The sequence below is a fragment of the Alligator sinensis genome, unplaced genomic scaffold, assembly GCF_000455745.1.
Source record: "Alligator sinensis unplaced genomic scaffold, ASM45574v1 scaffold38_1, whole genome shotgun sequence".
Lineage (NCBI taxonomy): Eukaryota > Metazoa > Chordata > Crocodylia > Alligatoridae > Alligator > Alligator sinensis.
The window spans coordinates 80,189-132,769 of record NW_005842179.1 but is presented as its reverse complement, the minus strand read 5'-3'; the positions used below and the strand labels follow the sequence as shown (position 1 = coordinate 132,769).

The window sequence follows — 52,581 nt, the reverse complement described above, 5'->3', positions numbered from 1 at the left end:
GCACCTAGGGAGGAAAAATGTCCAGCACACCTACTGCCTAGGAAATGACCTGCTGGGTGGCACAGAAGTGGAAAGGGATCTTGGAGTCCTAGTGGACTCCAAGATGAACATGAGTCGGCAGTGTGACGAAGCCATCAGAAAAGCTAATGGCACTTTATCATGCATCAGCAGATGCATGATGAATAGATCCAAAGAGGTGATACTTCCCCTCTATCAGGCGCTGGTCAGACTGCAGTTGGAGTACTGCGTGCAATTCTGGGGGGCGCACTTCAAGAGGGATGCGGATAACCTGGAGAGGGTCCAGAGAAGGGCCACTCGTATGGTTAAGGGCTTGCAGGCCAAGCCCTATGAGGAGAGACTAGGGCACCTGGACCTTTTCAGCCTCTGCAAGAGAAGGTTGAGAGGCGACCTTGTGGCTGCCTATAAGTTCATCACGGGGGCACAGAAGGGAATTGGTGAGGTTTTATTTACCAAGGCGCCCCCGGGGGTTACAAAAAGTAATGGCCACAAGCTAGCAGACAGCAGATTTAGACTAGACATTAGGAAGAACTTCTTCACAGAGAGTGGCCAAGGTCTGGAACGGGCTCCCAAGGGAGGTGGTGCTCTCCCCTACCCTGGGGGTCTTCCAGAGGAGCACTCTTTCCTGCCTATGCAGGGGGTTGGACTCGATCTATTGAGGTCCCTTCCAACCCTAACATCTATGAATCTATGAATCTATGCCTATTAATACACAAAGATAAGCTTTGGAGTTCATCGCTCTAGAGCTTATTGCTGCCAGGTATGTCTGCACATGCACTTAGGATCGCAGCATGTTGAACCAGGGTGGAGCAGCCCTGTTTGGCAGGATATCCAGAAGGGCAGCCTGCTAGCCTGGAGCTGCTCCCTTTGGCTCAACATACTACAGAGGCGCTGTATAGGGCATGAGGATATTTCAGTACAGGGCTAGCAGGCAGGCAGCCCCTGCACCAAAGCACCCTCATGCTCCAGCCAGCTGGGGAAGCATCTACACATGTGCTACTGCAGAGTTTTTTACTAGTACTGTCCTGCTGCAGAGTAAATTAGTTTATTCTAGCCTAAAAGGGGTGCATGTGTAGGCACTGAGATATTTACTGCACAGTTAATTAGTCAACTGCACAATAAGTGTCTCATATAGACAGTTCAGATCAGGTTAGTTTAGCAGTGGCTCTTCTAACTGCTCACTGCAGACTTAGCCTAGAGTCTAAGAACTGAGCTAGATTTTTGTTATTGTGGTTTATCACTGCTAATAATAAAATTTCCATCGGTCAGTATTTTTTCTCTCTTAATGACTAAGGGAATCTCTAGTACCTTCACTCAAAAGCAAATCACCAGGATGGCCAAGTGGTTAAGGCATTGGATTTAAGATCCAATGGATGTATGTTTACATGGTTTTGAACCCCACTCCTGGTAGCTGTTCTTTTGGACAAGCACCTAACTGGGAACATCTGACCCCAGCGCTCTTTCCTGCCCAGGGCAGGGGCTTGGACTCGATGATCTACTGAGGTCCCTTCTGACCCTAGGATCTATGAATCTGCCCTCTGACACCTCTTATAATTAGGTTGTGGAAATGTAAATGATGGTAGATTTGTATCCCTTTTAATTGAAACATAGTTGCTAGCATGACTAGCACACACTAAACTAGAGCCTACCTCTCCCATAGCTGTGTTGGCTCTGCAAAACTAATAGGGTTAAAAAGGAGACTTAGTAATGTATTTTAGTTGCTGAACTCAGCGGTTGATTCTGAATAAGCACAATGACACATCTATTTAGGGGGAAGGTGCTGCTTCCAAGCAATCACTTTTAAAACAAACAAAAAAATCTGGTGATTTTATCCTATTCAAGCCCCTAGTTCAGGACAGCGAAGGCTACACAGAAAGAGGTCAGATAAGCTGCCTCTAACCCAGATACGGAAATGGGGGGGAGGGCAGTTTGGGGACATTACACTACACACAACAAGGAAGAAAGCCAAATATCTGGCTCTGTGTTTATCTCGCTGTTTTGTCTAAACACGATGATTTGTGTTTCTTTACCTGGAAGTTGCTGTCACAGCTGAAACTTTCACCCACATTTTTTTTTATAAACAAATGTGCTACAGAGGGTTGTCCAGTATCCTGTCTTCAGTAGCTTTCCTTGACCAATGTTAAAACATTTGTATATTTACCAACTACTGGCACAGATAATTAATTGCCTTGGAGATTTCCAATGATTTTCTTGCTATAAACAATTGTGTTTATTGAAAAGAAAAAATCCATGAAGGATGCAAGTGATTTGTCCTAGCCAAGTTATCACTACTTGTTGCAGATGGCAAATTTGTCATAGTTAAATTATTTCACTCTTCACCATAAGGCCTGCCCCTACAGTGCACAAATATCAATTCGAATGCTTTTGTTCCCTGAAACCAAGGTGGACTGGACTCAGGAACCCACTGTTTTTATGGGTAATGACCAAAATTTCAGCAGGCCTCACTGAAAAAGCTTCTCTTATGAGCCTTAGTGAGCAGTCCATTGAAGAGGACCAGCATTGTTGAATACCTAATATTCCTCACCCTGACTGCATACTAATAAATGGAATGAGAAAGTGGACTAGTGTCACAAAGTATTCCAGTATTCTGGGGTAGCTCAACTCACACTAGGTCACCACTGGCAATGATGAACTTTAAAAAATGCATAGGCTGTGGCAAAGTCGAGAAACTGTGCAAACCCCGCCCCCCCCCCCCCCAAGTTTAAAGGAATCACCAAAGTCAAGTCAGTACGAGACAAAATAGACATATCCACAGAGTGGTAGAACTAGATTTTATTGCATCTAAGGGTAGGTGGGTTACAGGAAGCTGCTCTAGATAGACTAATCCAGGAGGGCATGACATTGCAAAGGATGGTGTTAGTGTTGCCCCTAGAGAAAGGAAGAGGCTTTAGGAGGATTGATCATGTTACGTGACAGCCACAGGAACCTGAGCTGTGAATCTGAGTCACTTAACATAAGCTTGCATGTTAAGTTTAGCATTATTCACTAAAGAAACTAAAGGAATTTGCAAACAGTAATTAACCTTGTATCAAGTAGAAGTCCCATTTTATGAAGTGAGACAGGCACAGCATCGCTTATCCAGGGTTGCTTAAAGCAATCTAGTTCACCACAAAAAAAAAAAAAAATCTTATAAAAAATAAACCCTGGGTGACATACTGCTTCTTGCAGAGAATGGAGATGTGGGTGATAAGATGCACAAGATGCCTACAAACAATCGCAGATCTTACTTATAGAAGCAGCTTTTCTTCACATCTATGGCTAAGCTTATTATCCTTAAGTGACACCATCTGTTCTGACAGACAGTTTTACAAAATTTGAATAAGGTGACCTGGATAATGTGTCCTGTATTATGGAAATGTGAAAGCCATACTTAGCTGTGAATCAATATGAACAGCTCGTATTATTTTTCTTCTACAGACGTGCACATATATATGTACAGTCCTGACAACAAAGATGACGGGGACATTTTTGAGGTTCAGAATTCAAGTTAGCTAATAAATAGCATCTCTTTTGCTGGAGATGCTGAGATAACTCTCCTACTGTCTTATGTATTTACACACATCGACATATGGCATTTATTACCTTATTAGTCCTATTTCATTTTAACTGGTGTTTTTGTGACAGGTAATGTCACACTCCTTCCTTCCCCGTTCTTACTTCTCCAGACATGAAGAATTGTAGAAAAAAAATCAGACTGGCAGCTTTGTAATTTTTGAGGGTCACTTTTCAGGGTCATCCCCTCCTCTGCAGAACTAGGTTCATATCCAGGATTAGATCAGAGATGAACAAATGTGATGGTCTCTTCCTCATTTTCATTACTCTTCAACACAAAACCACCACACAGCTGGACACAATTGACTGTCTGCGCCAGGAACAGAAGGACAAGGACTATTCCAATTCCAAGTCACAATAGATGGCCATAGGCAGAGAAGAATACACTGTGATCAGTTCCACTTTTGGGGGTACTAAATTCATTCACCAATACATTGTAACAAAAGTCCTGTTTTCTATCACGGTTGTAAGGCCACATAACTAATTACTGGAGCATTAATATTATAGGACTGAAAGGAGCCCCAGGCCACAAAGTCCAGTCCCCATTTATATCAATTCTTAAATCCTCTGAGCCATGCAACTCTAGGAATTTGTGTATCTGCAGACATACACAATGTGTATGGAGTCAGTCCTTGTGATAAGGTTGTTAAAGCTTGGACCCAAAATGCTTGCGCATGCTATCAACCAAATAGCATGTTTTTGTTTTTCCCGGAGACTCTGGAGACTGGAGCCACTTCTGAAGGGCAAGCTGTGTTTAAAAAATGAAAAATAAAAAAGGGGGATATTGACAATGCTGGGATATTTGGTTGCATTATAAAAAATTTTTTAAATCTCTCAGCCTAGCTAGCTTCACATATTTACAAGGAGTTTGCTGCCCTCTTCTGACACATAGCTCTTAGATTAGCACTGCACTGCTACTGCCATCAATGACTAATCAAAATGATTTACATAGAGGCATGAGCAAGTTTGGGTTTTGCTCCCATTCATGAAAGTAGTACAGACTAAAATTGCTCTTTTCCTGTTTTGTTAAATAACACAAGCTGTTAGAGTACCAGATTGGGTTGCCAGAATGTGGAGATACCTTATGAATAAAACAGCTTGCATCTTTCAAAACTGGTTTCAAATTTCAGAAGCTTTTTTTTTTTTTTGGTTTGAATTCAAGATTATCAGGAAAAAAAAACCTGATGTCAAACCGGATAGGAATAAAGCTCTAAATGCACAGCTAAAAATGATGTGATTGTGAATGAAATTAAGTATTCCCACAACTGTCTGCAAAGAGACCTTTATTTTAGAGAAGAGGTGCTCAACCTCCAGCTCACAGGCCATATGTGGCCTGTGAAGCCATTGCATTTGACCTGAAGGGTTCCCCATGAGTGAGGAAGTTTGGTGGCGAGGGAGCAGTGGTAAATTAATAAGACCACCCTCCCCACTGCCAAATTCCCAAACCCCAAGCCCTCCATGGCAGCTTAGGGCTGCTCCTTCCCTCGCAGGGCCAGGCTGCGACTGAGCAAAGTCCCTTCCTCTGTGTGCCTGCATTGGGGCCAGGTTGTCCCCTTCCCCCTCTGTGCAGCCAGATGGGACCTGCTGCACTGGCCTAGGGCACCAGATCAGGTCCCCCAGCTGGATCTGGCTTGCGGACAGACTAGACACTGCCCCCACAACCCACCAGCCAAAAATGTTGAGCACCACAGTTTTAGATGGTTGTTTCCTCTAGAAAGTCTGCCACACCATTGCTATCAAAACCAAAGTTACAGGTGCCCATCACTGGGGCCCTGTTCTTACAGATGTGGTTAGGGCACTTGCCAGGAAGGGGGCGAGTCCTTGAATCTGACTTGGTTCCCAGGACTGTTCATGCATTTTACATGAAGCTGTTATAGGATAAAAACAGAAAGAACACTGAGAGCAGGAAGCAGGACATACTGTAATCTCTAAGCTACAGAATCAGGCTCCCTTTCCCTTGCTCTCCTGTTCTTGTGATTCTTACACTCTTCACTTTACTGGGGGGGTGACCTTCCATCTCAAGGCTGGATGCTAGTCAGGGTGCTCACAGGAGAGGTGGGTTTGAGTCCCCTTAGGCTGAGGAGGGCCTACACTACTCTAACCACTGATATGTAACTTAAAGGTATGCTCTTTCCCATACCTTTTTAATGTAAAAAAAGAATCACAATCATGATTGCTCTGCTTTGTGCTGAACTGTATGCTGCTGGGGTGCTATGAGCACACCTAACAGAACAGGCCCCTTGAAAGACTTCAGAACTGTTCTGTCTAGTTTCTGGATCCAAATAGGGTTGAGGTAGGAGCTACATACCTAAGCCAGTGGTTCTCAACCATGACAAACTCAAAAGATTTCAAATAGGAATCCATAATGTTAAAAACATTCTAACCAGTTGTGGGCTTTCTGGCTAGGGACAGAAGTTACACATAAACCAGAAATTATACATAAGTGATCAGAAACTGGTTTAAACTTGTATCAGAATGGAAGTTCAGTGCATATAAACCAGTTTCAAAATGGCTGAAACTGGTTTAAGATAAACCTGGTTGAATGTAGTATCAGACTTAACTGATTTGGGTCAAACTGGTTTATGCAACTTCTGTCTCAGACCCCTTCCTTGTCTAAGTTAAACCAGAGTCCTCCAGCATCCCAGAATGCTCTGCAGCCCTGGGGTGAGCAGTGCTCTCTGCTCCAGAGAGCAGGACTGGCCCTGCCTCTCTGGTCTCTAGCCCAAGCAGGGGTGGGGGCATGGCCAGACACCTCCTGGCATGGCCCCATTAAGGCAAAGTGGGCAGGGAGGAGGTTAATTCTTCCCTCCCCACCACTGCAGCAGGGGTCTGCATGTCTGTGGGTGAGCAGAGGAGGTGGCAGCAGCAGCTGGGGTTGGCAGACTCCAGCTGTGGTCCCTAGGAGCAAAAGGGATGGAGGGAGGAATTAACTCTTTCTCTTCCCCCTTCATCTTAATGGGGCCATGCCCCCACCCCTGCCACTGGAGCAGCGAGGGTATGAGGAGCGGCAGCAGCCTCTGTCAGGGTGCCCAGGAGGGGGTTGATTCCCCCCTCCCTTCCCTGTCCCACCGGCAAAGACAGCAGCCATCCCGGCATGGCCCTGTTAAAGTTAAGGGGGCAGGGAGGGGATTAATACCCCCTACCAGGGAACTGCAGCTGGGGTGGATCTCACTTGAACATCCTCTAGTTTGTTGCTAGAGTTTGAGACAGTGCAGAGATTACTAATAATGAATATGAGTGATTGAAAGACACAAAGTTACAAACTGGGTTTGCAGCCCAGATCCAGACAGCTTGATGAATTTATATGCACTACTTGATGTACTTAGTTTCAGCCATTTCTTGCCATTTTTTAAGTTTGTAGTTCTTGAATAGGCAAAGAGAGTCTACCGAGTAAGAATGGAGAATAAGTCAAAGCGGACTCATTGGCTAGGGACAGACATTACACATAAACTGCTTTAAGTGATCAGAAACTTGTTTAAACCTGTAACAGAACAGATGTTCAGCACACACAAACCAGTTTGAAAATGGCTGAAACCAGTTTAAGGTAAACCTGGTTGAATGTAGTATTGGACTTAACTGATTTGGCTCAAACCAGTTTATGCAATGTCTGTCCCAGACCCCTTGCTGGTTTAAATTAAATTAGAGTCCCCCAACATCCCAGCATGCTCTCTGGGCTGGGCGGGGCTCTTTGCTCCACAGCAGGGCTGGCCCCTCCCCTCTGATCCCTGGCTGTACCACTGGCAGAGACTGCAGGCATTTGCCTGGCTTCCCCCTCACCACTCCCTGCTAAGCAGGAATTGCCCCCTCCCCTCTGCCTTACACAGACACCTCTTAGCATAAGCTATGGGACCACATCCTGGCTACAGTCAATGCTGTGGCAGAATCAACAGGTAACGTCCCTCCGTTGTTTTCTTAATGGGGTGCTAAACACTGAGTTAGGAGTGATAAACACTGTGTTATCAATTCCCTGGTGGGCTGGTCAGGAAGGGGAGGAAACCCCTCCCTAATTAGAGCATCCTGCTGGGGCCTGGCCACACCCTTCTCAGTTCAGCACTATAGAAGGGAAGGGAGGGCTGCTCTAGTACTCCCCAGCTTCTAGCCTGAGCCACTGTAGGCATGTGCCTGCATGTCTGGGATGTCAGTATGGTTACAAACTGATCTAGGCTAGCCAGGTTAGACTAACCTGCAAAGATTGAATCAATTCAGGCTCAGGCTTTTTGAATGTTTGTCGCTTGCCTCTGAGTTCATTGTAACAGTAGAATTGCTTGGTTCTTCAGTAGTCAAAAAGCAAGCGAGAACTATATGCCGGCAATTTCTAAGGGGTACCATCGAGAAGTAGCTCAAGTCCGAAAAGTCATCAAGAGAATTAACCTCTGCTGCCCATCCTGAACCATTCCAATACATGCATACATATACATATGCGCATCTATATATCTATCTATACAGGTATCTATACCTGTAAGCCAATTCCCAAAAAGCAAACCTTTAAATACCATTCTTAGGCCATCAGACATGGACACCTACAATCTGCCTACGGCCCGTTATAGGTACATAAATCCTTCTTTCAACTGGTCCTTCAGGCTCTATGACTCAGTGATTAGTAGCTTTACTTCTCCCTTTGGTGGAATGAACAGCTTCCATGTGCAACACTTGAGAGATGCCCACAGTGATTTATTTATATGTATTCCAGTGATGCCCTCTGCAGCAACTGAGAGCTCAAAATGAGGAATGCAACATGGAGCACATTTCTCAGAAACCATGTAGGAGATCTTTGGGCACATCGCCACAAATAGAAACATATTTGTGGGGATGCCTATGCATGCACACTTTGGTGTGTGGCAAGTTGCCCTGGGTGCAGTAGGGAAGGCTGGGACCAGCACCTGGACTGACCCCAGCAGCCTTACCTGGGGTTCTGGGAGCCTCCTGGGGCTGCAGCAGTGCCAAACCAGGCATGTGGAGCCTGACTGGCAGCCGGCGTGTGGCTCTGACTGGCCAGGCTCCAGTTTTGGGCAGTGCACACTGCCACCACATATGCCACCCTGCTTTTTTCTGGTGCGGGTTTTTTTTTACATCAGGATCTCCAGCACCTGAAATTAGCAATGTAGCAAATGCCTGCGTGTGCAGCGTTTGCAGTTTGTGGCACTGCAGACAGGTCTATGGCACCGCAAACTGCACGTGCATATTGTGCTCTGAAAGAAAAACAAGCCATCTCCTCCCCCTGCACAAATGCAACACATCATTGATGGCCTGAAGCATTACAATTCACCATATGCATTGTTTTAACCTTTAGAAAACTAGCTAATCCCCAAATGGATGCCTCTTGGTATTCACTAAGAGGTTCTTTGACAGACAGGAGGTCATTTCTTAGTTTCAGAAAGTCCAAATCACTTGCATCTCTTCACGCTGTGAAATAAATCCCTCTCTAGGCTGCCCATTTGCACACAGTTCCACCTTAATCTAGAAATAACAGGGTGTGGGAGCTCATGCTACAAAGAGAGCCTATGATAAGAAGAAACTGGCATGAAGCCCAGTAAGGCATATAAAGCTGGGAAAGGGCAGACAGTGTCAAACACCATAGGGTGTTTCAAGAGAAAATGTACTGTGGGGAAAGCCTTGTGCTAGGAAGGTTCTTGGGGCACTCCTAGACATAAAAATGACCAATGGCAAATCTACTCATGCTCAGTGTCCTAAGTTAACACTTCTATTCCTTTAAAACTCTGACCAGTGTAAAATATTGCCAGTGGGAAGTGACATACCCTTAGATAAAATTAACATGTTCTTCCACGCCACCATTTTGTGTCATTTTACTTGAAATAGCCAAATCTCAAAGTTTCCTCACCAAGGGACTCTTCCAGAGTCCTGATTTTTTTTGATTGACCAGAACATGCCTTATAGTGCCTTTTGCTTCATTGCTGGCTCTTGTGGGATAGTAGTTCATGTGATGGAAGCAAAGCAGAAGCGAGCTGGAGCACGAGCCTGAATCTAACCTCTTGACACCAATCAGCCTTGTGTAGGAGGCATTTTTTCATTGCTTCCTCAAAAATAATCCAGCTATTCTTACACCTTCTGACCAGAAAATGGCTCTCCAAGTATTAGCGTATGTGCTACTCTCCTTTGATGCCACTGTCTAAGAACAAGTAAGTTTGTCCTCAAGGCTTTATGAAGAAGGTTGCCACAGGCTTATACATGGCATGTCCAGATGAGCAGGAACGTGCATTTTCCTGGGGACAAGTAGCAGCCGCACACCTTGCACTGCTGCTGCTTGTCCTCAGGGAAAATCCATGCCATGGGCACTCCAGCGCATGGCAAGTTACCCCACGTGGGGTAGGGGAGGCTGGGGCCAGTAACTGTGCTGGCCCCGGTAGCCTTACCTGGGGCCCTGGGGGCCTCTGGGAGCTGCAGCCACAGCACTCCTGCAGCAGGAAGCCTGGCCAGCAGTCGGAGCATAGCTTCACCCAGCCAGGCTCCGGTATTGGGCGGCACACGCTGTTGCCACATGCGCCACCCCATTTTTTGGCATTGTTTTTTTTTGACCCTGGGATTTCCCAGAGTCAAAAAAACCCCCACCCCGCACTACAGAGTAGCAGGGTGGGGAACACCTGCATATGTGGTGTGTGGCGCTGCAGACGGGTCTGCTACGCCACATATTGCATGTCCACGCCCGTCTGGGTGTGCCCATAGTGTCCATTCGCCATCTGATAAAAACTAAAATCTGGGAGTGAGTGACAAATAGCCAAATACTAGTTGGGTGTTAAGTGGGTCCAACGGGGACTTAGGCACCTGAATTGCACCTGCATTCTAAAAGGCAATCCAGACTGGGTCAGCTCTGCAAGCCACAAAATTTAAGAAGTGCCTAATTTCAGGCAACCCCTCCATATTGAACTACAACATTTCCTCAGCGCCTTGGCTTGACTTCTGAGGATGCTCAAAATCCAGGCGGTTTGATCCTTTGGGACCTAGCTTCCAATTAAGCTCACTGCAATCTGTATTTGTTGCTTAGGTCCCTTGAGGGAGCTGATATTATAAGAGGACTTGGAGTTCACCTAGATGGTATGTGCCTACATTGTGACAATGTTTAGTGGTTATTGCTTAGGAAGTGGGAGGCCTGGCTTTCTAATCCTTCCTTAGGCTGAAGGTGTTCAAGTTTATAGCTCTCACATTCCAAGAAAGTGCCCGAAATAGAAGGCTGGGAGTAGGCTCACTGGGACCATCCTCTACCCTGGAACACTCGGCAGCTAAAAATGCAAGTCAAGGGGGCCACAAGAAAAAGAATTATAATGAAGCCTTCTGTAGCTTAGTGGCTGTAGTACTCCCCTCTGTTTGGTTTAAAACAGACATTTCTTAACAAGCGGGCAGCAGAGACCAAGTCTGCTGGCAAAAAAACTATCTCCTTCACTTCAAATTCACTCCACTTGTCCACTCCACTTTCCCATCAGCATTCCCTTTCACTTTTCTTTCCATTTTCACAACTTCCAGTGATGCAGGCATGTGTTGCAGTAACTGGTGGGCATAGATCTCAGATTGGGAAATTCTGACATGCAGCATAAGTACTCATGATTACTTCCCTCTCCTTCCCCCCAGGAAATTGTGTAGTTAAATAATATTTTCTGCCATTCCACTGTTTACTTGCTAGTGCATTATATTATTTCCCCCCAACCTATGTCCGTCTTGTTCTTTTTATATTATCACAGCACCCGAGTTTAAAAGAGAGTTTGCTAGTCTTGGTTTGTAGCATTTAACACAAAGGCCAACCTTCAAGGTTGTTGCTGGCCACTGCCGTAATAAACACATGACAAAAGACTTAAAATTAAAACCAAATTAAATGTTCAGGTTCTTGTGCATAGGCAGCTGTTGAAGGGAAAACATTAAAACACACCTTCGACTCAAACATACATTAAAAATGAAATACTTTTAAATGATGTCTTTAAAATGTGTTTTGTAATATAAACAAATTAATTAGGGGGGCACTTAATCTGAGCAGAAAAGATTCAATACCAACTAAGCGATTACTGGAAGATTGAATCCCTTGGGAGGTTTTAAATGATTATTGTCTGGATCTTTGCAGCTCTTCTTGGCTGGCTACAAGATGTTTATAGTATTACTATAAGCCAAAAAGCCTCCTGTTTCATATTTTTCTCTCTCTCATGGAAAAATAATTTAGCAGGAAATAAATCTTAAATTTACCTTTTTTTAAAAAGGGTTCTCTGCTACTTGCCCATCTCCTTTTTTATTTAATTTGCTTTTAGGTAGTGGACAAATTTGAATGAATGTGTCTTGAAGTGAACGAGTTTGGTATTCATCACATTAACAGGTTTTAGCTCACATCTTTGTGCAACCTTCTGTATCTGGACAATAAATTTAGTAAGAAACAGATATATGGAGTTCAGCGCAGATTAACATTTTATAAATAAAACAGGGAACCTGAAATCCTAGTTGCAAATTAGGATCAGAAACCATCATAATGCATAAGGTTCCATCTTTATTTACAGGCTAATAAAAATATTAAACTCATCTTAACTAGGTATAATACATATGTTGTAAAATATTATCTCCTACAAATATGAGTCCAAGAAAAGAAAGGTGTTTGGAGAGATTATACAATAAATATCTGAACACTGATATGTGAACACATATCTATGAATCAATGCATCTGCAGTAAGCCTGAGACGGACACAAAACCTCCCCACCATAGTAAACACATCTCTACCAAGCAAACACTAAACAGAACTTTTCATCCAAATTACATATAATGTTCTTAAGCATCTTTCATAAGTTAAATATGCTCTTAGTGGACACTGGTCCCAAATGTCCTCAAAGTCATCCACCTTTAAATCATCAAGAAATACCCCACTTAAGAATATTAAAATAGTCAAGGAATTATCCACTCAAAACTGAAGATTGTTAATCTTTAGAACTTTGTTTTATTCTTTGAAGTAAAATATATACAAGTAAACAGTGTTTTATATATTTAAAAAAAAATAAAAATGAAAACCTGAATACTGACTGTCCTTGAAAATTTTTCATTCAACCCCTGGGAACCAGTGGGTTTGAGTGCTCCAGTCACTGGTATCAGAGGAAAATACATATTTATACATTGCATCTGGAAATCTCAACTTATTAAACATTTGTCATCTCAAAAGTGAATTTCTGTCTCAGTATCACAAGAGCAAATCTGCACTGTGGTACCAACTAGTAAGAAAAATGGGGTACAGCCACACTATCCTTTTGCAGTAGCATCTCAGCAACATTTTCTAATTCAGGGCTTCCCAAACAAAGTTTAGATAAATTAATAAGTGGCACACTTGCTTTGGCTATTCTGGCTACCTTCCCACCACTATACTGTTAGTTTTGCTGATCTTATATATAGGAAAATCAAAGCAGGGTGAAAAAAATGTGAATACATAGGAAGTGTGACAGGGCTATAAGAAATCAGTTATGACAGGTTGCTAAAGAAATTTATTTCTGTCCAACCTCAAGGTGGAGGTGACCAAACACATTTGAAGTGGTTCTAGGGTGTGAATGGAGTGAGAATGGACTTCCTCTTTTCCAAATGATAAAGATCCCTGGTGCAGCCTCCCTAGATAACATTTATTTAAATGCAAGATTATCTTAGAATGATACAATGTGCTCAGTGCTGCAATCACATTTCGAGTACACCTTGCTGGGCTGACTCTACATTTGACAACTTGAAAAACGAGTGTCTGGATGCAACATTACTACAATGAGTTCACCTGCTAAAATGCACCTGAAAGATTCATGTAAGATATGAAGCTTCAAATGCACAGAAAGTAGCTTTCATGAACACCTGGTGATATGTTTCCTACTTACTTGGTCCTACTTTTAAAGACTAGCTTCTGTACAGAAGCATAGCTATACATTTAAACTAAACACACAGTGTAAGAGGGGCTATTATAAAAAAAGAAAAAAAGAAAACTGACCATAAATGAAGTGATTTAGTTGCGCGAATGGAACCGTGCACCAAATGTTCAGGTAAAGAGCAATGGTTAAAGGACTTATAAATAGCAAAATCTTTGAATAAAGTATATACATTTTAAAGATTTCTCTATAAACATATATATATATATAGTGTCCTAAGGGAGACAAGTAACTGTGTTCTACATCACAAGTATTGAACATTAGATTAAGTGATATTACTCTAAAGGCCTTTAGGTTTTTCTCTATTTATGTACATCCTATACAGTAACATTTTCAAAGCTGTCATTTCACATTAGTTTCACTCTCAAAATACAAAACCTTGTCTTTCACATTGCTGTTTAACAACCTACAGAGCAGTTAAAGAGGAGAACAGGCATTTCATGCTGGGATAAGAAAAGGTATTTTACTTTTTTATAGTTTGCATACGGAGTGTTGCTGTTCACTAAAATATCTACAAATACAGTCTGAGAAACTGGCAAAGGAAACCACCCTTGATGCCACATTTTCCAACTGTGCCTTAGGCCTTTAGATGTACTCCGATAATCTGTTATTTTAGGATATAACTGCTCTTAGAAGGTAACAGTGTTTCACTTCAACTTTAACAAATGAAATGATGGCTGTGGACAGTTTTAAAAGAGGACAAAAACCGTTTTAAAAGAGGACGAAAAGCTTGCTGCTTGAGAGTGTGTATCAGATGTTCCAATACAATTAACTGTTACATCTGTTCCCTCCTATAGCAGTTTAAATGAGCTAAAATGCTGAAACTTTAAAACTCCGAGTAAAACAGGGTTAGTTACAATGGCTTTGCTCTACTTGGACTGCTATAAGAAAAGGCAGATTAATAATTTACACTGAAATATATTATATTGTGTTTCTGTGCAACTGTTTCATTGACCATTCCTATGACAGTGCAACTTATGTTTGTCCACACCCCATATGTCAACAGACTGCCATGCCATGACATACCAAGGGCTAGATACTATGTGTTCCTGAGCACCTCCTCCAGGGTATCAAGCATTATTAAACACCCTCTCATTTAAAGAGAATTTTATTGGAAAATAAAGTATGCTCAGTACCCATCAAAAAGTGCTCTGCCCCACACAAGATCAAGCTCCATAAGGAACAACTCAAAATGTATAAAACCAATTCTTGCTAGTTCTAACTGTATTCATTCAGTGCTGAATACATAATACTCAGATAAAACACACAAGGGCAGACATAATTCTGAATGAGCTCGAAGCCATTTTTACACTAATTTTGCATTTTATAAAACACAGTTCAAATACTTTTGGAGAATAGTTCAAGCACATCAGTGATTGGCAGTGAACTGTTAAAGAAGGTAAATAATTCTAAAAATTTCTTCATGCTTAAAGTGATTATGGGTTGGAAGATCAGAATTTACAATAAATACTCGATTGTTCTTTCCACTTTTTGTTGTTTTTTCTTTGAAGTACAACTTCTGCTTTTTGCTAATATGTGAAAATCTGAGTGACAATGCTTTGTACTATTGTTTTAAATTGCAGTTCAAAACTCAGGGATGAAATGGTATAAACTTGCTTTTCCCCTTAACATTTAAAGGCTATTTCACATCAAAATGCTGTTAATTCTATCCTTCTACTAAGTGGCAAAAAACTAAAAAGAAATTGGCAGACTTTAGTCTATCCCCACGCTGCAGATTAATAAAATTCTACATTGAATATATTCAGATACTTTTTTTTGGAAGCCACATGCTTTGGTGCTTACAGTTCAAAGAAACTTCATTTTACATGCAGTATGTTAAATAGTGTGTGTCACAGGAAAAAACAAACAAATAATAAGAACAGTTTTACACATTTAGAATTGCTCACAACGAAGCCCTGAGGTCTTGACTTCTCTGTTTTCCCAGCCACCAGTAATACAGGTTCCCTTTAACTTTTAATAGTCCTTTTACAATCTAGAATGGTATACAAGATTTGGAATAGTCTATGTTGATTAGCAGTCTTTCCCAAAGAAGTGATCAGTCCAGTTGATTTTTTAGGATAAGGACTCAGCAGAATTTGCTAGTTTTGGTGCAGTCTCTTCTAAGGGAGTTTCAACTGAATTTCCTAGGTCTCCATTTTCATGTCCATCAATACTCGACTTCTTGTCAAACACTGCAAGTTAAACACATATTTTAAGGAGCCAAGGTTATCTTCAGAATTACAGATGCTACTTGGAAAGCTTGCTGAAATTATAATGAAAATTTTAGCTAAGACTCTTAGACGATAAGAAAATTAGCAGTGCCCTGTGAAGAAAAAAAAGTTATACTTCTCTAATCTAAAATAAATATCCCAAAATGTAAGCAAATATTGAACGAGGGGAATTTGATGACACAGACTGGGACTGACCAAGAATCAAAACAGAAATTATGAAAATGGTTAATTTTCAACATGGGAAAAGGTGAAGAGAGTGAAAATTTGCAAATGACAAAAGATGTTTAAAGACCTTACAAAGTCAGGTGAATTGACTGAACTTAATCTATTATCATGCAATTAATAGAACATTAGTTTTAAAATGTATGGAAAGAATGATTAATTCTACAGTCAAACAGGTATGTATAAGAAGTTTTGGCTTTTAAAATCATAGAATAATACAAATTAAGGGCTGGAAGGGACTTCAAAAGATCATCAAGTCCAACCCCACTTCTCTGGGAAGGAATACTCCCGAGATCAAATGATTCCAGCAAGGTGTCTGTCCACTCTCCCCTGGAACACTTCCAATGTTGGGGACTGCACCACCTCCTTGAAGAGTCTATTCCAGATTCTGGTCACCCCTACCATAAAGAAGTACTTCCTTACATCCAACCTGAAACCATCCTCTAACAGTTTGTGGCCATTGCTCCTTGTCCTCCCTTGGGGTGTCCTACTGAACAGTTTTTCTCCCAGCTCCTGATAATCACTCCTTACATACTTCTAGATGGCCACCAAGTCCCCCCACAGTCTTCTCTTCCCCAGGCTGAACAGTCCCAGAGCCCTTAGTCTTTCCTCATAAGGTTTGTTTTCCAGGCCCTTAATCATTCTTGTGGCCCTTCTCTGGACCCTTTCAAGATTCTCCGTGTCTTCTTTGAAGTGCAGCATCCAGACCTGGATATAGCACTCCAGCCGGGTCCTACCCACAATGAAGCCATGCCATGCCATGCTATGATCCTGCTAGCTGAGGTCCTGCCCGCAACATGACCTGCCCATAACGAAACCATGTTGGGTATCCTTCAGCATCATGCCTTCTCCCACTATCTCATAAATTGACTTTTTGATAATTTTGTTGAAAATTTTATCCAGTACTGGAGGTCAAACTGACTGGCTTATAGGTTCCCAGATCCTCTCTCCTCCCTTTCTTTAATGCATTTTAAAAAAAAGTTTACCTTGTGATGGTTTGACAGTCACACTTGCATCTTTCCTACTAGAACCTGAATTTCCACCTGCTTCCAATTCATCAAGATACAGACGATAGCGATGTCCACTCTCATCCTCATATTCTACATTTTCATCATCTGAGTCCACTTCTGGAGCAACATACACCACTTCAAACTCAATTTCCCCTCTCTAAAACAAAATCAAGATTATCATGTCACTGGGATTATTCAGATTGGAGAAGAGATGACTGAGGGGGCAGGGAGGTGGTCAAGAACAGTCTTGAAATACAGGAAACCCTCACTATTTGCAGGTTCAGCATTCGCGGTTTCAAAAATATTTGAGAATGCCGAACCCGCTTCTTAAATATACCTACAGGAGCTCCTCGGGAGTTCCATGCTTGCCACCACCACACTCCCACTGTCGCCAGAGAAAGCCGTGCCCCCCTCGGGCACTGAATTCATGAACGCAGTGCCTTATTCGCAGATTTCACCATTCACAGGGGATACGAGAACATATCCCCCACGAATGGCGAGAATCACCTGTACACTAATGAGTGTTAAAAAAAAGAATAAATTATTCTCTGTGGCCAGACAGTATAAGCAGTAACTGTCTTAAACTACAAGAATGGAAATTTAGGTTAGATATTAGAAAGAACTTTTTAAGTATGAGAGTGGGTAAGCACTGAAGCAGATTACATATGAGATTTTGAATCCTGATCTTGGAAATGTTTAAGAGCAGGCTAAATGATCACTTGACTGGGATGGTTTAAATAAAAATGATCTTGGTTTGAGGCAGTGGACAGGCCAGATGAATTGAGGTCTCTATTTTCTATGATTAATCCACAGAAATTAATATCAATCTCCGTTACTGTTGAATACAACATTGAAATATAAGAGACAAGGGCATGGAGCTAATACATATCTATGGGGTCCACAGGAAATTTTGAATTCTCAAACTGAATTGGGTAGAACAAGGCTGTCCTATCCTGGAGAGGCCCCCACCATAACACAAGCATCCCTCTCCCTACTTCCCCCCTCCACTGTGTGGGGGCCCCAGGTTCCCCCAAGCCACAGGCTCCCTAGGACTGTGCCACTTCACCACAGACTGTGCCGTTCCACCCTGAGCTGCCCCCAAGGGCTAGGGACAGAAGCGGAAGGTGGAGGAAAGAGGCAGAGATGGAGCCCAGAGATCCTGGCAGCAGCAGCAACTGGAGCAGTGGGAAAAATTACACCTAGTTAGGAGCTCAGTCTTGAAATTAACCCTTTAAGCTGCATGTTGGACCGCCCTGGGATAGAAGAAAGGCCATGCATTAAGGCACTAATGAATAGCACTATAGACTACCTGCTGGGAAAGAATTGTTACAGCTTCTTTGTGTTTGGCGTCCCTCAGATTGACACCATTGACTGCCAGAATGGCATCTCCAACGTGCAGCCCTCCACATCGGTCAGCAGGTTGACCAGGGTGGATTTCTGAAATTAGTATAGGAACACCATGCTCCTTCCCACCCTATCAAAACAAAACACAAGAAAAAGGTATTTTTTTAAAATTATTGTTGAAAGATATCAGCATTCTATTCACAGCTTTGTTTCAGTTCTTATAGAGAAAATTACCCACAATGTTTTTCGGAAAAGTATTTATGTAATGATGCTCAACCTTGTTCATTTGTCTGTAGGGAATGAATCTCAGACACATACTCAAGGAGTTCCAGGACATAATTCTGATAATAATAAAATATTTTAAGCCAATATACCAAGTTGATCAATCAAGTTAAAAAAATATGTATTGGATACTAAATTATTCGCAAGCTCCTATACATATTACATATAATATAGAAGTTATGGCAAAAACCTTTAAACTCATGTCCCTAAAAGTTAAATATCAATCAACAGAAATCAAAGTCCCTTGATTTTCAGAGCTGTAAGTCCTTTTGGATCACTACACTAGGCTTTAGAAAAAAAAAATCAGCTCGCTTAGTTTCGTGCATAAAGCCAACACATAATTAAAAACCAAAAAACCCTATTAAATGTCACTGTACTATGAAATATTTCGGACTAATATTTGATATTCATCAGATATTTTCATTTTAAACCATCATTCTTCTTTTGACTTGACAAAGGTCATATTCATTGTTTGTGAGAATTCAGCGCTGGTTTTGTTACCAAGACGCCTAAATCCAAAAATGCCGTTTAAAAAAAAAAAAGGAATAAATAAATAAATAAACAATCTAAATTATTTTGGAATCTAGATATTAAAAACATAATAAAAGGTTTTAATTCTTCTGCACACTCTGCAATTCATCTAAAATTACTCATTAGTTTACACATGCACTCTGATGCACATGAGATGAGTGTAGAAGTGGTAGATTCATTTTTCCGAACATTTAATAAAAAATACACAGCTAAATTTAACATCTTTGTATATTTTAGAGGATTTTTTTTTAAATACCTGCTTATGTAACCAATTTTCTATTGTTCATCAACAAAGTTGGTATCAAAAGAATTTTAGTGGCATTTCTTCAAGCAGATAACTGCTGATCTACAACAACATAATTCATCCAGCTGCCAAGAATTAAAACCACTGGCAGCTACAGTAATGCCCATCATCTTCTCCATAAATTATATGGATAGGGTAACAGTTAACTGTACATAAAAAGTAGGAAGTAGAAAATAAATGTAAATATGTATTACTGTGATTGAAATGCCTAGTCCTTCATGGTCTTCTTTGACTAGAAGAACTTTTCTGATTGGACCAACACCTTGACTCTTCTTCAAGGAATCTGGATCCTAGTTTAACAAGTGAAAAAGCATTAATGAGAGTTTGAAGAAACTTTGATTGTTGTTTTTCAAGCGTGGAAGGATAATATACAAGCATCAGATAAGCTACATGAGTACAAGCCAGCCCAAATGATAAGATTATACCACTCACCCTTATTCCTGATTACAGTGGGCGCATCTATACAAGACACTAAACGCGCAGTAGATTAATTTGACTGTGCATTAGCGTGTCACAGCAAAAGCTGTGCTAATATCCTAATGCACAGTCAAATCAGTCCACTGCACATTAGCATCACATAAAGACTGTACGCTGATGCCACTGTGCAGTAGTGCCAGTTACTGTGCAGTCAGTTAGTACCTGTTATTACAGATACTAAACTTAATGCACAGTAACAACAGCGCATTAATGAACATACAGACGCAGCTAGTGTAGTGTTCCTATACTAGCAAGAGATACACAAGGCAGAAGATGACTCCTGAAAAGAGATGGACCACCAAAAAAAACAAACTAAACAAAACATTTTGGGACACATCATAGGCCCATCATTGGAAATATGTAACAATGCTGGAAGTTATACTGACAAAAGGTGAATAGAAAAACCAGTTAAGATATAGTTTCATAATTCAGCAAATAGAAAAAAAATGCTTGGGATTGTATATTATATCTTAAATAAGAAATAACATATTATTCAACTTTTCTTTTGCTACTGAATTTTGTAAAATTGCTGTTGCCATCACATTACGAAAAAACCCTTGCTTCAAAATATATCTATAGGATACAGTTAAAAAAAAGAATGAATGATTTTGTGCCTAATTTAAGATTAATCTTAATTTAATTTAAGATTCTATTTTTAAAAACTTTTTCTGAAAAAAAAAAAGGATTCTTTGTTGCATCTGTTGACACCCCCTAAAATCCCTAAACCTTTTTGAAAAATATAAATAGAAATTTCAGTCCATCCTTAACGTTAACAAAAATTGTTTGATAAACAAATTTGTTAAAACCAACATAGATAACTAAATCTGCACTTCTAAATCTATATGCAAGCACCTAAAGAGAAGGAATCCAATTTAACGAATCTTGAGCACCTACAACTTCCAAAAATAAAGTCATTTTATGAACATACATAATACCACGATAACTCGTATTTGTGGTTACATTTCTTTGAGACAACAAATTGGAACAAAACAATGAAATGAGGAATCACACATTTTAGTTCTCCCTGGAAAACAGCAACTGATAGTTCACTGATGTCAGGGGAAGGAAAAAAAAAAAATCAATTGTTAACTTACATGTCCTGGTGGTGCTTGCATTGGTCGTTTCAGGTCATTACGACCCCGACATGCTCTAATAACAGTTTTGTGACGGTGCAGGTGAATTTCAGCTTCAAGCTGGTTCCAGAGTTTATCATGAGCAGGTCCCTTCATATCTCGACCTAATAACTGAATCTGTTGAACCCTATGCAGTAAGAAAGGAAAGAGACTAAACACATATCACAACTGAAAACTGAGGTATTCCACTACTCACAATTCATTTCCCCCATCATACTGCAATGGCTTAACTGGAATAATCAAAATAGTACAACAACAACAGCGCTAAGGAACTGGACAAAGCGCTTCCTGAAACGTTAGCATCCGTGGATTGCTGCATTCTATCCTGCAATACTCAGAACACCTTGTGAAAGCAAATACGTAGGCTGCTTACAGATGTGAAACATCCCCACTCCCCACCTCTCCAAAACTCTGGTGCTTTAAACTTGGTGCACTCCTATGCCATGCCCAGCACATGCCCAGAAGAGGCATCGTGCTAGTTGGATCCAGCTTGCCCAACGCATGCGTAGACTGGGTGTTTTAGTGCGGCTTTTATGGCATTTTTATATAATACCTGATTGAGTCAGCTTTAGATAAAAGCACCAAAAAGTAGTACTGAAGCACCCAATCTATATGGACACTTCAGCGTCAGGTTGAACTAATATGCTGCTGCTTCCAGTAAAGTGTTTTGTTTTGTTTTGGTTTTTTTTTAATGTCTGTAAGCAGCCATAGTCTATCAAGTGAAGCTCTTTCCTCCTGATCCCATCTCCTGGTTAAATCAGCTTTAACTGCATGCCCTCTGGTCCCTGCCTCTCTGTAACACTTTTAATTTTGGACCTGTCTCAAAGGTTCAAACCAAAAAGAGAGGTAAATACTTGGGGCAAAAATGCCAACCACTTCTCAAGGTCTGGGCAGAAGAAATTGTCTGGCAATGCAGAGAGCTGCAGCAATAGCAAAGGAAGCTCTCCTCTCCCTTACAAATCAAAGGTCCCAAACCCTTTTCTGGAAGCAGCCTTGTGGACTTGTCTTAGGGGACACTGAATGAAATTATAGCAAAGAATAAAATGGAAAAAAGAGGTAACATTGTAATTCAAGAAAAGCAGTAAGAGCAATTCTGTAGAGGAATACTGTATTTAAGAGTAGTTTAGAAAGACAAAAGGAACCTAACAAGATGTATGCAGATGTTCACCATTACTGTAGCAGTATTTTAAATCCCCTTCTCACATTTTCATCTCAAATGTCCATTTAGATTTTAGGAATCAGTACCTGTGGTAGAGATGATATCTTTTATTAGACCAACTAGATATTTGCAAAGAAATGTTCTTTATTTGCAAGATAAATAATTTTTTTTTGCAAATATCTAGTTGGTCTAATAAAAGATATCACCTCTACCATGGGTTTGGATTTCTTTTGCCTGTAGACCAATATGGCTACCACCTGGATCCCACTTAGATTTTACAACTTTTAAGAAAAGGACTATGACTTTCTATATTCTAGTACATAATTAAGCACAATAGGCTTCCATCTCCAAGTGACCTGCTACCAATTTATAGTGACTTTATGCATGCAAACACAGTATGTTTAATTTTCCTTTGGGGTTTGGTACAAATAGTTTCTTTTAGAACCTTTGGGAAATTGACTTGGTTTAACTAGTTTAATAGCCTTTCATGAAGCTAAGGAAAATAAACTTTTGTTCTTAGGAGAGAGAAAGATCTCTCTCCTTTACCTGGAGAAATGAAGTGTGTTTTTCCTTACATTAATCATCTGATATCTACCTGACCCAGAGTATTCAGACCAAAGCCTGGGCAAAAGAACATGCATTTCCCAGAGATGCTAACCAGATGCTAACTTCAGTAAGCAATGGGCGCACTGCTGCTTTACCTTCAGCGGTAAGAGGAACACAAGACCTAAGGGCAAGTTTGTCCAAACTTGCCAAAAAACTGAATCTCAAAAATTATTACAAAAACTACCAGTTCCTGAGAGTCCTAGTTATGGAACAACATGGAGCAAAAGAACAGTCCCCGTCTCTGTGAGCAACATTTGAATGGACTGGACCCGAATTGATTTTACAAACCTTCCAGCTAGTTCTTTATCTAAATATTTGGCTGCCAATCTTGCTCCATAAACCTCGGCCTGGAGCACAGCTATGTGTCGACGAAGTGCTTCATTTTCTTTCCTCAGTAACTTCACCTCAGCTTCCAGCTGAGCTTCTTTGACCTTTTCTTTCTTATTGGCTTCCAGCTCTCTCTCCTAAGAAAGAAAGAAAGACAGACAGACAGACATGCCAGTGAGGTTTTATCTTAGTTACAGGACCAGCATTAAACATTTCTGCAAACAAACATGAAATAATTGCTGTACTGCAAACAATGCTTTATTCCACTTAGAAAGGGCTGTGGTGTCACAGCTTTTTCCTTTATAGCAAGGAGACTCATAAAAAACAAGATTGTATTAGTATTACTTATCCCTTTATCACTATAACCTTTTCCTGTCTTCCAGAGCAAAATTAAAAAAAAAAAAAGAGATTTTCAGAGACACTGAAAATAACTCCCCTATAAATAACTCCTCACTTAAAGACTTACCAAGAAAACCTGTATACAACACAATTATCAATTTAAGATTAAATGATTCAAAACAATATTATGACATTGTTTGATAGGTCTGGGGAGATGCTGTAGCTGTGATGGTCCCAGAAAAATGTACAGGGCAAGGATTTTTGTGGGCAATACCTTTTATTGGACCAAATGGACAGTTGGGGCAGGATATACACAAGCTTTCGGAGGTACTTGAGGAAGGTACCCACATAAATCCTTGCTTCTCATGAGTAAGAGAAAAAAAATAATGTCAGACATAATCTGGTTATAACGAAACGTGTGTTAAATTACAAAATAAAAATAGGCAAATTCCAAATATATGACACATCAGCAACCATCTCTCTGAAAGATATTGAGACTTTAATAATTTCTAAAACTTCCAGTAATTTCTAGTCTGATTCCAAAGGGAATAACATGCTACGTAGTCTTTTACAGATTCAATACCAGCCACATATCAGATACTAATTTCTCCACCATTTTTTAATTTAATATACTAATCAGCAGCATTTAAGCTGCATCTCTCCCAACCAATATGAAGCAAGTATCTGCCTTCACTAAATGGTATGATTTATTCCTATGTGCTCTGTATTGCAAAAAACTAACAAATGGTATTTAGCTTTTTACAAACATACACATCATATTTAACAAAAATAAAGAAAATGCCCCAGCAGAAAAAGTACTGGAAAAAAGAAGCCATCACATATTTATAAAATAGTTTCAGTGACCAACTCCACAGTCCTGAAATAATCTGGATCTCTGATTTAATACGTGTGCTGCACTGGTTAGGTAGATTTTTTTTCCCTAATTTTTTTTTAATTTAAAAAAAAAATGAATTTGAAGATTTCCAAATGCCTATATATTCTTTATTATTTATCTTGTCTTCCTATGTAAATCAGCCCCATGATGTTACTTTTGGAGAAACTCAACATATTAGGTTACTAATATTATTTAGGTTACCAAGTGCTATTCGTATTCCAACAGCAACCTCAATGTGTCAGGCATTATCCACACACTAGAAAGACAGTCTACAATCAAAGGTGACAAACAACAGACAAAGAAAAGATGGGGATAAGGATCAAAATATATCGGACAGCAGCAAAGTAATCACGGCACTGACAGACTTAAAAGGAATAAGGGGCGAAGGTTGAGATACTGATGACACATGGCCAATGTACAACTAAGATCAAGCAATGCTGGAAGAAGAGGCTTAATTCTAAAAGAAAGATGGGCTAAATAATACAGCTAAAATAAAAAAATGCCAAAGTTATTTTGGTGATTACCTGACTGCTTTACCATGAGGAAGAGAACAGATCTGGTGAATATACCATGTTTTTTCACATACCCCCATTAAAATGTGCACCTTGTTTTGCGAAGGCAGAATGAAGGAGGAAAAAATGGCTGCATACAGCAGGGACAGAACCTAATATTCAGCTCATTCACTCTCCCTTTCCTGCTCAGGCAAAGCTAGTTTTAACCCTTTCAGAGCGGAACTCTGTCACCAGCTCTTGGATAATCAGCCAAAAGCTGAAACTCTAGCTGCTGCTGAAAACTGGACTCCATGGGCAAATCTATTATTTCAAAAAGAGATAAAAACAGTTTGAAGGGATGCAAAATGGTAGAAGAGAAACTAGGACTAACAAACAGACAACAAAATTGCTGAAGAAAGAATAGCTTGATTAGTGGAACGTGAATACCATTAAGAGAGATAGTCATTAACACCTATGGATGAAAAAGCCATTAGCAGAAATCAGATGGAATATATTAAGCCATGAAGTTAATTGACTTCATCAGCACTGCCTTAACAGAAGTGCCACTGATGCTGCTGGGTACTTGGTTTTAAACTTTGGGGTGGATCAAAAATCAAAGTAAGGTATGACCACACCACTGCAATCCTCTGGATCTGCTCCTGCTAGACACTGTTCGCATTTTTGACGAAGCTGCTGGAGGGATGAGAAGGAGAACAAGCAGCAGCCATGCTGCAGGGTCTCCATGCTTCTTTTTTGGGAAGAAAAGTCAGCTTCCCCACTTAAGAAATGCAACCCAATTAGGAAGACTAATTTTTAGGGGAAAAAAAGGAGAGTGTGGTATATGAATAAGTACAGTATTTAGTTGATGAGAAAAGAGGGAAAGGAACAGGAGTGACCTTATGGTTGAGGTCTATGATTGAAAAGGGGCATTCTCCCAGCAATGTGCATCTAGCTTAGCAGTGTATTTAAAGTGAGAGCTAGTAATATTTAACTTCCTTGACGTCTTTGGAAGAAAACATGGTATAACACAAAACACTGGTTAGGTTCTCTACAAATACTGAGGGGAATCTTTTGGTTTCAGAAAGCTGAGAAAACATCTACGGGTCATCTATCTGGTTCTGACGAGAGGAAAGAGAGCATAGAATGCAGAGATAGGAAGTGAGGGTTAAAATCTTTTGTCTCTCCCCACCCTAAACTGCAACATACCATTCCTCAGATCCAATCTGGGAATTTGGACTACCATATGCATTAAGATGTACATTGCATAACATAGGTTCCTCAGCTAAATTTTTTAAAAGAATAACATATTCACCATTACATCCGTCTTCACCATCTAATGAGATATGGCCTTGAGGATGCTCTAATTTACAGCTATTGCCAATGGCTAAGGGGTAACTATAGGAGTTTGGCCAAGGCGTACACATGCCTCAGTCATATCAGCCACAAAGGTCACAGTATAAGTGAAATTACGGCAATTCTACACTATCTGGGGATTCAGTACTCTTGGGTGTACCTACTACGCTGGCTTTAGGGTTATCTGCTCCTAGGATAGGACAAAAGTGCCTTTGACAAATAGAGTCAAAAGAGAGAGAATGGTTTAGGGTTTATGCACAAGCGAACATTATTAAGACAGAATATTCATTTTTCGCTCTATATAACCTGGTATTTTTATTTGAAATACTAATATTGTGTTAACAATACTTTTTCATAGCATTTTTGTTGCTTTGGGGACAGGGAGGGAGATTCTTCTTTATGTAGACAAAAGTCTGAGAATGTAAAATTCCTTTGATCCAGGCCATTTTTCTTACCAACCCTTGAAAGAAGTTTCTATTTTCAGTCTCTGAGATCTGACAACCACAAGCTACAGTTGTAAAATGATCCACGATATTTAAATCAATCTAAATTAATTATCTTCAAAATGGGCTTATTTCTTAAAATTTCAGTCAAGATTAATCAAATTCAACTTCCTACTTGATTCAAATCAAATTTGATGCTTCTAACACTATTTGGTTTCCATATGAAATATTAACATCCAAATGATATTAGGAATAATATAACTCAAAGGTAAATAAAATAATGTTGCTCAATTTTTCTCCCTTGTGAGTTTTCTCTTAGTCCGAGACAAAGCTTGGAAAATTACATTCCAGAATAACATGACAAAGTTGTAGCTGCATTTAAAAGATGGGATTAAACTGAAAGCTAGAACAGAACCTTAAAATACAGTGTACTACTTGTGCTTGATGTAATCAACACAGTCCATCATTTAAGTAGTCTGTACAAACATACGTCTACATTTCTTAGCATTGAAAATTCCTACGCCAAATAAAACCACATTTATCATAATAGTAAAAGATACTTCCTTACTGTGGTATAAAAACAATGATTAACCACACACTACACTGCAACTTAGGAAAAAAGCAGAGTATAAACTTGATGGGCCAAGATGAAATCATTATTTACTCTTAATATGCAAGTACCTCAGTCTTTTCATTAACCAATTATAAGCAGATGGTACTTCCTAGGGTTTATAGCATGCCTGAGGTTCCTTTAAGCAGAAAACTGTTTTATATAAACAATATTAAACATAAACCTCCTGATTATTTACTTGTTCTCATGAACTTCTCATCTAAACGTACTCATGATGATGACAGATCACAATCCTTAATTACTTAATTTTTTGTCAAGGAAGAAAAGCAAACTTTGAGAAGTATCTAGAAGATAAATAACTAAATTTTATTTTAATTGAATTGTGTGTTTAAAAATCTTGAAGTCTATCATTCACAAGGTTTAAGAAATGATTGTCTTTAGAGTTCACCACTACCAGAGAGCTCATGAGCTTAGGTATTTTAGGTATCAAAGGACTGTTAAGTTATATTAAAGCAACTTATCCCTAAAAATGGTACAGGGAAAGGGGGAAGAGGGAAAACATAACAAAATATTGAAATATGTTGCCAGAGAAAACTGAAAAATATTACAAAAATGTTTGAAATGCTTGCACAAGTTATTAAAAATTGACAGTATCTACCATGCTCTATCTATGAGCCTGAGTTGGATATTGTCAGTTTTTAATAAATTGTGTGACAGCTTAAAATTATGTTTCCATTTGCAAAAGACATAACTTGAGGATGTAAAAATACCAGACCATATCATCCCATATAAGACCCAGTAGGAGAAACAAATATGAACATGCACCAAAAAGTGCACCAAAAATAAAGAATTGTCAACAGCATTAGCTGTATAATCAACAAGAAAGGGGAAGAAACCAGATACACATCTGTTTTGTTAGCCTCCCAGCCAAAATATAATTACTGCTGCACAAAATAAAAGCATTGCCTTACAAGTAAAGGTGATTTGTGGATACTTACCATCTCATCCACAGAAAGGAGAGGCTTAAGACAGAAGAAGAAAGTTCCATGATTAGAAAAACATGACAATATGGACAATATAAAGGCAGAAAGCAAGAAAATGAATGAAAATAGCCTTAAGACTGTCGGAAAGTTACTAACGATCTTTACTAAAGTGCGTAATAATAAGTATGGTAATAAGTAAACTTTTTCATAAGAGCTTCTGCATTTAAAGTATGCATTGTAATAGCAAATCACTGAAAAACAGTGTTAGAGAACAGCATGCAGTAATTTCCTTATTAAATATAAATGTAGGGGAAAATTCTACAAACGCATAACATTCAATATAATGCTATCTGAATGCTCACATTTTTCTGGCAATAGTTCATTAATTTTTAGAATACAGGCTTGCTTCTGAGCCTTTCTGAACCTAAAATTAGGTGTTTACCTACTGGATAAATCATAATTTAAATTTATAAAAATGCCTCTTAAAGTTGTACATAATGATTACGAATATGACACCATATGCAGGATAGAAGAAAGTTGCAAAAATATATATTAAGATTAAAAACAGCAGGAAACAAACTTTTGACCATAGCCACTAAAGGAAACTCCAGACCAGGGGGCAACCCCTGGCACAGGTGCCATAGCACAGCATGCAAAGGCATCTTGCTTGGCACATACACTTCAGGGACGGCAGGAGAGGGGCTTGGGCTATGCCAACACAACAAGGGTGGAGCCCCTTGTGGCTCCCTCTCCATCTGCCCTTGGCACACCAACATCTTACAAGTGGAGGTTGCGGGTGTTTTTGGCACTGCCCAAAAACACTGTCAACCCCTGCTCCAGACCCAAAAAAAGAAGAAGAAAAAGGCAAAAAGAGTGGCAAAAAGAGTGGCTGCACAACAGGTAAAGAGAAAGGAAGGCAACGTGCATAACTGTGTTTTCAAACTACGCACTGGTGACACTGTCTTCTTTCCAAGCCTCCTGTGGACAGATTCAGATTGGTAGAAGGTCACCACTAAAACTTCCTTAAACCTAAAACTCAGATTTTCAATTTTCCCTGTCATTTAAGCAGCTTCAGTTCTGCTTGCTTAAACTTCCCAAATCTTTGTAGCTTCTATATCTAGAATGGTTTAAAGAACAGTTTCTCTCCACTAAAAAAAACCTAGACATTCCCAAAAGACAGAATAAAGCAAACTCAAAAGATAAGCCTGGAGGCTTATAAAATGAGGAAGAAGCAAGGCCCAATGCTGTATTAAGGAGAAAATGTCAGGCTAGAGTTTTAATGCGTACAGTTTCAACACAGGCAAATCCTTCAACAACAGAGGGAAATTTTACTCCTTAATCTTAACTATGGACAAAGACTTTTGTGGCTTACGCTCAGATCTGTAATCATTCCTTTAAACAAAAATTCTTAACACAAGATATAATGGAAAATTTTCAAATCTGCCTCAGTGCTGTTTTCACAAAGTTTCAAGAGTTGAAGTCTTGACTTTCAACAATACTTACAGCTAAGTAACTTTTGAAAAGGGAAAGTTACCATATATTTACTCAAATAGAAGACAACCCTGATTATAAGATGACACCCCAATAATTAGATTCCACATATGTAAAAATTTATAAATGTTATAATTTTCGAGGTACAGAATCTAACTATTGCTGTTTTGCCTTGAATTTGTCCCCCTCCCACTGCTACAGCAGGAAAAATAAATCGGGGGGGCCCCCCCCCCCACCAAAAAAAAAAAAAAAGAGGGGGGGGGGGGGGGGTCAGGTAGCCCCTTTCCTCTCAACTTCCCCCCAACATTTTCCCCTGGCAGCCCCTTCCCTCTCTCCTTACTGTCACACCCTGCTCTCCCTGAGAACATGGAAGTGAGGAGCAAATTAAAAAAAAAAAAAGAACCTAGAAACTAAACATGGCTGTAGCAATTTGCATATAGTATCCATGCACTTAGTTCATCTATGATGCATGTTACTTCTCCCTCCCCCACCCCACCCCACCCCACCAATCGCTGCAAGTTTTAGCACAGGTACAGGCAGTCCTCGGACTTACGACACAATTGGTTGCTGAAAACCGCGTCTTAAGTCGAAACGTTGCAACTTGGAAACAATTTTCTCACAAGAAACAATGTTATAAATGGGGGATTGGTTCCTGAACCAAGGACCGATACCCTATTTTTAACAAAAATACCCCAGAATTTTGTACTCGATCAATTCTAGATGAGTAGTATAGCTACGTTAATGTATTTATCTTGTAAATAGCAATCATATTGATTTGGAAGGACTTCTTTGAGGTGACTTTGCTGGACTTTTTGAAGGGTTCTTGGCTGGAGCCTTCTCAGGAGTCTTGGCTGCAGGTTTTTCTGGAGTCTTGGCTGCTTTCTTAAAGAAAGCGTACAAGGAAGTTTGGACAGATGTTCTCCAGGGAGATGAGCGACACAGCAAACTTGTTCGCTGGTGTGGCATCGCATTGTATCACGCGTTGTATAGTCGAAACTGGCGTTGTAAAGCTGAAACAGGTTGTCAATTCATAAACGGTGTAAGTGCGAAACGTTGCAACTCAAAACGTTGTAAGTTGAGGGCTGCCTGTATTCCATAAACATAAAACTGACCTGCACTTTGGCACCTACCGAGTCAAAATCTATACATGCAATTATTGCGTAGCAATAAACTCCAGGATACTTCACGCTGGAGTTTATTTTTCCGAGGCGCCTGGGACCACTGCATGTTGACCCTTGTTGGAGCAGCCCCAGCTGGCAAAGGGTCCAGGGGATCAGCCTGCTAGCCTGGCTCAATGCGCTGCAGAGGGGCTGGCTAGGGCACAATGGTGCCCTGGGGCTAGCCAGCAGGCAACCCCTACACTGAAGGACCCTTATGCCCCAGGTGGCCCTGTCAATGTTTACACATGCATTGTGGCAATTAAATAACTCCGCCATAGGGTAGTACTTGTATTTACTACCCTATGGTGGAGTTAATCCATTTATTCTGTCCTAACAGCACGTGTGGACCCTGAGACTACTGAGCAGCTAATTAGTCAGCTCTGCAGTAAACATCTCATGTACCCACACCCACTTATATGTAGTACAAACTATGAATGACATTAGTTTAAAGCCAAAGGGCTGTGATTTACCACAGTTCATTGGGCTCAGCACCACCAGGGTCAACAGCATTTCAAGCCATGGTGACCCCACAACTCAGCACTGCTCAGTATGTGTATATACTCTAGATAGCCCCAACAAAGGGTCCACGTGCTAACTAGCCCCTACTCATGACTGGAAGCGGGTGTTCTTGTCATGAGTCCTTGTATGCTCCAAAAATGTACATGCAGATGAAGCACAGAGCAACCTGGTCTGGCTTCACCTTATGGAGGGCCACGCTAATCATATGCACCAGGCTGAAAGAGTGGGCAACAGAAGGAATCTGTATGAACTGTTTGGACCTTGTTTCATAAGCCAGGCATTTAAGGCTGGTGAAGAAACAGGAATAATTGGAAATGGGAAAGAAAGGGACAGCTCCGTCATGGGAGCGAAGAGGAAGTAAAAATGTATACAATGTCATGGCTCACCATGACTTGAAAAAGTCAGAGGTGAGGGGGACTGCATTTAATGGTCACTACCATATGTCTTATTCAGCTGGGCTGCACTAAGCTATTTTTGTGCTGGTTTCCCATCAGCACATTTGCCTAATGCAGGCCAAGTGTTTTACAGTCATTGTTCAGCATTGGCTGCATTTAATCAACTTCACAGTTGGCTTCCATTGCTGAGCACATGTTGCTTTTGGCAGCAATTTAATAACAGACACCATTTAGTGAGATTTCCTTGTATACAATTATAGATGAGAGGCTTTTATCTCAATGCTAACTGGGGGAAAAAAACCTTTTCTTGTATTTGAGTAAATACAGTATATTTTTTTAATGTTACCCTATGAAAGCCGATATAACCAAATTATTATATTTTGTATATTTAATTTATGCTTATTCATATGTCCATGAAATTCCTAAAGGCTACACAAGTTTCTAATCCACCATTTTTCATATCTTTCATTATGACTTCAAATAATTTAATTTACAAAACAGTTCAGAAAGAGTAACTTGACTACTGAGTAATACATATTCTAAGTCTAAAGAAGTATAACTTATTTGATGCCAATTTCAATTGCTATGTAAATATAAATTAGTACATTATTTAATCTTGCATTTTATGTTTTCCCAAATGTTGTTTTTTTTTAATAATTTGAATAGATTGCTCTAGTTCAACCACAACTATTGGACTTGAGGCAATAATCAATTTAGGAAAATTGTATAGCTCATTAACACAAGAGGAGATCAAGTAAGATAAGGGGTCACCAATGTTTTTCAGCAGGGGGCTGGATGGAATGACACCGCTCAGGTTGGAGGCAGGTGGGTATTAGCACCTGGCCACCACTGCTGCTCCTGACCAACTCTGCCACTCCGTTGCAGTGCAATGCAGCAAAAGCCACTCTCCACTGATGGGGTCTGATGGGCAATCCACACAACTGCACTTCCTGCCATACCACACGTGCATGGTAGGAGGTGCGACTATGAGACTGAGTATTAGATCTCGTGGTGCCTTACTGCCAGTGCAGAGGAAGCCTGGGATCATGATCCCACGCTCCCCCTGCACCAGCAAGTGGCAAGCTCACACAGCTGGGAGACTCCTGAGTTGACAGCACTTCCAGCAGCTACAGTGAATGGTGCACCTCCACAGCTGGAAGCCCAGATGAGCTGATGGGGATCCCTGCCACAGGAATGCATGGTGTTCTCCAATAGCTGGGAGTCTGGATCAGCTGATGGGGCTCCTAGCAGCAGGAGTGCATAGAGCTTCCCCGAAGGTGGGTGTGCCATCAGCTGTGGGCTCCCAGTCACAGGGAAACACCTGGCCACAAGTTCAATTAATGGTGTGACAGGAACCAGCCACAAACTTATTTCACATTCCTTGTTTTATGATACCATTAATTGCTTTAACGTGTGGCCAGGTTACAACTTAAGACATGATTAACTGGTTAATGTGTGGCAGGGGCCTCAGATTTATGAAGTATTAGAACTACGTTTAGAAGCTACTCTAAGCTGGAACAGAGCATGAAACAACATGAAATAATTTTCCTTGCAATTTTTAATGAGCTGGAGTCTTTCATGTTTTGGATGCCAGTTAAAATACAGCTATATGTATGTCAGTTAGGGGTGTGAGAAGTGGGCTGTATTCGATTCAGATTCAGCCTGATTCAGGGGACAGAGATTTGATTCGTTGCTTCAGATAACTGTCCCAATTTGATTCGGACAAACCCAAATCTAAAGATTTGATGCTGATTCGAAGAAACAGCAATTCAGCCATAGACACAGCTTTAAATGTTTTTTTCTACATACCTCGAGGTACCAGGCACAGCTCGTGAACGCTGAGATGGTGGGGTGGATGGAGCGGGTGAGGCCCCCGCGGAGTGGGGGTGGGTGGGGGGGGGGCGCGGGGGGCATGCTCAGCAGTGGACGTGGAAGTGGATCAGAAATACCCGGGTGCTCCCCCAGACCCAGGAGGCACCAGTCGCTGAGTCGGGGAGGGGGGGTCCCTGAATGCTCTGCTGGGGACCCCCCCACACACTCCTGTGGGATGCTCCATCCGCCCCACCATCTGACCATTCACTAGCCGCTTGGTATCTTCGAATCTCTTTGAATCGATTCGGAGGGTTCCGATTCGATTTGGAGAGATTAAAGGGTCTCCTGATTTGATTCAGATTTGGAGATTCAGCCGCCAAATCAGGCTGAATCGAATCAGAAACCAAAACTTCACATAGCCATAGTGTCAGTTACCAACTGATGGCCGTTGATTGCTTTGGACACCGTTTCTTAAGTTCTGATTCACAAGTCATCATTGGCCTAAGGAGTCTTTCCAGGAGACCTGCTTTATTCAGCAATGAGATTGGGGTGGGAGGTAGATTCCTGGGACTCTGATTTCATACAATGAAGGAAGGGGAACCACTGTGAACTAGATGGTTCCAGTCTGTCACCACGTAACATAAATTTCCTTCCTCCATTCCCACGAAGACGGAATAGAAGGAAGTTCCCTTTTTCATTTTCTCTGCAGTACATTCAGATATCATGTTCTTACATTAATGTCTTTTATACCCTGTTTTCCCAGGAAAACTCCCATGAGCCACTGAAGAACTGTTAGCCCTACTTCCAAGAAAATTAAAACCTGACTCAGATATTTTTTACATTAACTCTCAGCACAGTGACAGACAAGCATAAATCCCAATATAATTTACATTAATTTTGTATGCCAGAGCAAATTATGCTAGGCTCAGAAATGGATAAATGTGCAGCTACCCTGGGGTAGTTCACATTAGGCAGCTATTAATGCATCTCCCTAGTAAGTTGTAGGGGAGAACATAACAGTCTATTTGGCTGTAGTAAGTGGCCACCCTAAGATGGGCAGACAAAAGGCATGTTATTATAATTAACACTAATAAGAGCTTTAACACATCGCATCAAGGGCAACTCTCTACTGGATTGCATGACATTACCCTGGTTTAAGAATCAGTGTCATCTATCCACTACATTTTTTATATGAGTGTAAAGTATTCATCTGTCCAAACCTGTCAGACATTGATTGTATTTAATACACTGTTTTTGTTAAGTACATGACAAACAACTAAAGAGTTTTTAAAAGATTCAGCCCTCTTCAAATAAGAAAACTCCCTATTAAATTCTCTGAATCCTCTAGAGTAAACCTTTAGCGGAAAGAGAAAATAGACTAATATTTTAAAACTGAAAACAAGTGTGCATACATCTCTCTCAGGCTTTTATATAGTATAAAAATATTAAAAGACACAAAAATTCCCCTTTCAGAATGACTTTTACTCTGTGTGTATGTGTGCGTGTAGATATATAAATAATAATTAGTGATTATTCTGTAAGATAAGCTATATCTACACACTTCCAAAATAGCTAGCCAGCAACCCTGAATATTGATAAATGAAAACTAAGTGGAAATCTCTCTCTCTGGTACAATCTTCCACGTATAATTTGTTCCTAACTTATTTTACTATAAGCATTCATATAAAAAACATTAAATGGAATGTATATGCTCACTGATTTTAAAATGAAAGTGTTCAAATAAGTATGTGCTCAAAACCTCAATACCTGGCCTGTGGCACAATCAAAGAGGTAGCCTGGAGAATCATGCTTTTTCTTTAATCTACCATACTCACCAGTTTTGCTTTAATAGTCCCAGAATCAACACTCTGACCAGTTTTGGCATGTAGCTGAAGTTGGATGGCATGGAGTTGCAAAAGCTGATCGTGCACCTCTTTTTCCAATACTGTTTTCTCAGCCTGAGTTTCTGTCAGTTCAGATTTTAGATCAACTAGCTGCGCCTGAAAAATATTAAATGTACAATATAATCACAATAATGTTACAGTTGGTTTCTTAATACAAAAGGATACTTTGTGGCACAAGGGTTTCAGATATACTGACGAAAAAAGAAGGGACTGGCCTCTTTGCCCGAGTTTCTGTATAACCCTATTGTACTTCCTCATACTACAAGCAGATATAAAGGCCTAGTGTGACAAAATCAATGGGAATTAGACACTCCTAGAAACCCCATGTACACCTAAAGATGCAGATAAGCACCTAATCCAACTTTAAAAATCTGTCCCAATGTCCCTGGTCTATGCTGGAATTTCAGAGCTTTATACCCGTGGTTAAACCAGGGGCAACAGGACAGTTGTATGAGATGCAACCACAGCTAACAATTACATGGTAGATATGATCTAAAAAGAAACTACAACCTTTTCTGGGAGATGTTTCATTGACCAAGATGCTTTCAACCATAAATGAGAGAATGATCAGCAGAAAACAGTGATACAAACAAGAACGTAATCAAATCTAGGATTTGCTGATTATCCGATACAGTACAACTTCACTGTGATTACACTTAGCAGTCTAATGCTGAAGCCAACTGAATCAAATTACACACCAATTTAAAATAGTTCAATACCAACACCCAAACTGAAGTAGTCGTACGGATGGACACACTGGCAGGCACAAAGTAAAACATCTTCAAAATATGTTTAATAACTATTTTTTCCTTTATGCAAAAACATATTATATGCAATTTACATGAAGCATTTAAACCCGAAATTACACAGTAAGTTTGAACATAAATTAGTATCTTGAACTGTGAGCAACCTTTATATGAGCAATAAGATAAGTAGTTACACCCAAGTAAAAACTCTGGAAAAATGTATATTTTGTTTGTCCTTGCCCCTTTTTAGAGAAATCCACATAGAAGATGAAATTTGGGGGTTTGTAGCTAACAGCAAAGATGATTACTCCTCTACAGGTTCTCATTAAATTAGAAGCACAATTCCTCCTGAAATCTGATTAAGATTACATTGATTTCTTTAGACATTGAACATTTCAAAGTATAAGCCAAGTTAAACTCTCAAGTTACATAAATAGCTCCCCTGCTTAACTCTGAAGAAGGAATAATCTTCTACAAAAAAAGTGTTTTGAAGCCCCTGATTTATTTCTCAAGAAAAAAAAGGTTGTAGTTTACATGCAAATCCATAATACTCTCTAATGAATACACATGGCTGATGTCTCTCCCCTGTGGATACTCTATTCTCAAACCAAAGAAATAAACACTAAATCAGGTAACTAAGCAATATTAGTAGTATTAAGTGACATGCTACAGAACAGCTTATACTAAGATATTTACAGCAAAGGGCTCAATCAAGCTGCCTCACAGTTTTTGTCACATTGCTTCTCTAATTCTACCAGGCTTTATGTTAGTGACATTCTCTTATCCCTTTCCATTCATGTAGTAATTTAAAAATATATATTCTTGCATATTTTAATTTAAAGACTAGACTTCTGCTTACCCAGAAATTGATAAACCATAGGCAGTACATGTCCTATATGTTACCTACCAATGTCCTGCTGCGCTTAACCCAGGGGTAGGCAAAATACAGCCCACATTTGGCCCCTGGAGTGATTTTGTCCAGCCGACAATGGGTCCTTTGGCCCTGCTGGGTAGCGCTGGGGCACCCCCATCCCATGCCAGCCCGCAGCTTGCCCTGGGATGCCCGTGCAGTGGAGGCTACCCCCAGCCCCACCAGCTTAACATCTTTTAAAGTATAAAAACGATAAATTCAACTGCTCTAATATTTATTTGATACATTGTAAGAGACAAGGAAGCAACCAACTTGTTTATATCATATTTTAAAAGGTCAAAATTCCATCTCAAGTGTTATAATATCAGAAATAGATTATTCAGACAGAAGGGTCCAACCCAGAGGGGAACATAACAAGTGACAACACAAACACTGAGGGTACAGACAGGCTTAACAATTATATTGAGTTAAAGAGGAGGACAACTTGCAGCACATCTTCTGATCTATTTTAATTGTTTTGTGTACGCACTCCAGCCACGGTAAGTGGGAACTAAACTAAGATATTTTATACCCGAGTGAAACAACTTTTAAATCACCACTGTTAAACTTCCAGTTTCTATGACATTGTGGAAATAGAAAAGTTACCAGAGAAGATCTTCACACATTGTAAGTTCCCCCAAATGTTTAATTTACTATAACTGTATCACCTGACCATGCACTGAAGAAAGGGGAAATAGAACTGTATTTGTCAGTCATTTATTTCTGAATGTAGTCTCTAAACTCATCTAAATCACTGCACTTGTATGTTACATCAGCAATTGTCAGCCAGGCTGCTATGGCATCCTGGGGCGTCCTGAAAGCCTTTCAAGGGTGCACCACACAATGTTTGCACTAGTAGGTCTGCAAACACAATTAGCAAAATAAACCCAGGAATAGGAATCCATACTGTTAAAAACTTTATAGCCTGTTGTGGTCCAAGTTCTTTGCTACAGAAAATATGCCCTATCATTTTTCTAGCAAACAAGTGAAAGCTAAGAGCTGGCATCTTCCGAGGGGTGCCTTGAGTCTAAAAAGGTTGAGAACTACTGTGTTACGTGTTCTAGATTAGTCACTTAACTTAACCTTTAGTGAAATTGATTTCCAATACTATATTTGTTTTGCAACAAGGAACAATTTTTATTATATTAACATGAGTAGTTACTGTGTTTTCATAGATTTCATAGATTTCTAGGGTCAGAAGAGACCCATTAGATCATCTAGTCTGACCCCCCTGCTTTGGGCAAGAAAGAACGCTGGGGTTAAGTAAGCCCATTCCATATTTTGGCAACCCTCACCATAAAGAATTTTTTCCTGATGTCCAATCTAAATCTGCTCTCCTTCAGTTTACAGCCGTTGTTTCTAGTAACCCCGAGGGACACCCTGCTAAACAGAGTATCCCCTATTCCCTGCTGACTCCCCCCTGATTAGCTTGTAGACGGCCACAAGATCACCTCTCAGCCTTCTCTTGTGGAGGCTAAAGAGATTCAAGTTCCTCAATCTGTCTGCATATGATCTTACCCACAGGTCCTCAACCATACAAGCAGCCTTCCTCTGAACCCTTTCCAGGTTATCCACATCCCTCTTAAAGTGCAGCACCCAAAACTGGATGCAGTACTCCAGCTGCAGCCTCACCAACGCCATATAGAGGGGAAGTATCACCTCCCTAGACCTGCTCATGATGCACTTACTAATGCAAGAAAGAGTGCGGTTAGCCTTACCTATTACCCCGTCACATTGGTGTCTCATGTTCATTTGTGTGTGGACTATGACTCCAAGATCCCTTTCTGCTGCTGTGCTACTTGGAATGGTACTTTCCAGTCTTGTAGGTGTATTGGTGATTCTTCCTCCCCAGGTGCAGCACTTTGCACTTATCTTTGTTATACTGCATCCTATTCTGACCCGCCCACTTTCCCAGTCTGTCCAAATCTGCCTGAATTCCCTCCCTACCCTCTAGTGTGTCTACTAGACCGCATAGTTTAGTGTAGTCTGTGAATTTGGACAGGGTGTTTTCTACAACCTCATCCAAATCACTGATGAAGACATTGAACAGCACCGGTCCAAGGACAGAGCCTTAGGGGACACCACTGCCCACATCTCTCCAGGTAGAAACCAACCCATCCACCACCACTCTCTGGGTGCACCCCATAAGTCAGTTTTCCACCCACCTTACTGTGAAAGAGTCCACATCACAGCTACTCAGTTTATTTATAAGAATTGGATGCAACACTGTGTTGAAAGTCTTTTTAAAATCCAAGTAAATAGCATCTATCTCAACTCCTGCATCTAAGCACTTTGTGACCTGGTCATTAAAAAAAACCAGGTTAGTCAGGCAGGATCTGCCTGCAATAAACCCATGCTGGTTGTCCCTTAGCATTGTGTAACCTGCTGGTCCCCCATAAATGTGATCCTTAATGATTTTTTCTGAGGTTTTGCCAAGAATAGAGGTGAGGCTAACTGGCCTGTAATTACCCAGGTCTTTCTTCCTCCCCTTCTTGAAAATAGGGACCACATTGGCCCTTTTCCAGTCCTCCGGGACCTGTCCTGAGTGCCACGAGCACTCAAACAGTTGCGCCAGTGGTTTCACTATGACACTGGCCAATTCCTTTAGTACCCCGGGTGAAGATCATTGGGGCCTGCCGACTTGAATACGTCCAGCTTCTCCAAGTGACCCTTCACTAAGTCAATGCTGACCATTGGTGGACTGTTATCTCAACGCCAGACTAAAAAGTCTTATTGGGAGGTGTGCTGGTATCTGTGTCCAGGAACACAGATGCAAAGAAATCATTTAAGAGCTCAGCTTTGTCCATCCTATCTGTTATGAGTTGCCCTAGTCCATCCTGTAGCAGCCCTGTTACCCTGCGCCTTCTTCTTGTTCCCTATGTACTTAAAGAAGTACTTTTTGTTACCCTTAATCTTTGTTGCCAGCCTCAGTTCTGTTTCTGCTTTGGCCTTCCTCACTGCTTCCCTGCAAGTGCGAGCCAAGCAGGTATACTCCTTGTCGGTGGCTGCCCCCTGCTTCCACAGCTTGTAAGCCTCTCTTTTCTCCTCTAGGCTCTCCTGGATTTCCCTGCTTTTATCCAGTGTTTGCCAATCCAGCAATACTACACTAAGACCACAAAGAAAAAAAGCCCACGGGGAAATGATTAATTATGCATTCACTGCAGGTCTTGGATAGTGTTCAATGTATAAAGCATGAAGTCATACAGTGAAAAAGGAGGACAAAAAATACTCAATAAGCTGCTCATTCACCAAAAATGTTTACTAAATAAGGCAAGGATGCAATAAAGAATAACAGTATGTGATCATGCAACTAAAATGATATCAAAATGCATATTTACAAGGAAGGCAAATTAAAGTTGTGGGCAACTGAACCAATCTTTGAATGCCATTTTTATTGTAATTTGTAATATACATTGACAAAGAAAAGGAAAATACACGTTGACAAAGGTGTAGTTGTAGCCGTGTTGGTCTAAGGACATAGGCAGATAAGGTTCTTTGGGTAAAACCAATATCTTTTATTAGACCAACTCACATAGTTTGCAAAATTCTTCTTTGCAAGCTTTCGGGTGCAAGGTCTAATAAGAGATATCGGATTTACCCAAAGGGCCGTGTCTGCCTACATTGACAAGGGTCATCCACGACTGTTACGGAATTTTCAGACGAGCCAATCAGGAGCTGAAGAAGAAAAAAAAAAAGCACTGGCCATGCCAGAAGCCAAGCAGAATGTTTAATTTTAAGTTCAGAGTTGCACAGAAGTCACTGAACAACTAAAATGGTAGAACAGCAGCTTTCATCCTCAGGGTCACAACGTGAGGCTTTTTTAATATATTTATTAGTTTTATCTGCACTTAGGTAACTGGCTGACTCAGCCATAATAACAGACATACTGAAGAGCTCAAAATGGCTGCACACTCCAATTCAACTTCCAAATCTTTATTTTCCGTAAGTGACATGTTTATTGTTATTATCGTGTATTTTTGTGCATCCCAACACTTCATTAATATCAAAATGAGCTACAGAATATTCCAGAAACACAGAACCAGGCCTGTATTTTCAGTTAAGGGCTGCTGAATACCTGGATGTTGATATTTTAGGTTTGCTGTACATTTTCTAACTGCAGCATTTACAGGAATGAATGTATTTGTTTGTTCAACTTCTCCTGGCTTGTGATAGAGGGGACTAAGTAATGCTGTGTTATGTCAAATGGAAGAATGCCCCAAAGTATTATTAGTAGGCCTGTGCAAAGTGGCAAGTATTCGCTTTGGATTCAGATTAAGCTGATTCAGAAGGAAAGTGAATCGATTTGGAGATTTGTATCACTGTCCCAATTCAATTTGGCTGAATCAGATCTGAAGATTCGGCGCCGCTTCAGAGATTGGCTGTAGACTAAACAGGAAGCAGCCCTCACCACATTGGACACAGCTGCCTCCAGCTGGTAAGTCTGTTGTGGTGTGCGGAGGGGGGAGGGCAGGGGCATGGGGGAGGAAGGGATTGGGGCTGGGACAAGCTGCCCAGCTGGGATGGGGGCCGCGCAGCAGCGCTCAAAGCAGGGGTTATGCCCTGATGCCACTTGCCCAGCCGAGATGGGGGTGGCGGGATGTGGGTGCAGCTTGCTCCGGGCAGAAGGGGGCAAGCGGCAGCAGGGCAGAGTCCTCACTCCCAGCGCTGCTGCACCCGCATCCCACACCCCACAACTTCACACAGCCCTAATTATTAGGTACACTAAAAACTGAAATAGTTTTTAAATTTGGATAGGTGAGGAGAGAGATGCACTGAAATTGCACTGAGCCCATAAGAAACACGACAAAACTATTTACTATCAGTATTTTAATCTGGTATGGTTACTCTTCTACAGAAACGATTCAGAAATATGGAGAACATGCCTCTAAAAAATGAACAAACATGCCTGAGCACTTCCTTGTTTCGTTCTTACCCTTAACACAGCACCTGAAGATATATGGCAGGAAATCAAACATTGTAAAACTTTCCACTAAAGACCTTGAATATTCTTGAAGACAGCATATTACTACCATCACAAGATACTATAATGAGAGTCAGGGAGCAGAAATAATTTTACGTGTTAATGAACTTAAAAGCCTTTCATTTGATTGTAACAAAAATCAGTTTAACAAATTAAAATAAATTCAAGTTACAATGTACTGAACCAGGAGAAACGTCACTAAATCAGCTGGAAGAGATATACAGAGACCTATCTTTGCTGATCCAATGAAGGAACAAACACCTATACACTGCAAACTAGTGATAAAGTGACAAACCCCTTAGGGGCAACATGATATGTGAATGGCAGGAAGTGCCACTCAGTCCCATATACACAAAGGGCATGGACAGACATAGCATTTTAAATGATTTAAATATGATTTAAGCCTGAAGCAGACAGCATATAAAGCCTGTCAAACCATTCAAAATCTATCTGGAATGGCTCAAAAGCATGCCTGGAAATTCAAGAACTATTTTGAACCAGTTCAGTGTTAAGTGCAGACACCAAGTGATCTGTGGTCAGTCTCCTAACCATCCCACACCACACTGCTCCTCACCCACCTCATTTCTACAAATGGCTCCTCACCTTTTTGTTGGCATTTTTTTTTAAACCTATAGGCTCCCTTGCACTGCTTGGTAAATAAAACCTATTTTTCTAACAACCAGCAGTGTCCTTAATCCCTACCTGACTGCAGCCCCTCATTATGCCCCCGCAGCCCCTGGCAAACAAAAAAGCATGGGAACAAGCACCCACACCCCCCCGCTCCCCAAGTCACGCAAGTACACTGCAGGCTTCAGTCACTGGCAGGTTGAAAGTTTACTGAACTCATGTTTAGGATAGAAGGGAAAGTAAAAGGGGCCCTAAAAGCATGAGAGCACTTTCCCCCTACTCACCCATTGTGAAGCATGCTGGGCTGGGTGCTTGGTCTCCTACCCCTGTCCCCCTGCCCCAGGTGTCAGAGCCACCACACTTCACCCAACTGAGCTCTGAGAATGGTTCAATCATTACATGTGTCTGCACCATGTCCTGCAACAAATGTGAATTGGATCCTAAATCAGCAACATTTGAGAAAGGCACAGTTACTTAGGCATTTAATCAGCTGGCATTCACACTGAACTGGAGCTGAAACAAGTTTGATAACTTAAAAAAAAGAAAGAAAGGACAAAACACTTTAACAGAAACCAGAGAGGGGAAGCAGTAGAGACTGTGTCCTGAGCACACAGCAAGGTCTAACTTTATTTCTGTTGACTACAATAAGAGCGAGTTAGGCCAATGACAAGCTCTTTTAAAAATTTCACGTTACAGAGTCTATTTTCAGTTCTGCTACCGATGCACAATGCAACCCTGGAAGAGTCACCTAAGGTATTTGCACACATTTGTGCTGTAGCACCGGGCACTTTCAAAAGCACCTGGCTCTACTGCTCGTGCATTTGTACAAATGGCAAAATGCCATCGCTGAGAAAATGGTAGCGGCATGCTTTTGAACTAAAATGCATCAAAGGTGTTTTAGTTCAAAAGTGCACTGCTGCCATTTTCTCAGTGCTGATGTGCATTTTGCCATTTATACAAATGTATTAGAGGCAGCGCCGGGCACCTCAGCTCATGTGGAGCAGACTCGATTGAGTCTGCTCTGGCATGCCAGATCTCCAGCACGTCAGAGAAGACAAATAAATGAGTATAAATGCTCCTAAAGCCCAGATGCACAAAGTATTTAGGCTCCCATTCATTTCAATTGGAATCAGTGCCTAAATACCAGGCCAGGACCAGGCCAGAAGCTCATTCCAGTCAATCCAAAGATTCCCATTTATTACAATGAAAGAGTCAGGCATTTAATAATCCCTGTGCTCCAGTTTCCCCATTACTCCCAATTTGAAGATATTACTTATATACTTTTCTGTAACTGGAAAGTGCTAAGCAGATGAATAGTAGCATTAACAGAGATGAAATGATGTTTCAGGGCTGTGGGCATGTGCTGTTAGTACTTAATAGAAATTCTGAACTATGAATATTGTACATGTTTCATTTCAGTGGTCACATCTAAAAGACAATGCAGCAAAGTTATGACTATATATGGGACAGTCTAAGAAAAAAATAGACAACCAACAAAAATGCAAATCTGTTCTTTCAAGCATGCTTCTGTACCATTTACATTTATGGTCTGTTTCATTTCCTTTGATTCATTGTCCCAAGAATAATCTTTAAGCATTTATTTTCACTACTTATACTACAAGTTTTACAGGCTTTTTTTTTTCCTTTAGTCTCTCATCCATCTCCCCCACTCCTTTGCCGAGCCTGAAAATTGTGCGCACACAAAAAAAGCCCCCAGGCTACAGTTTTCCATTTACTGACATCCTTTTCACACTGAGTTACCACTTCAGTCTTTGTCATCACTTTGACGGATATCAAGTTACTTTAAAACTCTGAAAAGGAAGCATCCGGTTTTAGTTAAATTGCAAATCCTCATCAGTCATCAACAGTAGAAATGGAACATTTATTTTCTAGCAAGAGGATGACAAAAGAAAAAGTTACCTAAAATGAAAATGTTAGTCTCTACTTTTGTTATGCTTTTTACCAATTGCATTTTTAAAGAAGTTTCACATCTATGATGGTATGTTACCACTGATCTCAGTCAAAAAAATGTTTTAAAATTTTAAACATGGCTATTGTGCTCATATGAGAAAAGAGAAGAAAACTATGGAATTAAGTCTATGGCTTAAATGTATTTTGCAGAAGATTCTGAGGTTCTGTGGAAGGATTCAAATCTGCTTCTTTAGGTCACATAAAGCAAAACAGACAGAAATAAAAATATTTACCTGCTCTTTATTCACTGGTCAAACATTTTTAAATTTTAAGCAAGTAATTTTTTAATATATATGTATTTTTTGTAGTAGAAAAAGAAAAAAAAAACAACTGTTAATGTTCACTGGGTATCTACTGTAATGGCTGAAGTTGCAGTTGTGCGATTCTTCAAGTATATTTAAAGTAAAGAGTTAGAGTATTATAACAAAGCTAGAATTATTCAATCGACTTTGCAGTTCACATTTTAATTATTATTTTAATACCATCTATTCAACTCCTTACAGCTAGACTTCTCTGGAGATCAATTTAAGAGCATTTCATTCATCCATTTTCACAGCAAGGTAAATGCCAAAATAATGACGTTCAACTAAAATAATTATTATTTCTATTACCATGGTGCTTAAGAGCCCTAGCAGGGACCAGCACACTACTACACTAGTCATCATGAAAACAGTTAAAAAAAAGAAAGAAAAAAAAAAAAAAAAAAGAGGCCCCAGGACTCTACAATCCAAATACAAGAGACAATTAATAGATACACAGATGGGTGTGGAAATAAAAAGCACAGAGACAAAACAGGCAGTGGGCTCAGTCCACCAGCAACAAAGTCCTAAGTTTCTTTTTTGTACATATCATGGCAAAATAAAACTTGCAGGACGGAACTGAAGAAAAATAATGAGATATTTTGATGGAAATCTCCTTCAAAGCATAAGGGGCTACATGGCAGAAAGTGTCAAGGTATCTGCTTGAAAATAGAACAAGTAAATAAATTATTCTGGTATTTTGTCTCAACCTGAGACAAAAGTTACCTTCTCAACACTAACTGCAAGATGACATGCAGAGTGTATGAAGGCTCTTAAGGGCCTGAGGAGTAAAGACAAGCAATTTATAGTCAATAAGAGGCAAAAAGAAAGTTGTGAAACTAACATCGACTGTTCTCCCTGTGCTTCTTCCACCCCGGGAAGGTCTGCATAGACTAAATACAATTGGAGGCAGGCATGGTATAGTAGTACTACTTTGTGTCTGGACAGCATCTATCACAATGGGCCTCATTCTTACTGTTCTGCCTAAGGGCCAACTAATATACAGAATGGATAATAAAGAATGGGAGGCCAGTGAATTCCAGGATTTGGAGAGAGGATCCTGGAAGGCTTCCAAAGACCTCAAGGAAAGCAGGCTGGTTCTACCTTGACGGTTTATGCCACACATTAATATCTAATCAGTGCTGAGTTTTACACCAACTTTCTGAATTATTTTCTTTTTTAAATGCAGACATTTTTGTCTAACAAACCTGAATCCCTCTATAACACTCTGACTGACATTCAAACTTCAGTGCATTTTGAGGTTTGAAACCACAGAGATCTCAGTATCACTGTATGGGTAACTCATCTTAAGCTACTTTTACAGTATTTGTATAATACATTGAACCTACTACTCATATTAAAAGAAAAACATCTTTTTTATTGGATAAATGCAACCTGCATCAGGCAAAACGCTTTTATGCACTATTGCCAGACCCAAACATTAAAAAGAATTAAAAATGTATTTGCCTTCAGGGATGCAAGGTTCTTTGGGTAAATCTGATAACTTTTATTAGATCAATTAATACAAGATAGCAGATTTACCCAAAAAAACATTATCTGCCTTTGCCCTTAGACCAACACTGCTACAACCTACACCCCTTTGCCTTCAGGGGGCACCTGATTCATATGTTCATGTGTTTCTCCGCTGGCACGAGAACTAGAACCTTTTTTTCTTAAATGAAAGCTGAAATCCTCATGCAGCCTCTCAATTCCAACAGCTGAAATAAAAGAAAGTGCTGGAGGATTCCCAATTAAAAAAAAAAAAAAAAAATCAAAGTTAGCAATAATTATTTCCATTATTAGGCAGGGACAAATAATGTACCTGAAACCAAAGAAAAAAAAAAGAGAAAAAATCATGTTCATTGCTTCACTAAGTTCTCACGTGTGAATCTTATTGCAAGTTCAGGATTTAGAGCAGGGGTGGGCAAAATGGCAGATCCAGCTGATAGCCAGACTATTTCCCAGCAGCCCCTGCCTGCATCACTCTGGCCAGTCCCCATGGAGACCCCAGTAACACCAGGGCTGTGACAGTATGGGGTCAGGGTCTCCATGGAAACTGGCCCAAGCGGCATGGGCAGAGCGTGCAGCTGGCCTGGAAGCTGCTCCAGGGTTGGGATCTTGCGGCAGTGACAGCATGGACTGGAGCCGGGGCAGAGCCACAATCCGCTGCCTACACACACCTGGAGCAACAGATCATGGCTCTGCCCCAGCTCCAGCCTGCGCTGTCACCACCACAAGATCCCAGCCCTGGAGCAGCTCTCCACCCAGCCACACACTCTGCTAGTGCCACTCAGACCGGTCCCTCCATGGAGATCCTGGCCCTACGCTATCACGGCCCCACAGTTCCTGGGGTCTCCCTGGAGATCAGCCGGAACGTGGGCAGGGGCTGCTGGGAAATGGGCCAGACTTTGCCCATCCCTGACCTAAAGCTACTGGAATATGGTTACGGACTTAAAAGATGTGTTGGTTTTATTTTTTTTAAAACACCTCATCGTGCAACCTATATCAAGTTTCCCATTTCATTCAGTTAGTTACATATTGTTTACACATCGAAACCCAGTTTTGTCTATTAGCCTTCTGGCCTAAAAGTTATTCACACTGCTTACATCTTACTAAAGAGTGTGCCTGTATAAGCATGTCTATATAACAAGGGTGGGCAAAATGCGGCCCAGGGGCCGGATGTGGCCCACCAGGCTATTCTATCCAGCCCGCGGGGCCCCTAAAAAATTTAGAAAATTCATATTTATCTGCCCTGGGCTGCCTGTCATACGGCCCTTGATGGCTTGTCAAAACTCAGTAAGCAGCCCTCTGCCCAAAATAATTGCCCGCCCCTGTTATATAAGCATGCCTTGATAAATCCTCTAATCTGCTTTCCAGTGGCAAGAATTGAAAACTTCTGCAAGGCACCATGAGGGGAGGGCAGTGATATGCTCAATTTCCATAGAATCCGAACTTTTATTTAAGAAATTCTAGTCTTAAGTTAAGGAAAAATACCCTTCCCAACATGAACAAAATGTTAACTGATTGAATAATGCCCTCCTGAATCTGAATTTGACAAGACATTGTAAAAAATTAAAGTCAGAGAAAAGTTACTGACCATTTCATGATCAAGCAGTGATTTTCATAGTTTCATAGTTGGTAGGGTCGGAAGGGACCTGAGCAGATCATCAAGTCCAACCCCTGCCATGGCAGGAAAAAGTACTGGGGTCAAACAACCCCTGCAAGGTGTTCATCCAGCCTCCTCTTAAAGACCCCCAGGGTAGGAGCGAGCACCACTTCTCTTGGAAGTTGGTTCCAGATCCTAGCTGCCCTGACGGTGAAGTAGCACCTCCTGATGTCTAGTCTGAATCTACCCTCTGCCAGCTTGTGACCATTATTTCTAGTTACTCCTGGTAGTCCTCGGGGGAACAGGGACTCCCCCAATGCCTTCTGGTCCCCTCTGACTAGTTTGTAACAGGCCACTAGATCCCCCCTCAGCCTTCTCTTGAGCAGGTTGAACAGGTTCAGGTCCCTTAGCCTCTCCTCGTAGGGCCTGCCCTGCTGCCCCTGATCATGCGAGTGGTCCTCCTCTGGAGCCTCTCCATGTTGTCCACATCCCTCCTGAAGTGTGGCGCCCAGAACTGGACGCAGTACTCCAACTGTGGCCTGACCAGTGTCGCATAGAGGGAGAGGATCACCTCCTTGGACCTGCCTGAGATGCATCTGTGGATGCACGACAAGGTACGGTTAGTCTTCCTGACTGCATCCCCACACTGTCGGCCCATGTTCATTTTGGCATCAAAAATGACTCCAAGATCCTTTTCTGCCTCTGCACTGACAAGAAGGGAGTTCCCCAGCCTGTAGGTCCGCTGCTGGTTCTTCCCCCCCAGGTGCATTACCCTACACTTGTCAGTGCTGAAACCCATCCTGTTCTCATCCGCCCACCCCTGTAACCTGTCTAGGTCTGATTGCAGCCTATTCCTCCCTTTGAGCCTGCCCACTTCCCCCACATCTTAGAGTCATCTACGAATTTGAAAAGGGTGCTTTTTACCCCCTCGTCCAAGTCACTGATGAAGATGTTGAACAGTGCAGGCCCGAGGACCAAGCGCTGGGGGACCCCACTGCCCACATCCCTCCAGGTCGAATAAGACCCGTCCACCACCACTCTCTGGCTGCAGCCCTCCAGCCAATTAGTGACCCACTTGGCTGTGTAGGTGTCGATGCCACAGTCCCCTAGTTTTTAATGAGAATGGGGTGAGAGACAGCGTCAAAGGCCTTCCTAAATTCCGCCCTTTTCCAGTCCTCTGGCACCACACCAGAGCACCATGAGTGCTTGTAAAGCCGTGCCAGGGGTCCCGCAATGACCTCTGCTAATTCCCTCAGCACTCTGGGGTGGAGATTGTCAGGACCAGCTGATTTAAATACATCCAGTCCCTCCAGAAGTTCCCGGACCAGATCCTCACTGACCCTAGGCCTGGGTGCGCCTCCCCTGGGATCTATGGGGGTCCCGGTGGGGGGGTGACCCAATCCCTGCTCAGGAAAATGGAGGCAAAGAAACTGTTAAATAGGTTAGCTTTGTCGTCTGGTACGACGACCAGATTTCCTAGAGTGTCTTGCAGCAGCCCCACATTACCCGGTACCTTCTCTTTACCCCCTATGTATTTAAAAAAGGACTTCCTGTTGTCCTCAATCCGGGTAGCTAGTCCCAGTTCCATCTCCGCCTTTTTTGCGAGATGGGGGAGCTCCAGGAAAAGAATCCTTCCTCTCCCCAGAGGAGGGCTCACTGTACCACTGGAAAACTTTATATGGCTTCTTCCTTGTCAACATTGGGCTTATATTAGTTGGTTTGTTTTTTTTTTAAAGGGCAAATTCATCTGCAGATGCTTCCTCAGCCTGACAAAGGGTATTTGTACCCAAAAGCTTGCAAAGAAGAAAGTTTCCAGCCATTTGAATTGTTCTAATAAAAGATATTGGATTTACCCAAAGAAACTTGTCCGCCTATGTCCTGAGACCAACACGGCTACAACCTACAAGCTTGAGTAAATTCATCAGCACATTTTCTTTTATAATAAAAGCCCAACAACAAGAATAACAAAATACAGTATAAGCAAAAATGGTGAAATGTAAGAACTGCACAATTTGTATTGCCTAATTTACAAATTCAACAAACAATGATGAAGGAAAAGCAAACTTAGAGACATACATAAAGGCAGAATCAAGTTAACTTTTTCTTGATCTTACTAGCCTGAAATCTAAACTTACTTCCCAGAAGCAGATACAAAAAAAAAAAAAGAAAAAAAAGAATGTAAACAAAATCCTGGGGCAGTACAGTTTTGAGAAGTGCAGCCATACACACATGCACTAGAACATTAATATCCAGGAAATGCCGGGAACCCTCCCCCACTCAATCTTCAATTTCAGACTCTAGCTAGCAAGCATTTGATAACTTCGAAGTTTTACTGTCTTCTAGCTTCTAAAAGAGAGAAAAATACTTTTCTCTATCGTCTCTCCATAGTCCTCCTGCTACTTCTATTGAAAAAATCTTCATATTGGTCTAACAGACTTCTGAGGGTGACACAGAAGAGAATGAAAACGGCTACTCTATCGTTTCCTCAGCTTTTATTATTCAAGTCTTCTTCCTTAATTAATACCTTGAATACTGCTTTCCTAAGTGGCTGCATGAAAATAGCACCATTTGCTCTATACCAGTGGTTCTCAACCTTTTATATATTCAAGGCACCCTGATAGTCTTAAGGCACTCCTTGGAAAATGCTGGTTCTTAGCTTCCACTTGTTCTTTTTAGCTACCAAAAATAATAGAGAACCTTTCTGTTGCACAGAACTCAGAAAAACCAAAACCAGCCACAACATTTTTAACACTGTGGGTTTTTACTTGAAATCCCTAATTATCATATGAATCTTGCCGTCATACAGACATTCCGTTTCTCCTAGGAGAGTGGCTTCTCTCCTAGAAGAATCTACGAGTATACAGATGTTCAGGTTATCTCCCAGAGTAAAAATGGCCACTCCAGGAAAAAAAAATAACCTGGAAAAAACAGGGTTAAATCAGTCCCAAAAGAGTTTACCCTGGGAGAGTGAATGTTTGTAGATGCTGCATGCTAGCACACCTAACAGTGTCATGTCACCCAGTTGAGAATCACTGGTCTACACAGTCACAATGAAATGGACCAAAAACCTGTTGATTTCACTGCTCCTTGCAATACTAGATGCAACAATGGCCATGAAAAAGCTGTCATCAGTTTCAGAAAGAAACTGTACACCTTAGAACATGGGCTAGATCTGGCCTGTGGAGCCACTTGCCCCAGCCTACGGACATGGGGCTTCGGTAGCACTTGGCACTGGGAGTGTGAGTGAAAGGGGGGATTTGGCAGCTCTCCCACCACATGGTCACAGGGAAAAGCACCTGAACGAGTACTATACTTCAAACAAAAACTAAGGGAAAGCAGAAATGAATTTTCCCTTATTTTATTAAAGTATTCCATAAAACTGACTTAAGTCCTGACCCACTTAAATCAAATGTACATCTATATCCATCAACAAATATCAAAGATATGTAATGTCTGCATATGAATTCTTCTATTCTAGGTTCATCAGTCCAAAGTCCTGATGGAAACAGTGCAACACTGGCTGAAAGACTAAAAGAGCAAGACAGCATCGGCTTTGCTTGCTGTGCCAAAGCCCCTCCTGGGTACATGACTCTGTGCGCATTTTGCCTTTATTGTATATTACTAACTAACAAATTAGCAGTAAATGTATAATGTCATAGTTTTTGTTCTGATTATAGGTGAAACATCATCAAATGTTCATTTTTCACAATATTTTTAATCTCTTCTGTTAAGATGGAAATACCTGTTCCTGTTGCAAGCTATTACCACTGTGTTTTTATACTGCTTTATGCACTGACTGCTGCAATTGTTTTATATATAATAGCAGTTTTACTATGGACTTGACTGCGGCTCACTGTTTGTACTTACTTAGGAAAATACAGTTTAGAATTCATTTTAACCATCAACTCTCCCTGTAGCTGGCAATTTTAATACTGTTGGTGTCATAAGAGTATTTTTCAAGGCACCTAAATGTCTAATTCTTTACTAAGAACTTATATGCCTATTACAAGCTGTTGGGCACCTTGTTATTCATATTACTATTTTAAGAATGCCAATAATTATTCAAGCCTGATCATTTTGTGAATAAAATTTAAAACAAGCCTAAGACTCTTAGTCCTTTGTTTATAACAGGTGAGAAACCAAAGCCTATGAAAAGATGACGACCAAAGAAATTTTCTTCTTCCTCTACTTACTCTTAACTCCAAAAGCAACGTAGAGGAAAAATACTGTAAGTCTTTTTAAAAGTCAGTGTAGTCAAATCTGGGGCTGCAAACACGAATTGCAGGGTTATTACATGTCATCACTACGTGCCTTAACCAGATACTTCAGTGACTCAACATATTGGATTTTCAAGTTATATTAACAGAAATTCAGTGAAAAGTATGTAACAACCTTTCTAGGATAATTATTACAATCCTGCAAGTTACTAATATGTCTATTTTACATTGCCAAGCTTCACTGTAGCAGTATCTCAGCATCAACCATGTGATGT

At 40.8% G+C, this 52,581-nt stretch overlaps 2 protein-coding genes across 2 annotated transcripts in view; one reads left to right on the top strand and one right to left on the bottom strand.

The window, feature by feature from the left end:
* Positions 1 to 12,492: 12,492 nt before the first annotated feature.
* Positions 12,493 to 37,084, bottom strand: GOPC (golgi associated PDZ and coiled-coil motif containing). The gene is made up of 9 exons (XM_025207034.1): positions 37,055 to 37,084; positions 35,381 to 35,545; positions 28,184 to 28,207; positions 23,055 to 23,230; positions 20,963 to 21,128; positions 19,586 to 19,681; positions 18,240 to 18,404; positions 16,907 to 17,087; positions 12,493 to 15,659 (listed from the first exon to the last, which is right to left on the bottom strand). The coding sequence occupies exons 1-9, from the start codon at positions 37,082 to 37,084 to the stop codon at positions 15,541 to 15,543; spliced, it is 1,122 nt and encodes a 373-aa protein (XP_025062819.1). The 3' UTR covers positions 12,493 to 15,540.
* Positions 37,085 to 52,245: 15,161 nt separating this feature from the next.
* LOC102373482 (nephrocan-like) overlaps positions 52,246 to 52,581 on the top strand; it is a 57,188-nt gene continuing 56,852 nt past the window's right edge. Inside the window, exon 1 of the mRNA XM_025207052.1 lies at positions 52,246 to 52,301. Within this exon, the coding sequence (XP_025062837.1) occupies positions 52,246 to 52,301 (56 nt within the window). The remainder of the gene's footprint in view (positions 52,302 to 52,581) is intronic.

What these genes read in the sequence shown, in the direction of transcription:
- GOPC (XM_025207034.1), bottom strand. Translation starts at nt 37,084, where the DNA reads ATGTACTGCCTATGGTTTATCAATTTCTGG. An exon ending in TCCTTTCTGTGGATGAGATG is followed by an intron (nt 23,231 to 28,183) that starts GTAAGTATCCAC and finishes TTTCTTTCTTAG; the next exon opens with GAGAGAGAGCTGGAAGCCAA. An exon ending in TAACAATTCTTTCCCAGCAG is followed by an intron (nt 17,088 to 18,239) that starts GTAGTCTATAGT and finishes ATTTTGTTTTAG; the next exon opens with AGAGGGGAAATTGAGTTTGA.